This window comes from Eschscholzia californica, unplaced genomic scaffold (genome assembly GCF_041429995.1).
Source record: "Eschscholzia californica isolate CP2 unplaced genomic scaffold, dmEscCali1.0.p SCAF_6, whole genome shotgun sequence".
Classification (NCBI taxonomy): Eukaryota; Viridiplantae; Streptophyta; class Magnoliopsida; order Ranunculales; family Papaveraceae; genus Eschscholzia; species Eschscholzia californica.
In genome coordinates, this window is record NW_028238483.1 from 15952694 (window position 1) to 16024782 (window position 72089).

The 72089-nt window shown below is 37.1% G+C and overlaps 1 protein-coding gene and 3 long non-coding RNA genes across 5 annotated transcripts; 2 read left to right on the forward strand and 2 right to left on the reverse strand.

Moving 5' to 3' along the window:
- The first annotated feature begins 8550 nt into the window (after positions 1-8550).
- Positions 8551-11643, forward strand: LOC147531995 (uncharacterized). Its single transcript, XM_086647935.1, has 4 exons — positions 8551-8738; positions 8966-10064; positions 10216-11481; positions 11609-11643. Exons 2-3 carry the CDS (start codon positions 8995-8997, stop codon positions 11447-11449), a joined length of 2304 nt encoding a protein of 767 aa, XP_086504061.1. The 5' UTR covers positions 8551-8738; positions 8966-8994; the 3' UTR covers positions 11450-11481; positions 11609-11643.
- A 7885-nt stretch (positions 11644-19528) lies between these two features.
- LOC147531996 (uncharacterized) lies at positions 19529-26998 on the reverse strand. The gene is made up of 4 exons (XR_015227805.1): positions 25742-26998; positions 24064-24119; positions 19812-23534; positions 19529-19706 (listed from the first exon to the last, which is right to left on the reverse strand). It is a non-coding gene; the product is annotated as an uncharacterized LOC147531996 (long non-coding RNA).
- A 14654-nt stretch (positions 26999-41652) lies between these two features.
- Positions 41653-44155, forward strand: LOC147531997 (uncharacterized). Its single transcript, XR_015228071.1, has 3 exons — positions 41653-41768; positions 42404-42481; positions 43929-44155. It is a non-coding gene; the product is annotated as an uncharacterized LOC147531997 (long non-coding RNA).
- A 20921-nt stretch (positions 44156-65076) lies between these two features.
- Positions 65077-68091, reverse strand: LOC147531998 (uncharacterized). 2 transcript variants are annotated; one of them, XR_015227812.1, is made up of 4 exons: positions 66820-68091; positions 66531-66606; positions 66285-66329; positions 65077-65501 (listed from the first exon to the last, which is right to left on the reverse strand). It is a non-coding gene; the product is annotated as an uncharacterized LOC147531998 (long non-coding RNA). The 2 variants fall into 2 exon arrangements; XR_015227813.1 differs by having other exon boundaries at positions 66262-66329.
- Positions 68092-72089: the final 3998 nt, after the last annotated feature.

Sequence of the window (72089 nt, forward strand, 5' to 3'; positions counted from 1 at the left end):
TGATTCAAGTCCATTCAGACTTCAAAGAAAAAAACAAGTGAGACTACTTGTGTGTAGAGAAGAAAAACACTAAGAGATCTCCAATGCAACACTCAATCTTAGAAATTCTGAGTGCCATCTAGGATTTTTAGAGTTTTTTCTAAAAACTCTTCTCCAATGCAACACTCTATTTGGATCTCTAAGATGACGTGTCGAGGGGGGAATAGAGATATCTCAAGAGGACACTCTATTTCTAGAGTGTCCTCTTGAGATATCTCTAATTGTCCAACTCATCAATATTTGATTTTCAACCAATAGAAATCGAGTCTTTTATATTTTCCAAAATAACTAATTATTTATTGACAAAAATAACTATGCCACATAAGTAAATAAGATAAATTTAAAGTTCTGCATTAGAGACAAAAAAATATTTAAGATCTCTATTAAGGCCACCTAAGAGTGAGAATCTCAATTGGAACTCATAGGATGAATAGAGATTTTTATGAGTTTTGCTTTGGAGATGATAGGAATTCAAGGCCTTACTATCAAATCTTATTCGAGGTCTAAATTAACTCTGGTCAGACTCCAGAGTGCTTGTTTACCTCTAAATTGACTCTGGTGGGCATCCGCAAATGCAAGACAACAACCTCAAAATACGGCACCACTGAACCCAGCTCCAAATACCCCAGGAGCCTTTAGCAGGATCTCGTATAGTTGAATCATTGGTTCACATCCTGCGTACCAGTTTAAAATACCATTCAGTATGTATGAGTTCGGTGTTTTTTTCCTCAAAGTCAGATATAAAATCTGATCCATGCTTTTGACATGTGTAATTGAGGACCAAAATGAGGATTGAAGTTTTTATAGGAGTGTAATATTTCCTGAGTTTGTTTTTTTTTTTTGATGAGATGTAATATTTCCTGAGTTATTAGTATATTGTGAGTGATTTATCTTTTAGGGAGGAAAGCATAATGCATTGGAGATATAATATTTTCAAGAGCGCATTTTAATCTAGTATCAAATATTTTCGAAAATTATTTTATAGTGTGGAGTTGAGTGGATTTATAGGTCTAAAATTTGAAGGTGGATTTTTTCGTGCATTTCAATCTTTACAACAAGAAGAAACCGCAAAATCGACGAAAGAGCTTGTTAGTGCCGTAGAAAAAGCATTCGAAGAATTACCTAATGAAAATCTCAGCTATACTTTCTTAACATTGCAAAATAGTATTGTTGAGATAATGAATAATTGTGGAGGAAACGGTTATAAACTACAACATATGGGAAAGGCGAGATTAGAAAGAATTGGTTGTCTTCCTAATCAACTTGGATGTGATTTTGAGCTTGTGCAAAATGTAAAACAACATTTGCAACTCACAGATTGAAAAAAATTCAAAAAATGAGCCTTAGGTCCAAAAAAAGGGGGGGAAACCAGCGTGAGGACCAAAAACGGCCAAATATGCATTTCCAATCCAAAATGTCAGGCCAGCTCACAATTTTCTGTTTTTTTTATTCCTCTTTTACCCCCTCCGTGTTTTTGACGTTAAACACTCATTCCATCTCTCTAAATCCCGCAAAATCTCACCTAAATATCTCTAAACCTCCTCTTAACTGACTCTTTCTCTCTCGAGATTATCGCAAAACAACATCTTTCTCTCTAAATATATCTAAATCCCGATAAATACTCTGTTTTTTTTTTCTCTCTCTAAAACCTTCTAAAAAACGCTGATTCTTTCTTATTTCGTTCAAATTTTGAAAATTTGAGATTAAGTTTTGGCGAAAATTAAAACTCCCGCCCAGATTTTTGAAAGATTCCATTTAAAGTAATTAAGCCCCCTGCCCGGATTTTGGAAAGATTTTTGAAATCTGAAATATTTTTTTTCTTTCTCTCTCTAAATTTTTAGAGAAACAGAAGAAGAAGATATGTAAATTTTCTATCTATATATAAATATTTCGAAATCGATTATATTCTTGCCATCATCTCTATCTTTTTGAGAAAAGGAAAGTAGTAAGATTGGAGAGAGAAAACATGTTTAAACAGAAATAAAAAGAATAAAAATAGGAAATATGGGAAGAGAGAGGGAAAATAGGAAAAATCTAGAGAGAAATTCGGTGCCTATTACATAACCCAACAAAATTCCTAGTAAATAAAACAATTCCCAGTGAACAAGTCAATTTCGAGTACAAAAGTGTCTAGTACACAAGAAAATTCTCAGAAAATAAAACAATTCTCGGTAAACAAGAAACTTTCCAATACAAAAGTGTCTAGTACACAAGAAAAATTTCCGTAAATTAAACAGTTTCCGGTAAACCAAAAAATTTCCCAACACAAAAATGTCTAGTACACAAGAAATCCCCAATAAATTAAACAGTTTCCGGTAAACCAGAAAATTTCCCAACACTAAAGTGTCTAGTACACAAGAAATCCCCAGTAAATTAAACAGTTTCCGGTAAACCAGAAAGTTTCCCAACACAAAAGTGTCTAGTACACAAGAAATCCTCAGTAAATTAAATAATTTCCGGTAAACCAGAAAGTTTCCCAACACAAAAGTGTCTAGTACACAAGAAATCCTCAGTAAATTAAACAATTTCCGTAAACAAGAATCAATCTGGAAAAAAATTGAGAGAAATTAGTTAGAAAGAAATTCGAAATTAGTTAGAAATTGGTTAAAATTTGAGAGAAATTAGGAATTGGTTAAATTAATAAATCTGGAAAGTTAGAGAGAAAAATTCGAAATTTGAACCAATCCTGAAAAATTCGAAATTTGAGATAAGAAACAAATCTAGAAAAAAAAAAAAGAATTTTGAACCAATCTGGAAATATTTGTTTAGATTGAAGAAAAAATTTTGTTGAGATTGGAGAGAGAATAAGAATTAGAGAGAGAGAAAATCTAAATTAGTTAGAAATTGGTTAAATTAGGAGAGAAATTAGGATTTGGTTAAACAAATAAAGAGAAATAAATCTGGAAAGAGAATTAGAGAGAGAAAGTAAAACAGTAGAGAGAGAAAGTAAAATTCGGAGTGGAGAATCCCGTGTTTTTCAAAGTGGCAATTCCGTAATTTTCTGGATGGCAGCTTCCGTAAATTTGATGGAAAATCGAGGGGGTCACGGTAATTTCTCGTGGGCGGCTGACACTTTGGACTGGGTTTACATATAAACCCGGTCATGGACTGGGTTTATATTTTGGGCCCAGTTTTGGGCCCAACGCTCATTCCCTCAAAAAAATTGTTATTGTCTTTTTTGTTTTTCTGATAATAGTTTTATATGGAGAATAAACTTGAGGGTTATTTTCCAAATGGCCCCCAACTTTGTGACCAGTTTCCTGCCTGGCCCCCTACTTTAGCAAATATTCCCGTATAGCCTTCTTTTTCTGTTATCTTTAACTGTCCATTACTCTCTCTCCTCCATTTCATTTTCTCTCTCTGCCAAGTCACCTATCACGCCACATCATCATCTTCTCCGGCAGGGGTCGCCGGCCTTCACATATAAAAAAAAAAATTTCTCTCCTCTCTCTCTCTAAATTTTTTTAAAAAAAAAACCCCTCTCTCTATAGATCTGGTGAACCAGATTTGTTCGCAGACCTTCATGGCCTGCGAACAGACCTTTGAAGGTCTGCGAACAGATCTGGTGAGTTCACCAGATCTAGAGAAAGAAAGGTTTTTTTAAAAGAATTAGAGAGAGAGGAGAGAGAATTTTTTTTTTTTTGTGTTTGAAGGCCGCCGACCGGAAAATTGGTCAGCCGACGACCTTTACCGGAGAAGATGATGAGGTGGCGTAACAGATGATGTGGTAGAGAAGAAAAGAGATGGAGGAGAGAGAGTAACAGAAAGTTAAAAGATAACTGAAAAAGGGGGCCATATGGGTATTTTTGCTAATCTAGGGGGTCAGGCAGGAAGCTGGTCACAAAGTTGGGGGCCATTTGGGAAATAACCCTAATTCATTTTGGGTCTGAGGGAGTAACTTTCTTGTTTTTCTACTTAAATAAGTAAAAAAGGGAAATGGCTATTTGGGTTCAAAATATTATTCTTAATAACAAAAAAAACCATCATCTTTTTTCTATTAACCAAAAATTGTCATAATAATACTGGTAATTGTTATAAATATTAGATTTATGGTGGATGACCACCACCAATTGTAACTCCCACCACCATAGGTTTTCCACCATTACTTTGTATTCAAGCTCCATTATTGTGTGCCTATTGGATGTGTAACTCATCTAGCTAAATGCCTATATAAAGAGGTTACTTGCTAATGAAGAAGATGTACCAAACCAATGTACCAAATGTATATATCAATATACCATAGTACCAAAGTAGAGATATTCTCTACAAACATATGAATGCAATTCTAGTTCTTCTTGTCTACAATCTCTTGGTCTATATTTTCATTATCTTTCTTCTTCCTTACCTATATTATTTTTCACAACACGTTATCAGCACGAATTGCTCTATGCTTAAGGGGAAGAAGAAATTATTCACTCCTTGATCAAGTTATAAGCAAATAAAAGATTGGTAAGTTTGGTCAATTGTGATTGGTAAGTTAAAAGGTATTTGAACCTTTCTTTGTTGAATTCACAAACTATTCATTCTTATTTATCGCTAACCATTTACTTTATTGTTGTTAAGACATATTGAATCATATGAGAAGGATATGAGAATTGCATACATGCTAATAATGAAATAATTAACATTGCAATCAAATATGAATGTTAATGTGATTCATTCGATGGTAAGGTCAAGGTAAGTTATGCTTTAAAAAGAAATTGGTATTACTTTCATAACTAATGTTTATTTTTTTATGAACATATCATAAGTGCATATTTTGGTTTGTTAAAGAAGATTTCTCCGAAGAGGAAACTCAACCACCAACATTTGATTAAGATCAAACTGAATCATCTTTTTGTATATGAGGTTACCAAACCTGAAGTTTCGTGTAGATACTTCTTCAAATCTAGCAAATTCTAAAAGAATTACTAGAGTAAATAATCTCTTAGGATGAAAAGATATATCCCTATGAGGATTAATTGTCAACAAAAAGGGTAAATCCTTGGAAATCAAATTTACCTACACATTTCTGAAGAATGACAAGTACTAGTATTTCAGTATTGGAATTATTTTCCATTGATTATTAAAGGATTATAATTAAACGGTGATAAGAAAAATCCTACACCGAGTTCATATTGGAAATGGAGTAACAAAATTGAGAATCTCATTTTACTATACTAACATATAGTTTGATTAAATTTGACAAAGTTCTTCATGGTGGAAGACAACCAAATTTTGCGAAATTCTTGTAAGGAGAATAAGATATCAAAGTTCTGGTTGCAATATCTATTCAAGTGGTGATAATACTTTTTTTCCCGCCTCTTTGGACAGTGATGATATATGTTTGCAAATTACACCTGAAGTTGTATACCCAAAGAAAAAGTGATGATAAATTTTAATAAAAAAATAAATAAATTCACATGAAGATGATATATCTCACATGTAATTAATCACACCCGAAGTTGTGATATTATAACAAAGTACTCACACCTGAAGTTGTGATCAGATAGTAATTTTTGTCTAACGGAAAATATGACATGAAAATAAAAATCAAATTTGCCTAAAGCAATTGATTTTTCCTTCGTCTTTGTCACATCCTTGAAGTATGTGCTCATAAATAAGACGAAAATCTATCGACATTAGGCGGAGGAAGTCCTATGTTCAATGTCGTAAAATACTTGAAAATGATCGAGTTTCTCTCATTTGGAATCAATATACGAAAAACTTGCTGCCTCGAGATATTAATATTTTTCAGAACTTAATATGCTTATATCCAGATAAAGGTAATGGAAAATGATCAGAGTTGATCAAAGTGAAATATACTCCTTTGCAATGAAGGAATAATTTTTTCTCCTGAAGAGGCTATCAATTTAGAAATAAATGTGATTCATATTCCTAATAAAATCCCCTGAAGAGGATATGTGTAAAAAGAGACACTGACCTTTTACAAAGGCACATATATGAGATCATTGAACTATGTATGCTGTGAAAATTTGAAAAATCAAATAAATCATTTCAGACGATGTATTTCTGAATATAGTAGCTACTGGGAGCATATTGATCCGGAATTACTCTAAGTAATATTGGTCAATTTTTGACGAGATACTTCATTACTTGTGGATTTTCTTGCAAAATAATTAAGTCTTCAGACATGAAGTCGAAGCACCAATTAAGAATTACCCCGAAGGTAATAAAGTAGACATGTGTAAGAAATGTCCTTTAGTCTATAAAGGATTTGACGTCCACTTCTAAAATTTCAATATGAATTACAAATCTCCGAATTATATTATGAAGTATTTACAAATCCTATTGTGACTCCTGAAGAGTTTATCAAAGTTTGACAGTAGAGTATTGAAAAAGATTATTTGAGTAAAGAAAATCTTGAAAATGAACATATTCTGAAATACTAAACGGTTATAAGCTTCAAAGCAACTCATATTGTCTTAACTTATCATATGTCATGAAAATTCAGGTCTTGAAGTACCTAATATAGTACAAACAATACATTATGTGTGTTGTAATGTGGTTTTAGAAAACAACCATCATTCATATATAAAATGTCAATCGCGTTGTACTCTTTTTCCTTCGTCAAGGTTTTGTCCCATCGGGTTTTCCTTGTCAAGGTTTTAACGAGGCAACTATGCGTATTGAAAATTGTTATGATTTGTTTAAAAGTTGTAGTCTTTTCCCTTCGTTCAGGTTTTGTCCCGTTGGATTTTCCTGACAAGGTTTTGGCAAGACAACTAGTCATCGAATGATGAGTTTAACACCTATTATGTGTGTGAGGTGGATTGTGCATGAAATTTATAACGCACAATGAAATGTGATTAGTACATTGATTTCACAAAATATTATACTTTTATCGATGTATATGACAAGTATGAATCATTAGAAAGTGAGTTCAATTGAAATCCCGGAAGGATTTAACAAGCTTCAATCTAAAGTATGCATAAAGTTAAAGCATTATATGAATGCCACTTGAAATGTCAAATGCTGCTTGTTATATTTTTTGTGTATATATACCAAAAGGAAGTTGATGATAAAAGTTGACCAATGCCCTCAACCTTCATGAGGGAGAGCAAGTTGAAGACAATGTATACTACATTTTTATACTGTACTCTTTTTCCTTCGTTAAGATTTTTTCCCAATGGGTTTTTCCTAACAAGGTTTTAATGAGGCAGCTTATGTGGACATCAAATATGAACAGATAGATAGAATTTGTACTCTTTTTCCTTCACTATGGTTTTGTCCCATTGGGTTTTCCTAGTAAGGTTTTAATGAGACAATTTCTGATGTGGTGGACATCCAAAGAGAGTGTTATAAATATTAGATTTATGGTGGATAACCACCACCAATTGTAACTCCCACCACCATAGGTTTTCCACCATTACTTTGTATTCAAGCTCCATTATTGTGTGCCTATTGGATGTGTAACTCATCTAGCTAAATGCCTATATAAAGAGTTTACTTGCTAATGAAGACGTACCAAACCAATGTACCAAATGTATATATCAATATACCATAGTACCAAAGGAGAGATATTCTCTACAAACATATGAATGCAATTCTAGTTCTTCTTGTCTACAATCTCTTGGTCTATATTTTCATTATCTTTCTTTTTCCCTACCTCTCACTGTGAGAACAAAAATTATTTCCACCTCACCCCTCTCTCTCTCTCTCTCCAATTCACCTCTCTCTCTCTCTCTCCAACTCACTTCTCTCTCTCCAACTCACCCCTTTCTTCTCCGGCAAGGTGGCCGGCCGGAAAATACCATTAAGTACGTATGAGTTCCGTGTTTTGTTCCTCAAAGTCAATATAAAATGGTCGCGGCTTTGGGGAATAAAGAAAAATATCCGGAGATAAAGACTTGAGGAACATATTCATTTTCAGTCAAAAAATTAGTTCTTTTGATTTCTGTCTCTAAATCTTCATCTCCTTCTCTCATCCTCTCTCTCCTGCTCGTCCTCTCTATCTCTCTCTTTTTTATTCTCTCTCTCTCTCAGTTTTTCTCTCTCACAGTGAGAGAGAGAATAAAAAAGAGAGAGATAGAGAGGGCGAGCAAGAGAGAGAGGATGAGAGAAGGAGATGAAGATTTAGGGGAGAAATCAAAAGAACTAATTTTTGGACTGAAAATGAATATGTTCCTTAAGTCTTTATTGCCCAGAGATTTTTCTTTATTTCTCAAAGTCGCGGCCTATAAAATCTAATTCAAAGTCTAAATTGATTATGGTCATATAGAAGCAACAACCTCTGCGTCCGACATCTCCTCGGTGTACATTTTTTGTGCAAAGAGTGAAGATCATTCGACATTGTTGGGCTTCCTCGAGCCCTTCGTCGTCTTCTCGGGTGGTAGTGTTGTGGTTTCGAGCCGCACCATTAAAACAGAATAGCTAAGAAGATGGTGGCGGTGGTTTCGAGTCGCCCCATTAGGGTACTAATTAATACTCGTTTATGGGTAAAATGGGCGCCTGTAGCAATAAATAATGCGCCTGTAAAACTTCCCTTTATTGATAATTTTGAAAAAAGACGCTCTAAGTAATGACGTTTTTTTATGACGTCATCCTTGAGCAAGAAATCAGATTAGGATTGAATTTTAGAAACTTCAAATTATAGCAACTACAACTCTCTATATATCTATCTACTGTCCGTTTTCTTCCTCACAAACTCAATTCGATTCCAGCGACCCTAACCCTAGCTAATACTGTCACTCCTCAAGGTAAGCCTTTCACTGGTATTCCCAATTAGCAGTTTTCTTTTCTTATTAATCTAATGTTGTTCATAGTTTAAGTTTAGATCTTAAAGTTTAGATTATTATATTGATTTTTTATAAATTAAGGTTGGGGTCTAAAGTTTTAGCATCAACTAGGATTCTATAAGTTCTATTTCTATTTTGGCATTAAATTACTTCCAGATTCTAATCGATTTGTTATTTGAAAATTTCAGAATTCTATCTCACTGTCTCTTTCTCATCGATGGAGAAGGAAAAGCTTAAAGCAGCTGTAGCAATTACAGATAAGAGAAGTTTGAGGAGTCGTCCACCACTTCCTTCGGCAGCTCCATGGCTTGTTTTACCTCGTAAAAAGAATGAGAAATATCAATCATTCTATAATCTCCTTGAACCTAATAAAAGAAATTGCATTAAACGAATACCCGAGATTAGACAAAGATCGTATTGGCAGTCCCCCTGTCATGAAGGTTGGTTAGTTGTTCTATGTGATCAACAATCTGAGTTTGATGATAAGAGTATCTACGGGGATTGCTTTCTTTGGAATCCATATTCGTTAGAGAAAATCAAGTTACCTAATCTACTCAATTGGTTTGAATCTCAGTATGATATCACTGATTGTGTTTTGACGGCGCCTCCCTCTAATAATAACAAAACCAGCATAGTCTTCTTCTTATTTGAATGGAGTGAACATGACTTGCTACTCGTATTTTGCCGTCCAGGAGACCAACAATGGAGAACAGAGAAGTTTCCAATAGATATTGAAGGAAATGAATTATATGGTGGATCCTTACTTTGCTTTAGAGATAAATTATATATTTTCTTCTTCAACGAATGTCATATTGAGATCGAAATAGAAAACAAAGTTGAGAATCCTACCCCTATGGTATCTTATTCAGTCAGTCGCTACCCCACTTTTTTAGGTGCTGGAATACACCCTCCTAGACAACGTAGATACGTGGTATCCTCTGATGAACTCTTCCTGGTTCATTTATCTTACAATTCTAGAGGGCACAAATGCTTGGATAAGTTAGTTACTACAATACAAATATGTAAATTGAATTTCTCTTCAATGGTTTGGGAGGAGCTAACAAGTTTAGGCGATCATGTGATCTTTCTTGGGGAAAGAACCACAGCTTGTTGTTCAGCGGCCGAATTGGGGCTTTCTAGAGGTTGTGTGTTTTATACATTGACGGGAGACCAGAGCTTGTACAAATATGACCTAGAAGGGGAAAGCGTTTCAGTTTCGTTGCCTTTTCTAAAGATCCCAATGCCATGTTTACCGTGTGAATGGGTGATGGTGCGTCCAACTGTCAGGTAACTTTGAAAAGAATAACACATACTCCCATAGTATATACGTATAAATCTTGCTTATTTGTTCGTTATTTTTGTTCTTTCTTATATAACAAATATAAACATGTATTCATTTTATATAATAAGGTGCTAAATATTGTGCTTTAAATCTTAGGGTTTCTGATGGCAGCAAAATAGATGGGATTCTCGACAACAATGAAGAGGAAGTTTACACTATTTTCAACACAACTAATAAAGAGAAAGATGTTGAGGGGAAAGATGAAGTAAAACTTGAAGAAGCAAACTCATGTTGTATTCTTAACGAAGATATCCTGGAGCTGATAGCAAGTTATCTCCCTCCAGTAGATTACGCACATCTTCGTGTTGGAAGTAGATGGACTCGGACAATATTACCTGCATTAACTTGGAAAACTTTTCATGTAAAGATGATAGGTTCATCAACAACATTTTTATCTCCGTTGCTGGTCTTCTCTGAAGGTAATGGATCCAGATACAATTTCGTTAATCCAATGCATAATAATGAGAAGTACCTCATGAGTAATCAAGAAATTTTATTAGGCGCAACTATTCGTTTCTCGAAGGACGGGTGGTTACTGATGACGAAAGATAAGAGGAATATTTTCTTCTACAATCCGTTTACAAGAGAGTCAATCCAACTCCCGGATTTACCAAAACAGCACAGCAACAACAAGTCCTATGGCATCTCATTCTCGTCCTCGCCTTCTTCTTCAGATTGTAGAGTTTTTGCTATCACCGAAGTTATGAATGTTGAAGATTGGACTGAAAATGTTTCCATCTCCATCATTACTAAGGGAGAGGATATTTGGTGGTCGGGCATCTACCCAAAGCAGAATATATTTCGGCCGTGTTTAAACAACCCAGTTTTCTACAATGGAGCTTTTTATTCCCTAGATTATAATGGAAGTTTAGGTGTTTTTAAGACTAATGCTTGCTTGTTCGAGGAGATTCTAGCTGGTCCCAGATGGCTCTTTGATTCTGCCTACCCGAAGTTCTTGGCTGAGTACAATAAGACGCTCTTTTTAGTAGATTTGGGACATCTTGGACTGGCGATTCGAATATTTAGATTGGATTTCTCTAGTATGGAGTGGGTTAGAGTTAAAAGTTTGGGAAAACATATGATGTTAGTCAGCAATACGTCATGTATACTTGTTGTTGCTCCCAATAGTAACATGGAGAACAAAATCTACTTACCTAGATTACATGGTGATAGCATCATATATTATTCTCTTAAGACGGATAAATGTTACGCCATTGGGAGTCAATGTTCTATAAAGGGTTTTTACGACACGACAGAACCCTTAACTTGTAGTTGGATCGATCCTAACTATACGACAAGAGTGAAAAAGCTTGACTGGTTTCATGTGTAGCTTTTCTTTTCGTAATCTTTCATTATCGAGTCGTTACTATACCGTTAGAGAAGTTAAATAGTTATTTATTTATTGATTATATTAGTGTTCTTGAAGATTTTTTTTGTCGATTATTGTATAAAAGGAACGAAAAGTTAGTACCAATTTTCTGAATAATAGTTATTTTATCAGTTATGAATTTATTTCATGTTATCCATTTCACTCTCTTAATGGTTCTGGATTGAATATTATGGTAATGTGGATATGGAGGAATTATGTGCAGAATCGAACATGTCCTTTCGCTTTTGAAGTGAGAGAGCGAGACAGACAGAGAAATTAAAAGGCCATCACTTCTCTTTTGGAGTAGATCTGGTTTCCGTAGTTGCCTGACCCAAAGCACGGTAAACTGATAATTAACTGCACTTCTCCTGCCTGATTAGCCCCCGACAAGTTAGAACATGACTAAATTAGGGATCAAAGCAAATACAGTAATGTTTTCCTGAATCTCAGAGTTGCAGAGAGCAGGAGAAAAATATTGATTAGCTAAACAAGAACGCAGCTACCTGGCTGAGCATATTGGAGTTTCAAGAGATGATACTCTTGTGGAGAAACTCCACAGTAAAGTAAGAATAATCCATGGCATTGCTTTATTATAAATATAATCAACCAATTGCCTTCTACTATTTCACAATATTGAACCTGACAAAAGTTAGGTAACTGAGAAATTGAGATGCAAGCAAAAAAGATAAGCTGGAAAAAGCTGATGCTATATGAAAATGCAAGGAGCAAGAAAATTATAGAGCATAAATCAGAAAGTGCAACAGAAGAAATCACCTTGGGAATTCATATTTCATCAATATTGTTAACCTTTGCACATATAACTCATGAGCTTGAAAATGGGTGCATCAATATGCATGACCTCAAATTCTAATGGTTGCAAACATTATGAATGCTGACCTAATTTGGAAGTTGAACCTATTGCTTAAGGGTAAATTCTATATTTATATATTTGAAAAAGTTTTTACAATTTTTTCTCCTTAAGCTGAACCTGCGACCACCTTCAAGAAATCCGAATTTCACCCACAATATTTTACTAAATTTTCAAGTTAATATCATAATTGTATCTTTCTTTTCGGTATAGTAATAAAACAGAACCAACCTAACTATTGTTTTTGTTAAAAAAGATTTCATTTTTATTTTATATTTTATTTTGTTTGTAAGTCATTTATTGGCTTTGAACATATTTTCTTTTCTTTTTACCCAAGTTGCATTTTTTAGGGTCTAATTAGTTGTTACTACTAAAATCGTAAAATCACAATTGCAATTGAATATCATGTCATCTTCTATATAAATACTAGGTATAACCCGTGCCTCCGGCACGGCTGAACTTGTTCATTTGTTCATGATTATGTAGTTTGCAAGTACAAATAAAAGTCTAACACACTCATATGTTGCATTTGTTCATCTCTATACTACTCCACATCTTATTAATAAAATAATTAATCATATAATGTAAAGAATAAAAAAGACAGCTTGAATACTTCCATTAAAAAAATCTAATACAAACACCTTAATAATTAACAATAGAGAGAATGAAAATGTTAAAAGATACAAATAGACCAATAAATTCCTCCAACTCCTTTGGACTGGCTTTCGATCTGGCTATGAGGTTGTCCAGTATAACAAATAATAAATCTTGAGATAAATCATGGATCTATGGAAAATGAGAGCAAAGAAGAATATAAGTTACTAAAGGGAAAGAACAAAAAAATATGGCAGCAAATAACTCTATTTCAATAAACTGGTCAAGTCAAGTTCTAACTCCTGTTAATTTCAACTATTCAGTACCGTACCATTGTGCAATTGAGACCATTAGCCACACGAATAAATATTGATAATTGAAAATAAATTAGTATCCACAAGTTACTCGAATTGAAAGCATACAATATTACCTTTAGAATTGTAAGCTCTTCATGGATTTTTCTGTTTATTTAAAAAAAACGGATTCTCCTTTCTTAGCTTATTTCAGACACAAATGTCGTAATTGGATATAAAGAATTAACCATCTTTATGAACAATGGACAACTCCCCGTTTACAATCATAATTGTAATTTAGAAAATGAACTTTATTAACTATATTCTCGTCACCGCTATCATTGTAATTTAAGCCTACACAAAAGTTATAAAAATTTTCAGTTATTTGTAGCTACATTTGAACTGGGCAAAGTTATATGCAGTTTAAATATTTTAACTAAATAAGAGAACTTTGCATTTGACTCTTCCTGCAAAAACATGCAATCAAATCTTTCCGTAAACGTGTGTGTGTGTATATATATATATATATAGGTATATTATAGAGTGTGTGAGACAGAGATAAGAAAGTCTTGCTTTTATTTGATGATCAACAAAAGTTGAAAATATGTTAGGTTATCTATAAAAATCACAGAATTTCATCTTCATCGAACAACATATACTTCTTAGTAAACAAACAATTCAACACAATCAAAGAACGGTTAAATTGTTCCATAAAATTTAATTACTATTCATTATTACCTTAGACATCATTTATGCATTTGACTCTTCCTGCGAAAACATGGCATCTCTCTTAAACATTGTATTGAACACATGATAGACAATATTGAGAAGTAAATAGAGAGAACACTGTCAAGAAAGTAAAAAAGATTCAGAAGTTTACCTCAAAAATATTTGTTTACTTGGGCAAACAGCTACATTAAAAGTAGTTCATTCCAAGAATAATGAGTTAAGTTAACAGTAAACATCAAATGAACCTGAATTAAAAGTACTGTATTAGACAAAAAGAAAAACCAAGAAACACCCACAATGCAAACTATTGTATTTAAATAGACATAGTTAGGAGATGATGAAGACAATATTCGTCATGGTTAGAGAGGTAAAGAGAAAAAAAAGAAGCGCAATAATCCTTAAAAAAAAGTAAAGAGCTGGATGAGGAAGAAGATACCCATGTTTCCCCCATTTAAAGAGAGAACCCTCAATTTGTGTTCCTGTGTCACTTTCACCCATTATAAGAGATGGACGAGGAAGAAGGCACCCATGTTTCCCAATTGAAATTAGGTATGGGAGATTTGGAAACTTAAAAGAGAGGGAAATTTAAAGGGACCACTTAAGAGGAGTCAGAGTGACTTCTGTTTCTCAAAGATTAATTTGAGAAGTTGAAGCATTTCCATTGACGATTTTGGAAGGTTGTAACTTAAGCCACTAATTAGTAAAGAATGTTGACTGATGGTAGGAACCACTCTTTCTCTCTACACTATTTTTACAAGTAATGGTTTACTAACGGTTGTGAGAATGAGGCGTTTTTATTTTTTTTGTTGAACATGAGGCGTTTTTATTTGGTCCTAACTTTGACAATTAAGATGAGTTTTGTTTCAATCCATTATATTACGAACTTAATGGTTGAATAATGACTATAAGAATGAGAGGAAAGAAACCTTTTTATTTGGCCCTAACTTTGACAACTAATTTGTTTCAAATGGTCATATTAAGATGCTTTCGACAAAAAAAATGGTCATATTAAGTTTTTTGTTTTAAGATGGACTTGGAGGGTCTAGATTTAGGAGGGTCAACAAATAATTTTCTTTACTAAGGTATGTAAAAGATTAAAGAGTGAGGATGCTAGAGAAAATTAAATAAACGGTTGGATTGACTATCTATTATATAAAATCTATTACATTTTATATAATAGATTTGATCTTGGTCATTGAATCATGAAATAAATAGCTAATAAAGAGAAAAAAATGAAGATGCAACTCCTCTCGCCATTATTGTGTAAATAGTGTTAATGAGCTTTAAATTTGTACCATTCCTTGTAAAACTTAACAATAAATCGGGTGGTCAAGATTTATCAAGGATTTTTATCCCTATATTGTATCATGGTGATTTGTGCTCATCTGAGATGGACGTCTAGATTTATCTTTGGTTTGTCTTTGAGTTTGTCCTAGTCATCACTCTTCATTCTGTTTTATATAATAGATGTCCACTAAAAGAAACGTAGTTCATTATATGTTTTTAGTACACTATAATTCCTATGCGTATAACACATATTGGTGAGGCATATCTTAAATGAATTTCTCAAATAGTATCCCGTGAAATTATGTATCTTATTGCTTTAAACTATGATTTGTGTAACATGAAATTATCTTTGAAAGGTATTTAGTGTAATAGCTCTAACCTACCTGAAACAAAAAACCCCAGGACTCTGTAAATTGTAACCATGAGTTACTTTATAACTCGTGTATATGTAAAATATCCATTAATTTTGTCCAACTCACTGCTTCTCGCCTACATGGTTGGTGATGTAGATTGTTGCGGAAGCGTAAACGTAATGGAATCCACCATTGTTAATAAACTAAACTAACGAAATAAAGTGATAAAATAACGATAAACAATAAACTTGATTAATAATAAACTTGGTTGATAATATTCTCTGATCTGGTTAATAAAGACAGACTAAACTTCTCTTATATAGAGATTGTACTTTCCTAGATAGACTCGAATAAAGAAAGAAGATAACTACTAAGGATACTTTCCTTGATTGCTAAGACACTAAAACATAGAAACCCTAAATACCTAAACCTGAGAACTATACTAATGTAGTAACCTGGCCGTTAGGCTCACTAATCTCTTGGCCGAAAGGTCCATTAAGGGGATGGCCGCCATCATACTCCCCCGCTGTGGAACAACTTGCCCTCGAGTTGGTGTCGTCATAAAGCGGATCATCCAGGTAATACAGATATATATCAGCGATGTGGAAGGTAACTTTGGCGACGATTTGGAAGGCAATCCTTAGTTCCCACTTTGCGCGAGATTTGTCGGAAATTGAAAGACGACAAATAAGGATCAAATAACCAACTAAAATCCAAAACCCATGATGCGAAAGATCCCGCGAAATCAATTGTAGGAAACAAACTTCTAACAAATTTCTAACAAATTTCTACATCTTTTGTCATCTAGTAATTCAATGAAGAGGATCATGATCATCACATTATTCTCTCTAGAAAATTCAATTATGAGTTTTGTCATCCAATCAAACACATGCCAGACTTCCTTTCCTTTAAAACCATTTTTAATCATCCTATTGAGGCTTCGACCAACGAGTGAAGAATAAACAATGTTGATCCTGCCATCTTTCCATGGTAAAGCTTGCCACTTAACAATCTTCAAGAAGGTGTGAAATAACATGAACAAGTACGAAGAGAGACTTATTGTTGCAATTCCCCTAACTTCTTCACCAAGAGACGAAGTATAAACGAAACCAACTCTAATAAAGGTATTGATATGGAAATATGTAACGTCGCTATGACTCTCTAAAACTAGCTTCCCACGTTCATCTTCGTGAAGTAAAATATAACTTTATCATAACTTGTCAAGTTAGGCAATACCATAAGTAAATCTTTGCTTACTCGAAATAACCGAGTAGGTGAAAAACCTCTTAGCAACATTTTATCGAACAAGTGATAGACGTCAACTTCTACACCCAAGTCCATTGTTTCTTGGAGTGAACTATCCCCATTATTTAGTTTCTTAAGTTCAGGAAATACCATAGTATCCATGAAAGCATCCAGCAGGTCGATTTCATTATCTCCTCCTTCAGTTGCCGTGTTAAAACCTTCGAACATTATTTCTTCTTTTCCCCGCTTTTCTCTTTCGGGTTCTCCTTTCTTTCTTTTTAATTCCTACCACTCCTTAACTCTCCTCTTCTTCTTGTTCGTCTTCTTGATGGAGATTGATTCATTAATGGAAGATTGTGATTCAGTTTTGGATTGTGATTGAGGAGGAGTTTTTTCAGATTCAGAAGAGCTTTTAGTTGAAAGATCAAACACAACTAGCAGCAGGTGTCTATGTTCTTGAATCATAATGTTGGTCGGCTTCAAATCTCTATAAATAATACCGAAATCGTGTAAATTCTCCAATGCTATAACTAATTCCGTCGCATAATACCTAATAATAGCATCGGGAAACATTCTCCCTATCTCGCGTTTACGCAAGGAATTAAGATTTCCACCGGCGCAATAATTAATAACCAAACCAACGAGTTCATCATAAACAGTAACTCCTTTCAATTTAGGTAATAAAGGATGATGAAACAAATTTAAAACATCTCGTTCAAACCCGATACGTCTATATTCATCAATTGAATTTCCATTGGTTTTCCGATTTTTGTTCTCAATAAAAGATTTGGAGATAACTTTCAAAGCTAGGTTTTCATCCGAAAACAATGAAAGTAATCTAATTTGTTCTGGCCGAGAAATACAACTCCTTTCGTGGACGAAGTTAACAAGCTCTTTATGTCAGAATCAAGTGAGGGAGACTGATTTTTTTCGAACACTCGATACCACCACACTCATCACTTTTCATCTCTTCTACACCAATGGTTTTTTCTGGTTTTCCTTTATGTACACTTTGCATGGTTGGTAGATATCGAACTGCTTTCATGCCACTGTATATCTTTGTAACCTCTAATATGTTTCTTGCTCTTGCAAAAGCATCAAGCATCACAAGAATCGAACTTTTACTTATCTTGGAACCCATATCTTGCAACTCTTTAATAACCACATAAAGCTCATCCAACCGCCCATCAACAATCAAAACTCGCATTAGGCCATTAATAGAATCAACAGTAGGGGAAGGATCATCTCTCATCATCGTGGTAAAAACTGGATGTGCCCGTTCGTAACGACCATTGGAAGCGTAAGTATTTATTAAAGCATTCCATGGTTTTCGACCGACTAGAGGATAGTTCAATATGAGTTTTCCCACTACGTTTTCTACCTTGTGACATAGCTTTGAATCTCCATATGCTTCAATTAATTCAACATACTCAGAAGAGTCACCGAGTATGACACCTAGACAATCAACCTGATCGATCAAATAATGAGCAGTTTCATGGAAGCCTAATTTACAGTATGTATGAACTAGACTTTGGTAAAAATTCCGAGAAGGTTTCACACCATAGATTCTGAGTATTTTATGATTCGACCCAACAAATTCGTCTCCCAGGAGTATATATGGATGAAATAAACTGCACGATCTTGTGTTTTTCAATTTTTCTTTATTCGTCTTAACGAACTTTTCTTTCTCCATCGTTGAAAAACTAGTATTTTCTTTATCATGAACCTCTCCTTCAACAATATCAATCATAGTTGTCGAAGGAATTTCGGATAATAATTTGTCCGATTCAATTCGAGATTCTACATAAGAAAGGTAGTCATTCAAAGGAAGAAAAATATACCTGAAAATATCTTTCAATTGAGCCCAATCATCGATGAATTCATTTCCTTGATCGACGAGTTCCCATTGCATCTCGTTAAATTTTTCATAGACTCTCTTAGACAAGTGTTGTTCAACGAGAAAAACCTTATCTTCACCACGAACCTCTTGGTTTATAAACCAATCTTCCATCTGTTGAATCCAAAAACCTATATGATATTGACAATCAAATATAGGGATTTTGGAAACAACATTAATTTTGTTTTGATCTTTTCGATCAACATAGAGTTGTTGTGCATCCCTAAAAGGATCCCAACCTAAACGTGGAAAATTTTTCCAACATTCAAGATGAGAAGTGTCTAAAAAAAATTATTTGTTCCCAAATTCTTGAAGCTCTAAAAACCAGCTGATGTAGATTGTTGCGGAAGCGTAAACGTAATGGAATCCACCATTGTTAATAAACTAAACTAACGAAATAAAAGTGATAAAATAACGATAAACAATAAACTTGATTAATAACTTGATTAATAATAAACTTGGTTGATAATATTCTCTGATCTGGTTAATAAAGACAGACTAAACTTCTCTTATATAGAGATTTTACTTTCCTAGATAGACTCGAATAAAGAAAGAAGATAACTACTAAGGATACTTTCCTTGATTGCTAAGACACTAAAACATAGAAACCCTAAATACCTAAACCTGGGAACTATACTAATGTAGTAACCTGGCCGTTAGGCCCACTAATCTCTTGGCCGAAAGGTCCATTAAGGGGATGGCCGCCATCAGTTGGAGTGATAAGAGTTATAATCTTCCATCTTAGACGTCAAGGATTCGAGGCATAATGAACAATTTCAAAAAAACAAACTCATTGCTTCTCCCCAACTATATTACCAATACTATGGAATTCTGATCAATTTTTTCCCAACAAAAGAAAAAACATACATATATGAACACAAATGCATAAGAATAATTTGACTAAAGATAATCGTATCAACACGGTCTTGCAGTCTTCAAAGAGTTGCAGCACCTAGAAGCATTGAGTACGATATTAGCAACATATAGAAATAAGATAACGTCCCAACTGCAAAGACAAATTTGTAATGTTTCAGAGGGATGGTAGCAACACAATTACCTGAACGATTCAAATAGCCTAATTATCAATAGTTATCTTCTTGCCATTCAGTACGACATTAGCAACATTGGTTGCTTCTGCAAGACTTAATAACAACTGCTGATTAGAATATTAACAACACAAGAACATCAAAAAACAAACCAGTTAAATTGGCAAAATAAATAGTTAAATAGTTTGGAGAAAATTTAAACCAAACTATTGCAACCACATACTGTTAACCAATCAGTCATGCAACTGAAAAATTGAGCAACAAACCTTGTCATATGATTGATGTCCTAATGATCAAGTTGAGTAACAAACTTTCTCTGGTGGAAATTTTTGTCAAGATCCCCATGAGGTAGGATGAAGGCACCTCCTTGTAGGATCTCATAAAAACTAGCTAGCTAACCCTTCAATGAAGTTCCAGAAAAAAAAATCTACAATTAACACTTAGAGAAAAATATTGTTCTTGCAACTGAATTGTAGCTAAGATTCTAAGAAAAAACAATTTCGTTTTGGCTTTCAAGAGGAACTAGTTGTACATCCAATTGAAAGTTATTAGAAGTGAGTTCCATTAGAACTGGAGCATAATAAAGCATAGGGTGAGTAAAGTATTGACGTTCTTCTATATTTGCTTCATTTGGAGATTGCAATGCCATATAAGAAAGCGTGCAACCTTATTAAACGTAGCGATTTTGTGTACAAACCCAAAGTAGAAAACAACAAAGTAAAAGAAGCAAACTATTAACAACCACCCTGGTTCTGATCATTTGTGTATGACAAACCTCGTGCTTGAGGGCTGCAGTAGTTTGCTACACAACAGAAGTCTTGAAGGGCCTACGGACCACAATATCATGATTTGAACGGGCTCTATCCGAAAAAATGTCAAATTTCGGCAATTCTTGACAGCAAAAACTATTTAATCAACTCAAAATTTTGGTTTTGCTCAATGATGTCTCTCCAGTTATTTTCCTGTTCTCTCCATACAATTACTTGGTTAACAAATGGTCATAAAATCATTACGAAGAAGCAACTCTAGTCTCCTAGAAATGACGTAAATAAACAACCAATATGCTCGCATATTATATAGAATATAGTAGTGGCGTACTATAAGAACGACACTAAGAAAATAACGCATTAAGAATATAAGCAAAACACATGATATTCACCGTATGAACTCTACTTAATAGTTAAACACTTACAATATTAATACTTAAATTTGAGACAAACATCTCATCAAACACTTATCAACAATCAACATATGAACTATACTTTAAACAAGAACACTAAAATCAACCAAACCTCAAATCGGGTATTTGTTTCTTTTCTTTTCCGTGGATTTTGGAACTAATTAAATGCTCATTAAGAATCTAACTAAATAAATTGAACTTCAAGTGGGAGAAACGATGAACTGATCCATCAGGAACTCCTATTAATGGTAAATGATGAATTTTCCAGCATTGGTAATCAACCAAATAAAAACAAATAGAAAATACAGATCCTTTGGTGAATGAAAGTAAATTGAGAAGAACAAAATACTAAGATTTGCGGTGTGCCCTGAAATCTTGAACAAATGAAGAAAAAGTTCTCTTAACCTGAGAAGTCATCGTATTATAGAGGGAGCTGAGACCAGAGTTCGAATTTACCCTTTCCGAATAGAAAATAGAACTTGTCAGCAGTGGCGTGGCTGAGATTTGGGAGCCCGATGCGAGATTTTAATCGGGCCCTTAAGAAATAATATGAAAAAATGAAAACACAAAATATATAAAAGTACAAAACTGTTTGACCATAATATTTTTAACGACATCATGCAAAAGTATTATGTAAGAATTTATGCACGAGGGTACTATATTCATAACTAATTCGCTTAATCTTTTTTTGAAATTTTATAATGTGATAATGTATCAAAAACACAATCCCCAGCTACAATAGACAATTAGGATGATTTAAATGGTTCAATCATATGATCTCGAGAAGTATTCATATAACAAATTAAACATGTAATTAAAAGAGTTTAACAATAAATAAGAATTCAGTTTCTGCAATAATACATATAGAGAAACAAAAGAAGAAATGTGTATATTTCAAAATGAAAAATAATCAACAATTTAGTATAAAAAATAGTTCATGTGTACATCAATTGTCTTTTAAACTCTCCAACGATTATAAGTGAGTCCAAACACTACTTAAAACTGATTAGGGTAATATGACTTTATTAAAATTGTGACTTAGTAGGTAGACTTAGTAATTTTGATTGGGAAGAGAGGTCCTAAGAATGACCTAAGCTGATCAAGTAGCGAGACTATATAGACACAGGAGTATACATTGGCCCTTGACCCCAACATCTTGGAGTGCCCTAAAGAATATCTCTTAAAATGTGATAACAAAATAAATGTTGGGAAAGGGTCTCGCAACCTCTCGCGCGCTCACTATAGCTCCGTGCCAGCTAGGCTATTTGTAAATTTTGTTAAAATTTTACTCTTACATCTATATGGCTGATACTTAGCAGTTCTTACAAGGGGGCGTGGCCTGGTGCGGTCGCACCTCTAGCACCCCCTCACCCATGCCCCTGTTTGTCGGAAAAATAATCTTAGATAGCATAATACTGACAAAATACTAGCATTTCCGGGGTACCCTGAATTCTTGAACAAATGAAGCAAATGTTTTCTTAGCCTAAGAAACTATCGTATTATAGAGGGAACTGAGACCATAGTTCAATTACCCTTTTCGAGAAATAGAGCTTGTCAGAAAAATGTTCTTAGCTAGCACAACACTCTAAAGGATCATCCCACAACCCTAACAAAATTTTTCCCTTTCACAACTTCACACAGTCAAATCCACCAAAAAAATACAAGTTCTTACAAATCAGCATTTGGTCATAGAAAACATTGGGTACTCAATTAGATGATCACCAAATAAATGTACAACATAAACCCAATTGAATCATACAAAGACATGAAATGTAAGAGTTAAATGAAAATTGAATGACCCGAAAATTGTAAATCAAGCCAATCAAAATCATAACGTAGAGAAAGCATAACAAAACTTAATAACCACAAGTACCAAAATCTCTAATCCAAAACTTAATATCCTAATCAAAGTTCCATCTCATTCTAGATAAGGTTCTAGTAGAAGATAAACATAAGTGATATTCCAACCCAAAAGTATAAACATAACCAAAAAGTATAAACATAGCAAAAAAGTAAACTGATCTTGACCAGTGTCGATTGTGTCTGAGGATTCAACCTCTAGGGTTAAAGAGGAAAAACACTCCCTATCAAGATCATAACCTTCTACTTGTAATTTTTTTTTGTTGAGGAAAAACAAAGACAAAAGGCAGGTCCTAGACTGAGTGCCAGGTCTTTCTACAGCGATGATTCTTCCCCCGGTTAGATAGTTTATCTGCTTTCTCGTTGTTGAGCCTCGGCGTGAAGAGAAGATTAAACTGTCGAACTCGTTCCTAAGCCTGAAAATTTTATCCATATGTTTTCCGGATTGTCATTGGATCGATGTTTTGTTGCTGTTGAGATAGTTGATAAGATTTTGATTGTCACTTTCTATCTAGATTTGCTGGATTTTGAGATCTGTTGCCCCATTAAAGTGCCCATAAGATTGCCTGACATTCACATTCTTCTGCGGTTTGTCCCGTGGTGGTGTCTGCTAGAGCTGCTATGAAGGTAGCTTGGTCATCGTGCATGATACACCCGATGCCTGCTGGATCATTTAAAGAATTGAAGGAAGCATCTACATTGATTTTGATGAAAAGGGTGTCAGGTGGTGTCCATACGCCATTATTGTTCTTGACTGTTCCGTTTTTTATCGTGGTGATGTTTGTCATGTTACTCAAGATGGTTGTTATTACCTTAACGGGTGACTGGTATCTCGAGGAAAATAATTTGTTACATCTAGCATTCCATATAAACCATAGAATTTTAGCAAATAGGGATACCTTTTCCGCTTCCGTATCTTTCCATTTAACGATCCATTCTTTTAAGTTGGTGATATTTTCTGTCATTACATTAAAATGGAACCATATAGGGCGAGCATAGTCGCAGTGTAGTTTCAATGTTGTCCCAGTAAGTGCAGTTGAAGATATTACCGATAAATTTGATGATTTTGTCTCGTACTGGTAAGCTATTAGTGCAACATTTCCATAAAAATAGTTTCATTCTAAGAGTAGTATTGGTATTCCAGATAAATTGCCAATCGATCATTCCATAAGAATTATTATAATTTCGCAAATAATGGTACATAGATCGTATAGTGAAATTACCTGATTTGGGTAGGGTCCATCTCATTGTGTCTTCTTGTTGATCCTGCAGATTGATACTAAAAATAGCATTGCATATATCAGTAGTAAAGTATTGAGTTATAATGATCATATTCCACGTATTATTGTTAATAAGTTGGGCCACTGCGGTAAGGGTGCAGTTCCTATCGTTAGTTAGTGGTGGTGGGTGATTTGGGATCCAGTTTTCATGCGAGATATTAATATTGGTACCTTTACTAACATCCCAAAAGATCAGAATGTAGACCTGATCAAAATGTTTAACAATGGACTTCCAAAGCCAGGAGTGGTTAGGTCTAGCAGAGTTAGGTTTGCAGTCCTTGGGAAAAGATTTAGCTTTGAGAATCTGAGCCCAAGGAGTGTTAGGGTTTTTTAGAGTCCTCCAAACGAGTTTAGTGAGGAAGGCTTGATTATCAAGAAAGGGAAGCCTGAATCCGAATCCTCCAAGTTTGCGAGGAAGACAGATTGTGGACCAGTTGATGGTATGAATGGATTTGGATTTTCCCCACAAGAAAGACCTTTGAAGGGTCTCAATGCGATTACTTATGCCTTTAGGGATGGAAAAGCATTGCATTTGGTATCGGGGAACGACCGCTGCAATTTTTGATATAACAACTGAACGACCAGCTTGGGAAAGAAGATTGGTTTGCCACTTGGACAGTTTGTTCTGGATTTGGACAAGCAAGGAAGAGAAAGCTTGCTTCTTGTTGGCTCCGATAAAAAGGTGAGTACCGAGATATTTGTCGAGGGAAGAGGATTGGTGCACTTTTAGGTTGCGGATAATCATTCTTTTGAACTTCGGGTGGGTATTCTTCGAAAAGAAGATGGTGAATTTTGTATAATTGATCATCTGACCAGAAGCCTCACTGAAGATGCTGAGGATGTTTTAAGCGTAGAGATGTTATCCAAGGAGTTCTATCCAAAGATGATGCAGTCATCCGCGAAAAGAAGATGCTTGATAGTGAGATTAGCCTTGGGGACCGAGAAGCATATAAATTGGTTAGTGACCGTCCCAAAAGGCTCACCCTAAAAGGTCTATACCGCAAAGCACGGTGGTCAAGTAGTAAACCCGGTAAGACCGGAGTCGATCCGCACAGACTAGTCAAACCCGTTCTTAAACTTAAAATTAGTCTGATTTTCCTTTGAAAATTGGTTTTGGTGGTGATCGGAATAATAAAATACTAAAACAAATAAAAGAGATGAACTCAAATGGGGGTAGTCTAGAGTTTATGAATCCACTACATAAATTAGTTTTAAATACAAGAAACTAACTGACAAACTCTCTTTTTTATAACTCAAAATTTCAGATAATGAACTATCTTAATTCCGTGAGATGTTTTCGTGTAAAACCGACTATAATGCAATTGTTTCGCTTTGAAAAAGAGATATCTAAACTATTATCTATCCATTAATAAGTATACACCATCAAAGAATTTAACCTAAGTATGATGCATCAAATCCAAAAGCATAGACAGTGAATAGAAAATCAATTTAACTAACAACTTAGACTTTGAAGCATAATAAAGAGAATTAACCAAATAAGAACGTGTCTCTAAAAGCTCAAAAATGAGTTTCATCTAAACGCTAGATAGGGGTTCTAGTTACTCATAATGAAAAATAGTAAGTATGAAAGAATAAAAGAGAAATACGGACGAAAACATACCTTTTCTCACTAATTTTCCTCTGCCAGCCAAACACACTCTTAAGGAAATAATTTTCAAGCAGTGTGGGAAAATGATTTTCCAGCAGTAATCTCATTCCAAATATGGTCTTCTTCTCCACTTCTTTTCTTCTCTCTCTGTTTTGTTTCAATTTCAATTCAGCAATAGTAAACAAGTTGAAGATGAAGATTATATTAGATTAGAGAATAACAATCCTCTCTCTCTCTCTCTACAATTCTCTCTCTCTCTCTCTCTCTCTCTCTCTCTCTCTCTCTCAATTTCTATCACTACTCTGTTTGTCTCTCTGTTTTTACTTTCTCTCACACAAAGAATAACAAAGAAAAGAAAGACTAGAAGATGATGATGCCAATTTCTATTCAAGAACCTCCTGGCCGAACTGCTCTCTATTTTCTCTCTGACTTTTCTGTTTTAGTTGAGCTTAAGAGAGGATTCGATCCCCAAAGATGAGATACCATCCTTCTCTCTGCCATTCTTTTATATAGGAGAAGAAATAAATCAAATAAACCAGTCGATTCAAATCTCCTCTGATTCCCTATAATCTCTGTAATTTCTTCTCTTTTATCTCTCAAATCCTCTCTAATTTCCACTTTCTCTTTTAAAGAAAAACTTCCTTTTTTCAGCCCCTGACTTCCTCTTCAAATCTCTATCCAAATATTCTTTTAATCATCCTCTCTCTCATTAGATTCAACCGAATCCATCTTTATTCGTCCTCTTTCCTTCTCTGCTTTCAATCTCCATATCTCCTTCAATCTTCATTATTGACAGCACAAATTTTCCTCTGACTTCTCAAATAAATCAAGTCTCTTTCCTTCACTACAGATTTCTCTATCTTCAGTGTAATATTCCATTAGAAAAATACGATCTCTATTATCACTCTCTACTGTAAAATACCTGCTGTCTAAATATCCACATCTTCTTTCTTTCTATTTGACGAATTTGAAGAGATTAGAAAGAATAAAATGATTCTCTCCCTGTTTTTATCTTTATAATGTAACATATGAATCCCTCTAATACCTTCCTTTTCAATATAGAATAAAAGGAAAGAGATATCCATCTAGAGAGATAACCGATCAGTTCCAACCGAGAGCTCTTCAATCGAATCTCTCCTTCTATCTCTGTTTCGATTCCAGGTTTCTAAAGAAATCTCGATCAACTCTTATCTCTCTTTCTTTCCTTCTCAATCAAATCTCTAAATCTTTCTCTTTATATTGTTTTAATAACATCTAACAAATCTCCAAAATTTCCAACTCTCTTTCTTTCCTTGTCTTCCCATCTCTCTCTCTAGAAAGAGAGATTTTATACTCCCTCTTAGGTTCGGGTATATATAATAAGAAGACCAGAGGAGGCAGATCCACAAATATTGGGAACTAACCTGTTGTTGCTTGCTGGAAATTTAGGAGTGATATGGTGTAGGAGAGAGCAATTTAATAGAGTGAGACGACGCACTTCAGAGGTGATGACATGTGTCCGCAGAGAAACCAGCCGTTAGATATCGTACCTTGCGGAGGAAGTATCGTAGTAACCTATAACGCAGTACATGTAATCAAGCCTAGAGAATATCCCAAAAGTATCCCGCTAGGGCCCACTGTAGTATCGAAATTTTCATCCTGTCCCGTCTGCGCCACGTGTCTCTGAAGGTCCCGACTTGACCCAAACTTTGACATGGTCCATTTTTCATATCAGGACTTTGATTTGACTCTCGTTTTCGTCGTTGGGTTCGTCCTCTACTCTACTCTACATCAGAGCATCAACATTGACCAAAATTAGCATAACATAATCTCCAAATTACCAAAATTCCCTCAGGTGTGCCTTTCTTCTCCCGTTTTTGTCTATTTTCGCGCTCAATTCCGTAGAAGGCAATTGGACAAGAGAAACAGACAATTCATCAGAGTAACTGCCCGAAATGGGCTAACTAACTCGAGTTAAGAGATTCTGATGTAGATTGTTGCGGAAGCGAAATAATTTTAGAATCCATTACTATAATTAAGAAGAGAGAGAAGAAATAACTAAAGATAAACTAAAATAACTGTAAAGGAAGAAGATGCAATCAAGGGATTTGTTTATAACTCAATTCAATGTCTTACAAGATAAACTGAACTTCTCTTATATAGAGATTATGCTTTCCTAATTAGACTCAAAGTGGAAAATAAGATAACTACTAATATTACTTTCCTTGATTGCTAATATTCCTAAACACAGAAACCCTAAATAATAAAATAGGAAACTTATAATAATATAACTTCTAGGCCGTTGGGCCTATAGTTGGGCTAGCCGTGAGGCCCATAGGTGGATGGCCGCCATCATACTCCCGTTCCGTAGAACAACTTGCCCCCAAGTTGGTGTCTTCATAAATTGGTTCGTCCGGAAAAAATGGATAAATATCGGAAACATTAAAAGTGTTAGAAATATTGAAATCCGATGGAAGATCAATCACGAACGCATTATCATTGATTTTGTGGAGAATCTTGAAAGGACCAAATTTCTTTTGACCCACTTTCTTGAAAGTGCCGACTGGAGTTTGCATCTTGGAATCAAAGACCATAACGTATTCGCCAACTGCAAAATCTTTAGAAAAAAATTTTCCCGAACCTTTCGAAAAAGAAAAGATTGGTGGTATCACATACAATGACATCACCAAAGCAATTCTTAGTCCCCACTTTGAACGAAAGTTGCATTGGGTTTGAAGAACACCCACTTGAACTAAATCACTAACTTCAATCCCATATTGCAAATAATATTGCAAAAACAATTGTAGGAAATAGACTTCCAACAAATTGCGACATCTCCCATCATCTTTTAGGTTGAAGAAATAATATAAAATAGTATCCTCTGCACTATGTTTATGAGCTCTTAAGATTATCTCGTCATCTATACCTTCGATTATATGTAAATAAACATGACGGGAACAAAAAGGTAATTTGATAGTCTCTTCACTCCATTTTCTGTTAGTATCCATCATCTCATCATCTTTGTAATCATATTTGTTTTCATCTTCAAATATCCAAAGCTTCATAATGTAACCACCCGTTCTAAACAACAAAGCCACACGAACTCCTACTTGTATCAGATCAGCTATTGGATCAAGTATATGATTCAAACAAATCACGTATTGATTTGGATGCTCATTAAAAACAAAATTAGGGATTTTGATTGTTCTAAACCTCTCACTTGTAATATCAAATGCCACTATGCATGAAGGACCAACGCCATCATTACGTATATTAAACGCTAAAAGCGTTTCAGTAATCCAGTAAATACAACCATTCACATAAGCAGAACTTGATTCTACTAATGTAAGAGGTGGAACCTCTTTGATCCTTCTCCATGAATGACTCCCTATTGGCAAGACTTCACAAAAAATATGACCTGTAGGTACATCCACTGGGCTACCATTTGAAACAAAAAACCCTAACCTAGTTACAAACGCTACACATACTAATTTGTGTTTGGTAGTATAAGGATCAAATCCAAGTTGGTAGCTTCTGTCAAACCAGCCTAGCCAATCAGGATCGCCACCCTTTTGTTCTTCTATAGGTAGTACTAATGATTCAATCCATGGTGTTATTTGTCGAGTGGCGATACTGTATATACGAACAGAATAAGATGCTTTTGAGTCGATGAGACAAATTAAACCGTTTACAGGCTTTGAAACACTATGATAGAACCAAGAAGGCGTTTTACATACCGTGGTAATAGATGATGATGATCTTCGACAAACAAAATCGGTTGTCAAATAAAAATCCAACTCGTGATAAACGGTGCCAAGTTTAAAGGAAAAATTTCCAGAAAAACGACATCTTTTTGGCCCTTGTTCTAGAACACTGATAAAGAGATGGGGTTGTTGAGATCGGATACGGTGTGAATTGATAGTTGTAGTATCTTGTTCAATCAAGTGGCACCATCTAGTACATACACACTTGAATCTCAAAAGATATTCCACTGGGACTCCGCTTAGTATCTCGCTTAATATATTCTTATCTCTAAATATAATTGAACCTTTCTTCTTCTTCTTCTTCTTCTTCTTCTTCTTCTTCTTAAATTGAAAAGTTCTAACTTTAATCCACTTAAATTGACAAGGTTCAGTTTTAACACACTTCTTCTTCTTGTTCTTAATTTGAATCTTCTTATTCTCATCAACATTGTAAGATTCTAAGGATTTGCCATTATCTTCTGGCAACTTCTTAAATTGAAAAGGTTCATATTCAACACACTTGTTTTTCTCAACCATGTAGAATTCCAAGGGTTTGATATTAGAGTTTCCACCATTAGAAGGTAAAGCAACGAAAGATGGAGAATTAGAGTCTGAATCGAAACCTTCTTCTTCAGAAGAGGATTGAGATTGTTGGGTTGGGGAGTTAACCTCATGTTTCTCTACAGAGAATTTTGACTTAGCGGCTTCTTCATCTTCCTCGTCGTCTTCATCCTCATCTTTATCTTCTTCATCCTCGCCTTCAGTTTCTTCCTCTCCTCCTTCAACTTCTTTCTTTTCTTCACTAATTTCTTCTTCTTGTTCTTGTTCTTCTTCTTCTTCTTCGGAAGCTGAAGCTGCAGGAGGGTTTTCAAGTAATGGAGAACGGCGTTTGGGAGCCGAAGTGAGACTTTCTGAGGAACAAGGAAGGAATTGGAAAACTGGTACCTTCGATTGGGTTTCTTTTGAATTATTATCATCTGTTTCTTCATCGTTGGTGATGTTGTCCCGGTTTGGTAATGTTGTCACTGTTTCGGTGGTGATATTGTTACGGTGGGATGGTTGTTGCTGTTTCGGTGATGGTGTTGTCACGATATCGATGGTGGTGCTGTCACGGTTGGGTGGTAGTTGATGTTTCGGTGGTGGTGCTGTCCCGGTTGGTCCGTTTATAGTTGTTTGTTCCTCCGTTACTGGTCTTAGTGTTAGAATTCGTCGGAACCAAGAAAACTCGAATGTGTTAGCCCGGCAATGATAGGTGGCGTCGACGTCAAAAATCCATGGTCTCCCAAAGATAAGATGACAAATATCCATGTCTACGACGTCACAACAAATTGAATCACGATAGTGAGTACCAATGGAGAACGAGAACGTACATTGGGTTCTTACCGATAATTCCTTTTGATTAGAAATCCAACCAACTTTGTAAGGATTTGGGTGTTCAGTTGTAGGTAGTTTAAGAGCATTAACAAGTCGTTGAGAAATCATGTTCTCTTCACTACCATTATCGATGATGAAATCACATACCTTCTTATTGATTGTAAGTCTTGATTTGAACACCTTATTCCTTTCTGGATGATTTGTTGGAAAAAAAAATTTCAGGATTTTGAAGGCTCATGATACCAGCTGATGTAGATTGTTACGGAAGCGAAATAATTTTAGAATCCATTACTAGAATTAAGAAGAGAGAGAAGAAATAACTAAAGATAAACTAAAATAACTGTAAAGGAAGAAGATGCAATCAAGGGATTTGTTTATAACTCAATTCAATGTCTTACAAGATAAACTGAACTTCTCTTATATAGAGATTATGCTTTCCTAAGTAGACTCAAAGTGGAAAATAAGATAACTACTAATATTACTTTCCTTGATTGCTAATATTCCTAAACACAGAAACCCTAAATAATAAAATAGGAAACTTATAATAATATAACTTCTAGGCCGTTGGGCCTATAGTTGGGCTAGCCGTGAGGCCCATAGGTGGATGGCCGCCATCAGATTCAGATGTGACATTTTCATGTCTTGGGTATGAGGCATTTGTGGGTGTGATTAGACCTAGGGGGGAGGTTAAAGGAGCGGAAGAAGTCGATCACCAAATAAGTCACATCGGATTTAACCGTGTTCCAATTAGACTGGTAGAAGTAAGGAGGGTATCCATTTGGGCCTGGAGCGGCCTCAGCCTTAAGGGAAAAAACCGCCCTCCGAATCTCTTCCTCATTGGGAGCAGCTGTGAGCATGAGATTCTGAGCATCAGTAATCTGAGGAGGAAACAGGTTAAGTTTCTCATCCGAGATTTGAGTGCTGGTGGAAGTAGAAATCTTGAGAATATTGGTAGAGAAGATGTTGGCTATCTCAGAACTGTCACTTGACCAGGAGTTGTCATCTCTTTTGATAGCCGTTATCTGATTCTTCCTGTTGCGGTTGATGGCTTTAGAGTGGAAGAATTTGGTGTTCCTATCTCCCAATTGAATGTTCGCAATCCTGGATTTTTCTCTCCATAAACTTTCTTGTTGATTGTAAACCTCTTCGAGCTGGTTATTAAGTCTGTGGTAATCCTCATGATTGAGACATAATGAAGGGATGAAGTTAGGTTGTTGATTTTGGTTTCCAAGTGGCCAAATACCATCTTTTTCCATCTAGACGATTTCAATGCCAGAGAGTTAAATTTATACTGGATACGGGTGGGGGAAGAGAGCCAATTGTTATGAATGAAGCTACTGCACTCCGGATGAGACATCCAAGTGCGAATGAACTTGAAGGGTTTGAGACCAAGATTGGGTTTAGGATTAGTAGTAAGAAGGACGGGTATATGGTCGGAGCCAATACCAGGAAGGTGGTTGAGGGTAGAGGCCAGGAAGTCCAAAAGCCACTCATGATTAGTTAAGGCCCTGTCGATTCTCTCTTGAATGAGGTTACCGACGAATTGTCTATTCGACCACGTGTAAGGTGTGCCACAGAAGCCCAAATCCCACAGACCCAGGTTGTCAATCACGAATACTATGTTCTTAGCATGAGTAGGAAAAACATCTTTACCCCCGATTTTATCCTCAAGGTAAAGGATCGTGTTCAGATCCCCAATAAGCATCCAAGGTGTAGACTGATTAGGGACCATATTTTGAATTTGGTCCCAAGGTCTCATACGATTGTTATTGTACGGGCACCCATAAAAACAGGAAATAATGAAATTAGTGCTATTAAGAATATGTGTGCCCTTAGCATGAATAATATTGGTGTCTGCATGCATAATCTTAATAGTCAAGGTCTGGGACCAAAAAATAGCAAGTCCACCTGCTTTGTTAGTGGGCTCAACCGTGAAATGATTATAGTCCGCCTGCAGATTAAGCAACTTGTTAATGTTCGAATCCGTCTTTCTAATAATTCTAACGACAATTTAATTTTGATCTAATTAGAGAGTTCTTTATATAACTCAGGTTTTAGTTCATGAACGGTCTAAAAACCCGGAAGATTTTATCGTTAAAATGGTAAAAACTTTAATAAATTATCGAGAAAATAATTATTATGACTTCTTCTAAAACCCTAGATATAAAAGATTTGGCTACTCATGCTAGAAACGATAAATATTTGAATTAATATAAGAAAAAGAAGAAAGAAACTTACTTTTCTGCGATTTTCTTCACCAAACAGAGCCTTAAGGAGTTGATTTCCGTCTGTTTTTCCTGGAAATCTGCCAAACGCACCCTCTGGGAAAACGATTTTCTCGTCTTCCCGGAAATGGTTTCCCTCTGGGAAATTTATTTTCTCATCTTCTTGAACCTTCTTTCTCTCTCTAGCCTCCTGTTTCTCTCTTTATCTCTTACTCTAATCTCTCTCTCTATGTTATCTACTTCTCTCTCACTAAGAAACAGGAACAAAAAAAGAAAGAAAAAAGAATAAAACTGAGATTTAATTGATGTTCAAAACCGAGTCTCTCTCTACAATATCTCTCTGTCTCTCTCTCTAACTTTCTCTCTTCCTCTGTAATCTCTCTCTCTTTCTCACTAAGAAACAGAGTTTTCAAAGAAAAACAAAAATCAAAGTTAAAAACAATTCGAATTATAAGCTCTCGGTTTCTCTCTCTCTCTCTACTTTCTTCTTTAAACCGTGATGATCCTCCAGCTCTCTGTTTCTCTTCTCTTTTATAGACCAACCGAGTGTCTCTTTGATTCGAATTAATCTCCCCAAATCTCCTCCATTTCTCTCTCGGTTTTCTCTGATTTTCCTCTATCTCTCTCTCGGGTATAACTGTTTTCACTTGATAGAGACGAGAGAGAGAATGAGATATTAATCTGTTTTGATTCCAATTCGGTTGCATGGTTTTAGGTGAGCTAGATAAGGTGCAACGCGGCCTATTGGAGCAGGTAGGACGGTGGCTTCTGGATCGCGAGATCAAACTTGATGAGCGACTGCCGTTAGATGAAAAAATCACGTGTAAGGAAGCACCCAAGTAACGCGGAGCGCGATGCACTGAATCAGAGCCTATATGTCATCCCGAAAACACCTGAGAGACCCACCAAACTTCCCGAAAGTATACCACGAACTCCTGTTACCGTCAGATTGCTTCGTGTCCTCCTGATAGATCTGCGCCACGTGGCTCTAGGTGTTTTGGTCAAATGATTTTGACCTCCTCTATTTTATTGATTCGAACTCCGATTTGACTTCCGTTTTTGCCTACGGGCTAGTCTTGGACTCTACTTTCCATCCGAACACTAATCTTGACCAAGAAGTCAGAGTCAACAAATGACCAAAATGCCCCTAGTCTGTATTCTTTCTGACATTATCCGTTTTGCACGCGTAACTCTGTAAAAAGGTACCTGAACATAAAAGAGAGTAATTCGTGAGAGTAACTGCTCTAAAGAGACTAACTCGTCTAAATTAAGAGACTCATATGGGACATTTCCATGTCTCATCAGTCACTAACTAGGAAAGGTAGGCTCACACTAAGACTGCACCTAAGAGTCTAAGACCCAAAAGGGCAGAGGGTGGTCGGTCAGAAGTAACAGCAGGCCAAGATAAACCAGAAGAAAAGAAAAAGGAAAAAAGAAAAAACAGGATGAGAGACAAGAGAAATCTACTAATCACAACTGCTCCAAAAGATCAAAAGACAACCCGTACAAAAGAGGAGCACGATTGGTACAGTTTGTCAGAGAGATCAAAAGGGTGTTTTTGTCTCAATGTCTTATACCATTGAGCAAGGCAGGAACACCTATCGACTCCTAATCTCAAAGGATCAGGAGGATGGACACTCTTGCACCTGTACCAATACAACACACAAGAAACTCAAAACTAAAAGACTCAAAACTGACAGAGACAACTGAAAACAGAAAGCAATAGAGACACCGCAAGTAGACTACCCCGGTGGAGTTACGTCCTCTTCCTCCTCCGTGTTCGACAGAATTGCAAGACTTCTAGAAAGGATTAAGGACTCATCCAGAAGTCTACGCGCTTCCTGTTTCTCCAACAACATAGCCTGAGATTGGGTAGAGTCTTCTGAGGGGTCAGAGGAATTGATGGCTAGGATTGACGCCCGTATACTTGCGGGTGGTGACCTATTTAGGAAACTTTCTAGGCCCATCAGGTTTCCTAAATAGGTCACCACCGCAAGTATACGGGCGTCAAGTGATGATTCCGGTAAGACCGGTTCGTTCCTCAGAGACTAAGTCAATCAATTCTGACTCCTATAACTAATCTGGATTTACTTTGGTGTAAGATGTTGAGGTGGGAAAAATAATGAATAATTCCAAAATAACGGGAAAATAAAGTGTAAGGAGAAGTTTTATGTGGAGAAAGTCTAGGGTTTCGGAATCCACCTAAATATGCGTAAATTATTGCCTAATTAGTGACAACTCGATCTTCTATAACTCAAGGAGAGACAAATCTATCTTCCTCGGAAAGTACAACTTTCTTAGAATAAAATATAATGTTTTGATTTCAAAAATAAATATTCAAGTGATAATCTAACTATTAACTATCAAATCCTAAGCATGAGACATTAAAGACACTTAGTCTAAACATGAATCATCAAAATATAAGTATAGTTAATGAAAGACATATCATGAATTTAAATAAGAAAAATCAATTTATCATTTAAAAGTACTTCGAAGATATTAAGTATGAGTTGAAAAAGTCAGACATTTACGCGATACTAAGGTTTCATCCTAACCCTAGATTAGATAAATTAGCTACTCATCACTAAAGAGATCATAATCATGGTGGGAGAGATAAAAATTAATAACATTAAAGAAAGAAAAAGAATCGGAGAAGAAAACACCTATTTTCTCGCAAATTTCCCTCTGTGCAGCCAAACAGACCCTTAGGGAAAATAATTTTTTCGTCTTCCCGGAAACGATTTCCTGGTGAGAAAATTATTTCTTCTCTGGTTTTTTTCTCTCTCTACTGTTTTCTCCTTCTTTCTTACTCTAAATCTTATCTTTCTCTCTTTATAACAATAATAAACTCTCTCTTTCTCTTTATAACCGAACCAGTAAAGGGAGAAGAAGATAAAGAGATTTTAAACAAAATCAATTTTATTAATATGAACTCTCTCTCTCTCTTTACAGTACCTCTCTCTCTCTCTCTTAACTCATTCTTTCTAACCTTCTCTCTCTCACAAAGAGAAGGATGACAGAAGAAGAAAAAGAAAAAGAAAACTCTTTCTCTCACTTTCTCTCTCTAGCTCTCGGTTTCTTCTTTCAATGGCCGACTCCCCAAATCCGAGATCCTTTCAAAATGTCTCTATTTCTCTTTATAAGAAAACCGAGAGTTTCCAACTTCTCTCTCGGTTTCTCTCTCTTTCTCTCTTCTCTCTGTTTTTAATAACTTTATATAACTCTCCACTCTCTTTCCTTTCTTGTTGAAGAGAATATCTCTTTCTTTCCAATTGATCTCGCGGTCATCTCTGCAAAATGGAGCAAATGCTCTCTCTCTGGATTATTTCCTATTTCAAAAGAGTTGATAGAATAGGAAGATTCTCACAGAGATATGGGCGCCAACCTGGTGATGCGTTATAAAGTATATTATCTGGTGCATCGCGGAGCAGCCAAAGAATAGTGCAAAGCACTTTGGGATCACGGGGTTAAGAGGAGTGGGACCACCAGCCGTTAGATCTTCCGTTGGCTACAACATTATCCTGTATCGCGTTGTATGGAAACAGTGCCTAGTATAATAACCGAATGTGACCAACACTTACCCACCAATGTACCGAAATAATTCAAATAACCATCAGATTGCATGCCACGTGGCTGCTAGCTGATTTGATTAACCCTTATTAACTTCGATCTTTGACTTGGCCTAACTTTCTCATTCGGACTCCGATTCGCCTTCTGTTTTCACCTCCAGGTTCGTCTTGGACTATACTATCCATCGGAGCATCAACATTTGCCAAAATTTACAAAATCAAGAAATGACCAAAATGCCCCTCTTGTGTCCGTTTTTATCTGCTTTTTGCCCTAAACTCCACAAAAGGCGCCTGAGAAAGAAAAACACACAATTCATCAGAGTAACTGCTCGAAATAGACTAACTAGTCCAAATTAAGAGAATCAGATGAGGCATTTTCATGACTCATCAGTCATTTTGGTCAAAATCAGAAGTCAAACAACAAGTGAAGTCAATGACGAGTGAAAACGAAAGTCGATTCGGAGTTCGGACGGAGAAGTTGTGAATGAAAAAAGCCGAGGTTCGGTCTTGAAACAAGGATTCTATGAAGGCACCCCCCTTGGTTCTAAATGTAGAGACAAGATGAAGGCACTCCCTTGCTTTAGAAAGAAGCCCAACCCAAGAGCCCAAAGAGGAAAAGAATAATAGAGATTCTATGGGCACCTTTTTAGTCCAAGTCAAGAGTCTTTAATGATGGACAAAGTCAAGGGTTTGAAGTAGTCTAAAGGGATCCTATTCTACTATTCATCTTCTTCACCAAGCTAACAACAAGAGAGGGGAAGAGAAGGAGGCTACGTTTTGTTTGTTCTTGAGGGCATTCTAGGGTTTGGATTTGAAGAGAGAGGAAGAGAAGAAGGAGAGGCCGGCCAAGCTAGGCCGACCAACACATGAGGCCGCCAACACATGAGGTCGGCCTAGTCTTGGCCTGGAAGAGCAAGGTCGCGGCTGTTAGAAAACAGCAGCCCGAGCTCCATTGCAGCAGCTCGGGTAGGAGAACTCAAGCACGAGACTAGCACGGCAACAACACGCACCAACAAGAACAGCACGGGATGTTCTTCACGGGACAGTGAGCTGCTCCGAACAACAGCTTCTTCACCGGACGAGTTGTACATAGCACGGGATGGCTGCTCCATAGCTCGGGACAGCACGGACCTTGCACGGGGCGCGGCTACTAGTTGGAGGATGCTCGGGTTTGCTAGGATTTGGGCGGATCTTTGCTTGACCGGAATTTCTTGTCTTTGGCCGGATTTTTGTAGGTGTTCCGGCCACTTTCTTGACCGGAAACCTTAGGGCTTTTACTCCACATGTCATGGTCTTGCTACCCCTTGTGTTCGATTCGATTTTTGGTTGAAATTGCTTAGGGAGAGAAAGCTTGGTGAAGCTTTAATGGTTGTTTCTGATAAATGGAGAAGAAGATGATGCTAATTACTATGGGGAACCCTGATTTTTGCTAAGGGGAGATTGGCTGCTCCTAAACGCTCATTTTTTCCGACGATCTTAGTCTTGCACCACATCGAAAAAGGGGGATTCTCTCTTCATCTTCTTTTCATTTATTGTTCATTCAACATTTTAGCTAACTCTTGTGTGTTGATTATGTGATAAATTTGTGATTATTTATGTGATGATTTAATGGTTTAATAATAAATCGATGTTCTCTTATTTCGATTGCTTGTTTCAATCGTTTTTCATGTGTCTTATCAAGTACTTCGCATAGTTAATCGATTACGCAAAGTGATTGATATCGATCGTAGTCTAGGTCCAAATTTCATATGTCTTGTCAAACACTTCACATAGTTAGGCGACTAGACGACATTTTTGATGATTCGGTTTTAATCGTTTAGGAAGTTTGTTTGACTAAGTATTATCTTCGGACATATGTAGTGCTTATGAATATCCACCTTAGGAATCGAGACTAGATTTACATCAACCCATTCGATTGGTCCGTACATAGTTGTAAGTCCACCACATCGGATTCTCGGACTTCGACACCTCTGTTACTTGTTGTTCCCCGACTTCTCTCGAATCTCTCTCGCCCTCTTACATCGATATTTTAGTTTGTTTTACTTCCTTTATTCTCTTAGTGCTTATTCGTTTGAAAACCTCTCATCTTCGTTTATTTTCGCTTTTGTCTAAGTAAGCCTTTGATATCTGAACCGACGAATAAGACCATTCGATATCCAAACTACATTCCTATCCTTGGATCGATCCCGGCTTTGCCGGATCACTACTTGATACCTCCGTTTGGGTGTGCAACCTTTTCGGTTGCATCAAGTTTTTGGCACCGCTGCTGGGGATAGGTCTAGTAGTTTGAATATCGTTTGTCGTGTTGTTCATTAGTTTGGTGTTATTTGGTTACTTAGACGTTTTCTTTGTTTATTTTCGTAGTTTCTTCTTAATTTTTTTGATTTTCTCTAAGGTACTCATCCAAGGAGCTCTAAAGGACGAAAGTTAACAAGTTTGGGGATATAAAGGGAGATACAAGAAAAGGGAAAAGGATCAAATTGTGGTAACAAACGCCACCTCTAGTATCGTTCCCTAACCTTTACCTATTTGAGCGGCTTAAGTGCATTTGCATCTTGTCTATTATTGATAGTAGTAGTTGAATTGAACACTTGTGATTGCTTGCATTTTGCTTTAATTGTGCTTCAATGGATGTTTATGGGAATGATAGTTGGAATGATGGGTATGAGGTTCATCGACCGCTTAGAAGTCTTAGAGACTACCTTGAACCTAATATGGCTAGCATACCTTCATGCATCATATTTCCGAGTAATGAGTGTGATTTAGACATAGACCCTGAGATTATTCCATTACTTTCTATATTCCAAGGCCTAGAGAATGAAGATCCATATTTTCATTTGAGAGAGTTCAATGAGATTTGCTCGATACGCCCAATCAATGGAGTACTTGAGGAAGTCGTTAAGCTCAAACTATTTCCGTTATCATTAAAAGAAAAGTCGAAGATATGGTTTCATTCTCTAAGGCCTAGGACTATAAGAAGTTGGGATGAGATGACTAGGGCGTTTTTTAAAAAGTTTTTCCCAAGCCATCGAACCAACACCTTAAGAAAAGAAATTATGAATTTTGAGCAACACAAAGAGAAGACCTTCTTTGGGTGTTGGGAGAGATTTAAAGACCTCCTTCTCGCATTTCCACATCATAACTATGAAATATGGAGGGTCATCGGGTTCTTTTACGATGGCTTGACCTCCAAAATGAAACACTTCGTGGAAGTGATGTGCAACGGAGGGTTTATGAGTAAAAATCCTAATGAGGCTTGGGAGTATCTCGACCTCTTAGCGGAGAAGGCCCAAGATTAGGACACACCCGTTAAGAGTGACAGAGATATAGCCGAAGGAAACCATTACTCAAAAGGAGGCATATGCTTTTTAAAGGAGAACGGTGAAGTAGAAGATAAAATTGCCTACATGGCTCGGAAAGAATTTATTGATATGCATGATGATGATTTAGCGATTTATAGTGTCTGTAGCATTTGTGCAAGTCGAGAACACCTAGCGAGTAAATGCCCTACTATTTCTCTTTGTCGAGATGTCTCGCTAGGATGCACAAATGTCGTAAACACTCATATGAAGCCCGTAGGTTCGAGGAATGATGTCTTTACCAATGATTATGAGAATCTTCAAGAGCCCTTAGTTAGTTCTTATGCGTCTCATCATGAGAGGACTCTTGAAGATGTTTCGAAATCATTTTATGAGACAGAAACTCAGATTAGCCAAAATACCTTGCACGCCCTTAAAGAGATGGAGGAAAAATTAAAAGAAATCGAGAAAAGGGTTTCACAACCCCAAACTCCAACAGATCTCAAGGGTATAGGTGAGGGTAATACACCTAGTGTTAATGTTAAGTCCAACTTCATTCTTGGAAGTGATGAAATGATTAGATTGGATACTCCTATGAAGGTAGACATACCCGAGGATCTTACAAATTCTGAGAGAGGAGATGGACATAACGAGGTTTTAAAGTCGAAATCCGAGTCTGAACTAGTTGATGAACCTCATTCCGCTTTTCATAAACAATTATTCCCTACTCGTGATATGAATATGCTTGCATTGATAGTTAAGAGGGACAATACTACTAGTGCTCAGGAGAATCATAACGACATGACTAGTTTTTTACCTTAGACCTTTGTAGCTAGTAAAGATGGACTAGATGTGGATGCCCTCTTGAGCAGGGCTATAAATTTCCCTAACGACACATATGATATCGAGACAAGAATAATGTTTAAAGGATTGGTTGAACCCTCACTTAAGGAAACTTCTGACTTAGTCTTGAGCCTTATGGGCAAACCCTTAGGTTTTAGTTCGACATCTCAACCAATATATCATACATATGTAGATCCTTTTAGTGAAATGCATGTTTTCCCTGTTATTACATCAAACTTTGTTGCATTGTCATCATCCAAGTTTGGGGATTACCTCTTATTTTTTACCGTCTCATTTATGTACCAATGTCATTACATTGTTGTGAGACGGTTCTTACCGGTTACATCTTTTTTTTGGGTAAACCCCCAAATCTTTCGTCTTTTGTTATATGATTGGTTGGTCTATTGAGATGGACCTTGATGTGTAGCGCCCAGATCTTCGAGTCGGAGAATCAGACGAGTTGGATTGTCGAACAAACTTAGCAATTTTCAAGAGTTGGTTTCGAATTTTAGTTAATTCAGACGACCCATTAGATAGATATCGAGAAATAATAGATTTTTGATTGGTCGTACAGATCGGGCATGGTTTGGGTATCGTTTTGTTTTCAGTAATTTTCTTCGTTGTCGGATTGAGAGGGACCATATAGTTTATTGTTGGTTAGTTGTGGGGTGAAAAAGAGAAGGAAAAGTTAAATTGGGGGTCACACAACAATTAATGAGGGTTGAATTAGTGGGTTATATAAATGGTGGAATTTGTTTATAAAGTGTACACAAATGATGGACCTAAAATTGATTAACTTTGCATGGCCACTTTAATGGGTGACGTGTGGCAGCCCCATGCAATTTAAACTCTTCAAAACCAACCCACGTTTAACCCACTTCCCATTTTCCCTTGCGACCCAGCAGCAACCGGAATATATTGGTGGAAAGTTTAGGGTTTTAAAATTCGATTTTCTCGGTCCAATTACTTCACGCTCGGTTGTCGGGATTCGATGAAACTTCTTCCAGGTAATCCTATTCGACTCGTTTTACATATTTAGCGGATCAGAAATTTCTATTTCGTCTGTATTTGGTGGTTTTATGATAGTTATTACGATAACTGTATAGTTGGGTCTAATTTCTTTTGGGTTCATGATTTGGAGCAGTTATTCTTTAGTTTCTTCGAATGATTTATGTTCAGGATCATGTCTAGAATATTATGGACTATTTTGGGGTGTCTATATATAGACGGGTTGCTGCCGAATTATTTTACGGTTCGAATTTCGTATTTGGGCTAGTTTTGGGAATGAATTGGAATAAAGATGGTTACCCGAATCTTGCCGTTAACATAAATGAATAGGTCGAGTTATGGATTCGTAACATTAGGTTCATTTTATGATTTGATAGTTCAAGATCCATAGTATTTGGTTCGATATATAATTTGTCAGCTTATGGGATATCGGAAATGTAAAATAGAGTTCATGGGTTTGTGGGTTGGTCCGTAAGGTGTATCGGTTGTTCGATGGAACGTCTCAATGATCTCTTTAGTGCCCGATAGGACATTCCTAGTATAGTTTCATTCATTTTATGCATTCTTGCTTTGCAAGAGGAGTCTTGACAGTTATGTAACTGTCAAATGACCGTTTTGCTCTTTCATATTTCAGTAGGACTAATGAACTGCAATAGGGAGCTCGAGGAGAAGTGGAGCTTACTCAGGAGCATCATTGGAAGCGCAAGAAGAGGTAGGATTCTATGAATCTTACTTGGAGCACGGGTATTCCCCGTTTCACCATTATATATATATATAGTTAGTAATTTTCTTCTTTTTATAGTTCTCTAGTTCAATTTATGATATGATATGGTATGATATGTATGTATGTGGTGTGCTCTATGTTATGGATGCTTCTCTTTTAAAAACAAATTGGTTTTTCTGTAAAATAATCACATGGAGGCGGAATCGCTTGATCTGTGTGATCTTTTTGTGTGAATTGTAAACACGTGGTGGCGGAATCGCTTGAGCTGCGTGTATAACATGGAGGCGGAATCGCTTGATCTGTGTTACGTGTATTGATTGTTTGACGCCGGGCATCGGTTGGTCCCCTTGTTTATATTTCTGTTATGGATTAGCCATGAATTCATGTGAAGGGTTACACTCGGTGCGTTGGCCAGCCGTTTGGTAACGACCATTCTTGTTTACCCGGAATGGGGTCCGAGAGAGATTGGGAGTTGGGGTATTCTGACCCTTAGAGTGATTAGGGGACTGACCAGTGCCATGTTTGTTTATTTATTCTGCTAAGCCACTGGTAAGTGTGGTTTGAATTCTGTAATGTCTTGTGTTTGATACGTACAATGTTTCACCGAACCGAAAGAGGGTGTTTACCCAAGTTTTCTTAAAAGAAAATACTTAATCCCTGAAAGTGGAAACTTGTAAAAGCTTGGCTTTAAACAGGGTTTACCCTACCTTGAGACACAAGAACGCTCTTCTCCTTCGGTTGATGGGACTTGTTAGGAGGGCTCTGTTCTTGTAGCTTTGGGAGCCTATCAGATCATTTAATATTATTATAGGTTCATGCATATGTTTGGGTATTCTTCGAATGGTCAATGAGTTACCTTGCGAGGAAGCGTTAGATCTGGCCGGAGATAGGACGCGCCTCAAGACGAGATAATTGTATCGCCGTGGGTATATGGCTCTACTAAGCGACGATACTCTTATAGTCGTCTGGGTAAGTCATGACATATTTTAAGCGTATCATTGTTTGGGTGAGATTTACTATTCGATGCGTATTGAGATCACAAGCCAGCCCGATGGGCGATGATGACGAAGGGAGAGTTACGGAAGCTCTTACCGAGGTATTACGTGGATCCATGTGTACACTGCAGTAGTCAAACGTTCGATAAGGCGCCGCCTGCCTACGCACTAACAAAGGCCTACCGGTTCTTCCTAGCCGAATAGTAGGTGACCCCGACTGAGCGCGTATTCAGTCGTGATCTTGGTAAGCTAGAAGAATTATCTTGCTATATTGTTTTGCTTCGTGTGCATATTGATATCTCTGTATATATATCTGTATATATGTAACACTTATAACTATTAATATATTAAAATGTTGATGTGTGTGGTGCGGGTAGGATGTCTAGGTATCCTACTGAGCTGACCTTCGGGTTATCTCATTCCTATTTGTTGTTGTTCAGTTGCAGGTATTGGTGACCCGGAGTGACATAGTTTACTTCGACGCCTCACATTATGTAAGATTATAACTTCTATTGTATTTTCAACATAATCACAACGTTAATATTATATATGTATCATCTAGAATAGTTAGGATCGTTCTCTCACTCGTTTGCGATTGTACACATGTAAATAGTATGCACATTATCACTTTCTATTTGATGCTATTGATATTTAGAAGTTTGTGAGATATGTATGATGAATGTTTGACAGGTTTTTCAGGTTTGATATGTTCAATTTATTGAGGAGACTCTGTCCTAATTCAGTCTCTTCTGTGAACTTTTTATAAACATGAATTCAAGATGTTTTTTTTTCTTTATGAATACTATTTTGGGTTACATATTTTCCGAGCATATTTTCAAAAGGTTTAAACTATATTTGATTTTCCGCTGTGTTTGTTCTTGATTTGTAACCCGTGATGAGAGTTTTGGCTTGGGTTTATATTTGAAACTGGTTTTAGTGAGTCTGAGACCGAGTTTCTTTTATAAACTGCCTGGCAAACCGTGATTCGGAACACGGGGCGTCACAGATGTTTGTGGGTAGCATCTCTGGAAACCCTCCACGAGACAAAACTCGTGCTCTCGTGCATACGAGAGACTCAAAGGCTAGTTGCATAGCTTGCTGCAATCGAGTGATCCCGCGTGAGTGGTCATTTTTATATGGTCATGCTTATGCTTCATTCTTATGTTATTTATTGATGTGTTAGGTGTGTTTCTCACTTTGTATACTTTTGGGACGTGGTTCGTTCCAAGTTTGGGGATGGAGATGGGCTTATCATCAACTTGGAACTCGAATACATAAGTCTTGGTAGTATCACTTTATATCTCCTTCGGCTATGATAATATCCTTCCACTATTCTCTTTAACTTATTGTACCTCTTATCTTTTGGTGAGTATATGCTTAGTACATTGAGGAAAATGTTAGTTTTAAGTTTGGGGATGGGGATACGACCATTTAGGCGCATGACATCACGACCTTGTGGTTCCAAAAGAGAAGAGAGTTCAACAAATTCGACCAAAATTGAAATTTTTTTGGGTAGATTTAGTATGACTCTAGTGGTATTCTTAAGTATGTTGATGCATGTGGTTCCTTCTTGATAAATCTTATGCATGCTCTTAGTCTTTTCATGAATGTTAAGTCCTTTGGTGTTGGTGTTTTATCATGTGAGTATCATCTTAAGGAAGAAGTAGCACTTCTAAGGGACCTAGAATAGTCATTAGTGGAGACTTAAACCCATGTGACATATCTGAGCCTTTTTCTTGCTTTTGAGTGTACTCTTCTGCGTTAATTCCGAGTAGAATGAAGAGCTACTCAATTTCACTATGTTCAAAAGAGCTTAGACGATCTCAGGAGCTCAACTTCCTTAACCACTAGGAGTGACATCAGGATAGCGAATAAACCTTACTCTTGTAGTCCATGAAACCTGATAATAGTGTCAACTTTAGGGAAACCGATACTCCACCATCCATTTATCATACTACTCCCGAGAATGAAGACATGAAAAGTAAAGAAGAAAGAATGTGAAAGCAAAGTGTCAAAGATAAAGGCGACTTGTTGAGAATACTAGTTTGTATTTTTGTTATTTGTGTTTGTCATGTTTCAGAAGAAAAAAAAATAGAAAAAAAAAAGAAAAAAGAAAAAAAAAAGAAAAGAGGAAAAAAAAGAAAAAAGAAAAGAAAAAGTTTGTTTATGTATGTGTTATTTGCGTAAGTTCATGTGAACTTTTGAGAATTGTGTTAGTGTTGTGGAAAATAAAGTATTCAAGGCAAAAAGTCAAGTTTAAAGGTTATTTAAGTGTTCTTTTATTGTTGAAGGCGTCGACATTCTCGGGATTTCATCATCTTCCATTCCATCAATTGTATCTGTTTATCTTTAGGAGACACTATTAGAGGGTAGAGTGGGTGAGAAGGGTGAGTGAGCTTCCTCATTTCGTTAGTGGTTATTTCCATTCCTAAGAGATCATTTCGTTTTAGAACTTGATATCCTCATTTAATTTTTGTATGTGTTGAGTTTACTTTATTCCATGCTCACACATGAGAGTGAACCATTAGATTCTATTTTGAGTGATTTCATGTTTAAGAGCGTATGACCGTGAGGCCAAAGTCGAGGCGAAATGTGCTACAATAGGAAACAAGGTTTTGTTACTTTAGACTTGGATGATGTTCATGATGATGGGACACCTACACTTAAGTATAAAATTATTAGTGAGGAGACTCTTAGCATGCTTATGTGTTTATTGGTTTGATTCATATGTTTGACATACTTATGTCTCTCACTTGTTGATCGTTACCTTATTTGCAGCGATAGTTCAACTCTTTTATCTCTTGGAATCTTGAACTTTGTGGGTGTATTCACTGGAAACCCTCACGAGACAAAACTCATCCTTTAGGGGTAAACTAAGGGTTTAAAGGCTTGTTGCATACGCTAAATGCATCCGGGAGTCCTCCGAAAGTGAGCTAGGTTTACTTTATTGTCTTGTTTTGTTTGTTTGCTCGAGGACTAGCAAATTCTAAGTTTGGGGATGTTGATGTGGCGTGAAAATGCCACATTTAGGTCACTTAACTTTGATGAGTTAGTTCTTTTCGGGTTTTATTTCTAATTATTTATGTGTTTTTATTGCTAGGTAGTTTATTTGGGGTTTGGCGTGTAATTCGGAATAAAGAGAGCGAATTATCACATTTTCATCTTATGCGACAAAAGGGAAGAAAAGAGGACCAAGGGTATTTTGGTCATTTTGGTCAAAATCAGAAGTCAAACAACAATTGAAGTCAATCACGAGTCCGACGGTGAAACTGAAGTCGATTCGGAGTTCGGACAGAGAAGTTGTGAATGAAAGAAGCCGAGGTTCAGTCTTGAAACAAGGATTCTATGAAGGCACCCCCCCTTGGTTCTAAATGTAGAGACAAGATGAAGGCACTCCCTTGCTTTAGAAAGAAGCCCAACCCAAGATCCCAAAAGAGGAAGAGAATAATAGAGATTCTATGGGCACCTTTTTGGTCCAAGTCAAGAGTCTTTAATGATGGACAAAGTCAAGGGTTTGAAGTAGTCTAAAGGGATCCTATTCTACTATTCATCTTCTTCACCAAGCTAACAACAAGAGAGGGGAAGAGAAGGAGGCTACGTTTTGTTTGTTCTTGAGGGCATTCTAGGGTTTGGATTTGAAGAGAGAGGAAGAGAAGAAGGAGAGGCCGGACAATCTAGGCCGACCAACACATGAGGCCGGCCAACACATGAGGTCGTCCTAGTCTTGGCCGGAAGAGCAAGGTCGCGGCTGTTAGAGAACAGCAGCCCGAGCTCCATTGCAGCAGCTCGGGTAGGAGAACTCAAGCACGGACAAGCACGGGACTAGCACGGCAACAGCACGCACCAACAAGAACAGCACGGGCTGTTCTTCACGGGACAGTGAGCTGCTTCGAACAACAGCTTCTTCACGGGACGAGTTGTACATAGCACGGGATGGCTGCTCCATAGCTCGGGACAGCACGGACCTTGCACGAGGCTACTAGTTGGAGGATGCTCGGGTTTGCTAGGATTTGGCCGGATCTTTGCTTGACCGGAATTTCTTGTCTTTGGCCGGATTTTTGTAGGTGTTCCGGTCACTTTCTTGACCGGAAACCTTAGGGCTTTTACTCCACATGTCATGGTCTTGCTACCCCTTGTGTTCGATTTGATTTTTGGTTGAAATTGCTTAGGGACAGAAAGCTTGGTGAAGCTTTAATAGTTGTTTCTGATAAATGGAGAAGAAGATGATGCTAATTACTATGGGGAACACTGATTTTTGCTAAGGGGAGATTGGCTGCTCCTAAACGCTCATTTTTTCATACGATCTTAGTCTTGCACCACATCGAAAAAGGGGGATTCTCTCTTCATCTTCTTTTCATTTATTGTTCATTCAACATTTTAGCTAACTCTTGTGTGTTGATTATGTGATAAATTTGTGATTATTTTTGTGATGATTTAATGGTTTAATAATAAATCGATGTTCTCTTATTTCGATTGCTTGTTTCAATCGTTTTTCATGTGTCTTATCAAGTACTTCGCATAGTTAATCGATTACGCAAAGTGATTGATATCGATCGTAGTCTAGGTCCAAATTTCATGTGTCTTGTCAAACACTTCACATAGTTAGGCGACTAGACGACATTTTCGATGATTCGGTTTTAATCGTTTAGGAAGTTTGTTTGACTAAGTATTATCTTCGGACATATGTAGTGCTTATGAACATCCACCTTAGGAATCGAGACTAGATTTACATCAACCCATTCGATTGGTCCGTACATAGTTGTAAGTCCACCACATCGGATTCTCGGACTTCGACACCTCTTTTACTTGTTGTTCCTCGACTCTTGCTCCGCCGACTTCTCTCGAATCTCTCTCGCCCTCTTACATTGATATTTTAGTTTGTTTTACTTCCTTTATTCTCTTAGTGCTTATTCGTTTATGAACCTCTCATTATCTTCGTTTATTTTCGCTTTTGCCTAAGTAAGCCTTTTATATCTGAACCGACCAATAAGACCATTCGATATCTAAACTACATTCCTATCCTTGGATCGATCCCGGCTTTGCCGGATTACTACATGATACCTCCGCTTGGGTGTGAAACCTTTTCGGGTGCATCATAGTATCCATCGGATCTTGGTTAGATTCCACTTCTTCATCAGAAGGAGTAACAGGGTTGGCAGTTGGACATTAAGTAAGAGGATGTTCAACTATACGACATTGTTGACACGGATGATCTGGTTGTTGACAAAGCCGAGGTTTCGAGGCTTGATCTTAATGATCTTGCCCATTCTCTCAAAAATATCGTCCAAGTCTTCCTTATTTTGAATAGCTAAAGGAACCTTGTACAAAGTCCACCACATTGGTTCAAAAAATAAGTCATCCACCTCTTCAATGAGAGGGAAATCAACTTGTTTCAAAACCAACATCATGCCTCTCAAAATCCAAGGACGACCGAAATTGAGAACATTGAGAATGAGGAGGCTCTTTGGTTTAATAAAAAAATTGTTAATTGGACCATCAAGAAGAAAGTAGTCACAGTCTCTGAAGAACCGAGACTGAGGGAAGAGAAGACGTTTTAGTTGAGATAGTGAGGCTTCGTATGGACAGCACCAGCGTGCTACGAATCCCTGGTTAATGGTTTGGAGATCTTGATTAGTAGAAGGCTTGGGGTATTTTAGGGAAAGACGACCATGAGATGAGAGGGCGAAGTGAGTAGCCATGGTGAAGACAGAAGAAGAAGGAAGTAGGAGGGTTAGGATGGAGATAATCCTCAGAGAAGCAACAAATTTATAGGTCTGCGTGGAGAAGAGAAGAAGAGCGACTGGGAAGCGCCAAGATAACATTATGGTCTTGCATGCAAGGGGATTGGTAGAGGACTCCCACCAGAGTTGTCTACTCACTCACGCCGGAGAAGACGTTTGACATACTAGAGAGAGAAGAAGAGAAAACGACACAAAACACGCCTCAAACCCAGAAAAGACGAAGAACAACGATAAAATTAGAAGAAGAGAAGAGAGAAACCGAGAGAGGGAAAAACCAAAATAAATTAAAAGGCAAGTCTACTAATCTTGAAGATGGAGGATGATGGCGTGTGCTCAGTCTTTACTTTGGTTGTCGTGTTGGTGCCGTGGAGATAGTACTTAGAGCTGATTGTTACCCAATCGAGAGGGGTTTAGTCTCCGGAATTCACATCATGCATGCAGGGAGTGGAGAGATGTTAATGATGGCTGAAGCAAATTATGGACTGGAAGACGTGTGGCGGTAAGGTGTTAATGGGAAACGATGCTCCTTGTAAGGTGGTTGGAATTGGTACTATTCAGATCAAGATGCACGATGGTGTTGTGAGGACTATAACAGACATCAGACATGTTCCTGATTTATAGAGGAATCTAATCTCTTTGGGAACTCTAGATGATAATGGTTGCAAGTATACTGGTGAAGGTGGTGTTCTTCGGATTTCTAAAGGGAGTCTTACAGTTATGAAGGGGTTGAAAAGGAATGGTCTATATGTGCTACAGGGTAACACTGTTACCGGATCTGTAGCGGTATCATCATCAGACAAGGAAGTTGAGACTACCTAGCTATGGCATATGCGGTTAGGGCATATGAGTGAAAGGGGGATGGCTATATTGAGCAAGCAGGGTTTACTCTATGGCAGAAGGTTGGAAAACTGGAATTCTGTGAACATTGCTTCTTCGGGAAGCAGTGTCGGGTAAAGTTCAGTACAGCGGTTCATACTACCAAAGGAACTCTGGATTACATCCATATTCAGATCTTCGTGGTCCCTCCCGGGTAAGCTCACATGGTGGGGGTAGATACATGTTAACCTATGTTTTGCCAATCGGGGTTAATGTGAATAATACGAGTAATCTAAGACAAGCAATAGGAATACTTAAGAACAATCAAAGAACAGAACACAGAGATTTGTGTGTTCGGTTGGTGAGACCTACTCCACGGCGACAACGGCGCGATGATTTCCACTATGATAAGCAAACAAGTTTACACAAGAGATTCGTGAGATTACGCTACTGATATCTCCGTAGGATTTAGTTTATATAGCCACTAAACCCTAATCCCACCGCTTCACCGACTCTCTCTACAACCGACATTGTACACGGATAACACTAATCACCGACATAAGCCTAGCTTCGCATACCAGCTCTGTCTCAGCAATCAGCTCCATTAACGGGCTTGTAAGCGGGTTGGCGGGTCGTAAACCGGGCTCGATACCAATCCATATTCGAGTCACTTCTAACAACCTAGATAGATGATTTTTCCAGGAAAGTATGGGTCTACATACTGAAACGCAAAAATGAGGTATTCGTCAAGTTCAAGCAGTGGAAGACCTTGATCGAGATGCAGACTGGAATATCGATCAAACATTTGAGGACTGACAATGGCATGGAATTTTGCGGAAACGAGTTTAATAGGTTCTGTGTAGACCAAGGGATTGTGAGACACCATACGGTCAGAAAGACATCACAGCAGAATGGTGTGGCGGGGCGTATGAAAAGAACTCTATTGGAACGAGCTCGTTGTATGCTTTCGAATGCAGGATTGTCGGAGGTGTTCATGGCTGAAGCAGTGAACACGACAGCGTATCTGGTAAATATTTCACCCTGTACATCTATTGAGTGTAAAACTCCTAATGAAGTGGGGTCTGGTTATCCTGCGAAGTATGAGAACTTAAGGATTTTCGGTTGCCCGACTTATGCACATGTTAAGGAAGGTAAGCTGGATCCGAGGGCTAAGAAATGTGTATTTCTTTGTTATGTTCCTGGGTGAAAGGTTATCACCTGTGGAATCCAGATGGAAAATCAAAAAGTTTATCAATAGAGATGTTACTCTTGATGAGTTAACCATGGTAACCGAAAAGGTAACGCCTGTAGATGCTCGGGAGGGTGTTGGTAAACAGGTAAAGCAGGAAGATCACGGAGAACAGGTGGAGTTTGAGATAGACACTCCAGAAGAAGTTCGGCCTCAGGTAGATGACCAAGCTGAGGAAGATGAACCAGAGCTGGTTCATTACAGTGTTGTGAGGAACAGAGGAAGGAGAGACGTTCGGGCACCGGAAAGGTATGAAATGGTAGATATGGTTGCATTGCCCTTAGAGTGGGAGAAAGCATTGATGGAGGTAAACCATGCACCTACGAAGAAGCTATGAGGAGTGATGAATCTAGGCAATGGTGTTTTTCCATGAATGAAGAGATTGAGTCTCTTCGGAAGAACCAGGTCTGGTTAGCCGAGCAGCCTAAGGGTCGGAAGATTGTTGGTAGCAAATGGGTTTTCAAGAATAAGGAAGGAATCCTAGGGGTGGAAGATGCACAATACAAAGCACGGTTAGTAGTTAAGGGGTTTACACAGCGAGAAGGGATAGACTTCAATGAGGTATTTTCTCCTGTTGTTAAACAAAGCTATATTAGAGTATTACTTGCTATGGTTGCTTTGTATGATATGGAATTGGAGCAGCTTGATGTTAAGATTGCGTTCTTACATGGAGAGCTGGAGGAACAAATCTATATGCGTCAACGAGAAGGGTTTGAGATTCTCGGGAAAGAAGACCAGGTCTGTTTGCTGAAGAAGTCCTTGTAGGGGCACTACAGATGTTCTTAAGATACAAAAAGACAAAGGGTTTAAGAAAGGTGGAAAGCAGAAGAAGAAACATGCGTCAAAAGGAAAAGGCAAATGGGCTGCCAAATCCAAAGACAAAGGGACTCCTCCTGATACCAAGTGTTTCTACTGTGATGTCAAGGGCCATTGGAAGAGAAACTGCCCTAAGTTCTTAGAGGACAAGAAAAACGAAATAGTAGTTTGCGGTTCAAGTATTAACAGTTAATTTCTCAAATACTGATTCCCAAATTTTGGTATAAGATACCTAAAATGCCCTATCATTGTGAATGTACAGGAACAGCTAAGAACTGAGTATTTGGTTAAAGGAGATAAGATCCAAGAGGGAGGAGAAGCCTAGACTGCTAAAGACGCTAACAGGGATCGGAGTCTTCTTTAGGCACTAATCTAGATTAAGTGTTTTCTAGTTTAACATCATCTATGTACTAAGTATTATGGAGAATCAATAAAAATGTTCATTTCTATATTCAGATGTTATAAAAGTGCTAAATTAACAAATTATACCGAAAGATTCTAAACTTGGTTAAATCTGCAAAGAGACATGAGAATCTCATAACAGACTCATCCCAATGGAAAAGGGATGTCCAATATAACCAAGAATGCTTAAGAAAGCGTTGAATCGACTGACAAGAAAGAATGTCTTGAGTCAGAAACAGAGGTTGATCGTCATCATACTTTTAACCTATCCAATTTGGAGTGTCCAAAAGGATAAAAATGAAAAAAGACGAGTCAAACCTTATCCTCCAAAGTCCACTAAGTCTAGACACAGCCTCCCACATATTACCAAAAATCCGTCTAAAAGCTAAGCCTGTGTAAAACATTTTACAAGGATACAAAAAAATTAGTTAAAAGTCTGACGCAATTTCTTTAGAAATTTGGGCTTTTTCCACAACCGACCAGAGAATAAAGTGTTTGTTGCTCATGATGGTATTCTTGTAGTAGTTAGTGTAACAAAATACTAATTATTACAAGAATAAGTGGGAGAAAAGTACAAGTCGATTTAATTCGACCATAAGAAAAGTCATGAGAAATCATGAGGAACAATCATGCAAATTGTACAGGCCGAATAAGTTCGACCAAAAGCAACAAAACTGTTTAAAGACAGTAAACCGCGATTCCTCACAAAAGGAAATAAAAGGTAAAGATGGAATCTAAAACCTACCCGCACATTGCGAATGTGATTCGCAGGAGAACTCTCAAGTAGTTGAAAGTAGCTTAAAGCGAGAATATCTCAAGTAGTTGAGAGTGATCCAAATTTTTGCTCAAAAGCCCTTAAGGTCAAAAGTTCATCTCAAAACTCAGAAGATTAAGTTCTTTCTGAAGAGATAAAAGACCTGCTCAGAGACGGAAACCGACTCTAACTTTTGGCCAAAAGCCGAAAAATATGAAATCCATATCTCATCAAGCCATGAAGTTTGATAATTTAGTCAACGGAAGAGTTAAATTAGTTTTCCATGATAAGAAATCTGAGAAGGATGGAAACCTTAGAGTTTCTCAAAACTGAGAATGATTGGATGTATGCCGAGTTATTATATAAGTTTTTGAAACCATTCTATGAGGCTACAAAGTTCTTCTCTAGTGTGTCTTATGTTACTAGTTGTCATGTGCTTGAACATTTACATGAAATTGGTGGTGTCAATAGAATAGGGGAAACCCTTTATTCAGTGATATTGTTCCTTCTATGGAAGCAAAGTTTGTGAAATATTGGAAGGAAAAACCTTCTTTGTTTGGTATTGCATGTGTACTTGACCTGAGGATAAGAACCACGGTTGATCTTGCATGATGCGCTTCAAGATTGTTTTAGTACATCTGCTTATAGTCTTAAGTGTACTCCAACTCAAATGGGTCAAATTATGGGCCAACTTGAACGTGTTTTTGCGGAGTACACGATGGTTATGTAGTTCTTAAAAAAAGTTCATCTACTGCATCTAGTTATCAAGCAACTTCTATTGTACCTCCTTCTGGTCATTGTATATTTTGGGAGAGTATTAACAGAGGTAGACGGGATCCTCTAGCTGCTGCATCGGAAGAAATAACGAGGTATAAATCAGAACCAGATCTTATTATTGATGATTTATCTAAGTTTAATGTTCTTCATTGGTGGAGAGAAAACGATAAGAGGTTTCATGTTCTCTCGATTATTGCACAAGATGTGTTTATTGTTCCTGTGTCTACTACTGCTTTGAGTCAGCATTCTTTATAGGGAAACGAATACTTGGAGATTATCGTAGTAATCTCACGCCCACTATGTTAGAATGTTGTCTCATTCTTAAAGATTGGTGGAAGACTAAGTATGCACATGTATATAAGGCATTAGACCCATTGGATGAGGCTAAGTATGATAACAGCGACGATGAAGCTCAACCTTCTGCTTCCATTCCTATAAGTTGTGTTCGACTACTTGAAAAAGGTAATTTACTTTTTTTTGATATTAATTATTGTTTGCCATGTTTAAGTGTTTCGTTTGTTTATGTCAGATACTGTTTTTTTATATTGTTTTTTTATATTCATTTCGACTTTCATGCCTTCTTATTTCTTATTGTTTATGTGTTTCTTTTGTTTGGCATGTTGATTTGTTGTTGTTGTTGCTACCCTTGTTGGCTCTCAAGAGTTCGAATGCAGCTGCTTCCTGGCATTCCTACTAGCTCTCCTGTTGATGGTTGCATTGTTGTTGCCTGGTTGTTGTTGGCTTTGTTGTACTTTGTTTGCTTTTTGATGTTTGTTATTTGGTGTTGGTTGCTTTTTGTTGAAGTGTTGCAGTGTTGCCTTGCCTTGTCGAGTGTTGCTACATTTGAATTTGTCATTGTTTTGGACTTGTAATCGCAACTTTAAATGTTTTTTGAACCATTATGGAGAACTAGCAATGCTAGTCTGCTAGATATTCTACTTAATCTGATGGTTTTGATATTTTCGAGTAAATCGACATTTCGACATTAGTGTAGATAATTAGATTTTATCTAAAGCCTATGAGGGTCGATGTTTCGGCAACATAATGGCATGATAAGATTTTAAATCTAATAATCGAGACCGTGCCTTTGCCATCATCAGATTATCTACCAAATGATGATCTTTAAAATTTGTATTCATTTCTAGAATCGTAAATTGGGTGTTAGAAACTTTTATTTAGCTACTAAACAGTTGAATTTTCGAATAAAAGTTTTTTCATTTATTCCTTAGTGACCGATGCCCGATCGACTGATACCCGGGTTGCCCGACTATCAAAACGGTCACGGACGGGCACTTTGTTGATGAAAAATCGGAAATGTCTGTCGTTTTGTCCAGATGTCCGAGTGGACACTTAGGACTTGCGCCCGTCCCTCCCGGACTGGCTGAGTTAGTGTTCGTTTCCTAGCCGTCCAGGCCGATTCCCACCCCTACCGCAGCCTGACTTAGCGAAAAGACAGATGATGCGTGTATACGCACAGACAGTAAATTATGCGATATTGCGGAAATGGGCAGAGCTTCAATTGAAGAAGTGTCAAAGAACATTGGACACTTTGTGTCAAAACGAAAGTCACTGTAGATCAGCCCTCCAAAAAGAGTAGCATCGAAGAACTTTGAAGGGTCAATGCCTCAACCGACATCCCTTATCAAAAGGACAAAGGATAATCTAAGATTCAGGAAAAAAGTGAAAGCAACTGGCATTGAAGTCCCTGTGATTGATCTCAAGTTATTACCACTAAAGAAACAAGTCCATGTCAAACTGAATGACTGGAAAAAGGGAGGGTTATGGTCCTACGTGCAAGAGAAAGAAAGACCACTAATGCTGAAATTCATGAAACACGGGTGGAAAAGGTATTATTAGTTTATTGAAACTGGTCCCATGTTATTACATTATTTTAAGACAGTAAAGTACTGAGTGTCTCGTACGAAAATCATTACCTGGTAAACTGGTAGTTGGGTAGTACATGTCACACTTTGTGGAACATTAATATGTGACTGGTGTGTCTATGTTATGTTGTACAACCTCGATGTTTGGAACAAAGACCAGCAGCACTGCCTGACAGAGAAGGATTTAGACGAGTTAATGATGAATCGTGGGTGTGACTCTCAAATAATCGACCGGTTTGAGGACCACCTAGTCTTTAGACCGAGAAACATGTACCGAAAAGTGATTTTCCTGTTATCCTTGCTTTATGTAAGATTCCTTTAACCAAATCAATAATTCATTTTCAGAGGATTTAAGGTATTTGCTAGTATACTTATATGACTATTTGTATACAGTGATAAAACAGAAGCTGGTCAGCAAACAATATATGTAAATTTAAATGGGGCGGATTTAAAAGTAGTTTATCAAAAATCATACTACAACATTATGTGCCACTGAATACTCCTTACACAGATGATTCATTCGAGGAAAATTATTGGACTTTGCTTATCTATGACTTCCATGAGAATGAGTGGACCCACTACAACTCCTTACATCGTGACGTCGAACTGGCTGATAGATGCAACTTTAAAAAAAGTTGAGAGAGGTTGGATGTAACACTACCGGAGATGAAGTGCGGACGAAAAAAAATTAAGAAAATGGTTCCCTTTCTAAACGATGTTGAATGTCCCCCCCCCCCCCCCCCCCCAACCCAACCCCCAACAAAGGGAAATGATGTTGAATGCCCCCAACAAGGGGAAAGGTAAATTTCTTGAAACTAAGTGCACTTTTCCCAATCCAACAGTCATGATTGCGGCTTGTACGTAATGCTCTATTTAGAAGACATTTTTTTAGACAGCATTGAGGAGAATGTGCCGAGAAAGTGCTCGCAAATGAAAACATATGTAGACAAAGCCAGAAGGAAGCGGGCAGAGGTAACATACCTGATTTTGGAGGAACCTCAAGAGGGATGGAGAAAGAATATTCAAGAACAAGTGTCTTAAAAATGTCATTGTGGTTGTACTTATGGTTTGTAAATTTTGTTAACAAGGAATTATGGTGACAAAGACTATGTGAAACTTCTTATTTAAAAAAATCCAAATTTCTCGGTTCCAGGATGAAACTTAGAATCCAAACTTAGAACATTAGTATATTATCAAATGTATAGATAATTGTTAAATATATTGTACAAACAAATTCAGGACCTTATCTAAGGATGTACAAATGTGTTTTTCACCCCATTTTCACAATGTTATAATGACTTGTACATAAAAGGAGCTAACTCACATACGATATGATGTCCTCTCTTGGAAACCAAAATGTTGAATGAGTAAATTTGGAATTTACTGAATACGATATGATGTACAAATGTGTTTTTCACCTCATTTTTACAATGTTATAATGACTTGTACTTAAAAGGAGCTAACTCACATACGATATGATGTCCTCTCTTGGAAACCACATTAGGAGGTATTGGACAAATATGTTGGCACCCCACATTAGGATCTTGTATAAGGTTATGTATTATAATGTCTTGTACATAAAAGTACACTATCAGGGAAAAGGTACATAAAAGGATCTAATCCACATAAGACATGTTATCCTGACTTCGAACACAAAAGATTATAACAATACACTTGAACATTTACTGACAAAAGATAATGACCAGTATAAAACAATGTACTGGACAAGTATGTTAACACCCCACATTTAGAAACTAATCTAAGGTTACGTGTGATAATGATTTGTACATAAAAGGAGATAACCCGCATAAGACATGTTCTCCTGACTTGGAAAACAAAACATTAAAACAGTACATTTGACAATTTACTGAAAAACATTAAATGTCTAGTACATGAAATAATGTATTGGACAAATATGTTAGCACCCAACAGTTACAAACTTACTTAACATGTACTAGACAAAAATGTTAGCACCCAACAGTTACAAACTTACATTGAGTAAACAAAATAAAAACTTGAACACAACACAATCTTACATTAAAAGTTTACATTTTCAAATCTACACAACAAAAGGTTATATTAAGTAACTTGAATACAAAACAGAATGTACTACCTTAAGTTCGAGCGCATATACACAAAAAAAAAACCAGAACAAAAGGAGCTTCTGCACCCGCAATACAAGGGTTCACCCATTGGTTCAGTACAGGATGCACGATTCTGGCTGCTTAAGTTATTACATCGGCCACATACCCTCTATTTTTTTAGAAAGTTCCTAGCACTTTCAATTCGAGTAGTATGAGACCTACCATTTCGTTTCTTTATTAGGGGAGGTAGAATCATCATGTCTGGTTCATATGATTTGTGTTGGTCAAACGTAGGTACAAGATTAACCGACTGCATGTACGTTTTACAGTATGCTTCTGTGGTGACATTGGCATAAAAAAAATGTCGATGCATCACCTTCATTTTTATACATAGAATTCCTTCCACCTTCCATTTACGACATGAGCACATACATTGGGCCAAGTCAACAGAATGGCTCGGCATTGACAATACCTCGTACTGAGCTTTTGTGGATTGGACACAGGTCCAACTACATGACACATTGTATCTCAGCTGCATTTCTTTCTCCACCTTCGGGCATAAGAAGGACACCCAACTTGATGACTCAATTCGCCTTTCATTCATCATATTCATTATCTTCATCTCCAACATATCGTGCACGATATATATGAGGAAAACCCTCTCATCTCTAATCCATGAATCGAAGGACTCTGACAAAGAAGAACATATTAACCCATACCTTTTACTCGGGAAGAAGGCATCCGCCCAATGATCAGGGTTGGCGGAGTTCAAAAGAGCTTCCACACCATGGCCACCCATGACACAAAGTTCTCTAGTGTGCTTTCTAAAGTCAAACGTCGTAACTGCATGAGCCGCTTTAAACATCAACGACTTGAAATCATCAGACTTTCTTGCATCATTCTTAACGCGTAAAATTCAAATTGTTATGCAGGTATCACACACAATATGAGTGTTTTGCCAAGGGAAATATGTTCTCAACAACATTTAATATACCATTATGCCTATCTAACATGAACATCAAAGCATCACCACCATCTATATATTTCTTCAAATTTCAAAAGAACCAAAGACATATTTGGTCGTTCTCTACATCAACCACAACATAGGACACAATAAAAAATCATATGTAGTACAATAATAACAACATCAATTATATGTTGTACTATTCCAAATAATAATTTTCAAAAATGAGCATATGAATAGGAAACAAAAATGTTTCCCGTATATAATAAAATGTACGGGACAAAGGTTCGAGTTCATTAATTACCATCATTTCCATTTTTCGCAACTACAGCAAGAATGCATCCATTATACTTCGTTTTAGCAAACGTACTTTCAACAAATATCAAAGGCCGACAATGCTTGTAACCTTTGATGCATGCTCCAAGAGCAATAAAAATTCTTACAAAATAATGCGACTCTTGATCGACTTCGACATCAATATGGCTATTAGGGTTAGATATTAAAAGTGCATCTACGCACCAGGTCACTATTGGATAGGAATATGCTTCCTCACCAAATGTTATACTAATTGCCGCATTTCTAGCATGATAAGAGTAGTAGTAGCTAAGTTTAATACCATAATCCTTCTTGAAAGAACTGACAATGTCCTTTGTGTTCTTTGTTGCATTTTCTCTAATGTCCTCTACAATTAATAAACTAACAGCTTCAGTCGATAGTCGAGGTTTGCGTATACCAGTGATGAAGTCTTCACACGTGTGGACTGGGTCATAGGCTTTCAAGACAAACATTGGCCTTGACTTAAGAGGCACAACCGCATGAATTTTCCAATCACATTTAGCACTCTTGCAAACACAAGTTACACGATCTCGGTCATTCTTCGAAAAATATAATCGTACCTATGTTTGATCGAGTATCTACTAAGAGCATAACGAAATTCCTAGACAACATGTGTTAATATTTCTGGACAACTTTCGGACCGTAGAGGTTCTCTTCTCACAAGAACAGTAGATCCATGACCAGGATTAGATGACAGGAGGAAGAAGAAATCAGTTTGCAACCTGAAAAAGAGAAGTTTAAGGTAAGGGAACAGAAAAATGTACAGCACTAGAAAAAAAACTCAGGAGTTTGAATATGTGTAGAACATTTTGTGTTGCACCATACATTAAAACATTTTCACAAAAAGAGTTGAAGAAAAGAAGAAGTACCTATGAGACAAAACAAAACTGGTGCAATATCCGATAAAATTTAAGAAGTTCAGTAGAACACTATATGTGCCCTACATTAAAACTTTCCGAGAACAAAGTTGAGAAGGAAAAAAACTACTTTTTTTTTGTTGAGATAGGAAAAAAGAAATACTTGGAGTTAGAATACATATAGAACATTTGTTTGTGCACCATATATATTTATATTCCCACACTGACAGTGCAGAACACAAGGGGTACATCTGAAACAAAACAATACTGGAAAAAATTCCGATAAAAATTTAAGAAGTTCAGTAGAACACTGAATGTAATCTACATCAAAATATTCCCGTAACAAAATTGAGAAGGAAAAAAAATCGGTAGTTTGAAAATGGATATAACATTTTGTAGTGCACCATACATTAAAACATTCCCAGAACAAAGTTGAGAAGGAAAATATATCGGGAGCTAGAAACTTATAAAACATTTGTCTGTGCCCCATACATTTTAGGGTTAATTCCGTTTGGCCCTCAATTTGTGACCAACTGGCCTTTTGGCCCCCACAAGTGTCCGGTAATTCGTTTTGGCCCCCAATTGTGTCCGGCAGTCCGTTTTGGCCCCCAATTTTTACCAAAACTACCTATTTTGCCCTTATGCCATTTTTGTAATTATTTTCATTTTCTTATTTTTTTCTTATATTTCTAATTCTTTCTTTTGTTTCTTTCTCTCTCTACAACTTTCTTTTGTTTCTTTCTCTGTAATTATTTCTAGTTCTTTTAATATTCCAAAACTGAGACATACGAATGTAACCAAACCATATTGATTCAATTGTTGAGGAATCATGGCGGCTGGTGATGTTACAATAGTTCAAGAAAGGGGACCAAAAAACTCAAGTTGCAACTTGAAGAATTAAGGAAAGACATATATATTACTAGATGATGAGACATGAAAATGTCTCATTTGAATCTCTTAACTCGGGTTAGTTAGTCCATTTCGGGCAGTTACTCTGATAAATTGTGTGTTTGTCTTGTCAGGTGTCTTTTACGGAGTTCAGTGTAAAAAACAGATAAAAACAGAAGGAAAACACGCCTAGGGGTATTTTGGTAATTTGGAGATTATTGTAGTCTGGTGGTTAGGCCAATTTTGATGCTCGGATGAAAGTAGAGTTCAAGAAGAGTCCAACGGCGAAGACGGAAGTCAAATCGGAGTCCGGACGACAAAACTAGGTCAAGTCAAAGTTTGGGCCAAGATAAGTTGACCAAAGTCAACTTAGATTTTCAAAGACACATGGCATAAACCTGGACGTTAACTCGAAATTTCGGTACAATTTCGGGATAAGTAAGAATCCACAATCCAAGTACACGTGGCACAAGTCGAACGGCACGGATGAGGTTTCGGTACACTGTTGGGAAGCATTGGATGGCGCTCGGGATTTATTTTGGCTCCTGATTTGGTGCTTCACATGTAACAGCCTCAATACTCCCTGAGAAGATCTGATGGACGACAATCACGACCTATAGGATCAAACGGTTATCTCGTTCTCTTTCGGTAACCCGTGAAGCACCTGATCGGTTTACCGACCAGGAATCACGTGAGAACTGGTAAGTTGTACGTTCCTTCTTCTCTCTCTCTTTTCTCCTCAAATATGGAAGAAAGGAACATACCTAAAACCGTAGAGAGAGAAGGCGTGGGATTTTGCTAACAAGGAAGGATTTCAAATCTAAAGAGATTTTTAGGAATCAAATATAGAGTGAGGTTGGGAAAGTTTAAAACCAAGGAGATAAGAGGAGAAGAAGTTACTGTTTTTAGAGAGAGAAGATATTTTCTCTCTCTAAAAACTTAACAAAGAAAGAAAACCGAAGGAGGGATTTTCGAATTGGTTTTTATATAAAGAGGAGAAGGAAAAAAAAAACCAGTTCTCACGTGAATCCTGGTTGGTAAACCGATCAGGTGCTTCACGGGTTACCGAAAGAGAACGAGATAACCGTTTGATCCTATAGGTCGTGATTGTCGTCCATCAGATCTTCTCAGGGAGTATTGAGGCTGTTACATGTGAAGCACCAAATCAGGAGCCAAAATAAATCCTGAGCGCCATCCAATGCTTCCCAACAGTGTACCGAAATCTCATCCGTGCCGTTCGACTTGTGCCACGTGTACCTGGATTGTGGATTCTTACTTATCCCGAAATTGTACCGAAATTTCGAGTTAACGTCCAGGTTTATGCCATGTGTCTTTGAAAATCTAAGTTGACTTTGGCCAACTTATCTTGGCCCAAACTTTGACTTGACCTAGTTTTGTCGTCCGGACTCCGATTTGACTTCCGTCTTCGCCGTTGGGTTCTTCTTGAACTCTACTTTCATCCGAGCATCAAAATTGGCCTAATCACCAGACTACAATAATCTCCAAATTACCAAAATACCCCTAGGCGTGTTTTCCTTCCGTTTTTATCTGTGTTTCACACTGAACTCCGTAAAAGACACCTGACAAGAGAAACGCACAATGTATCAGAGTAACTGCCCGAAATGGACTAACTAACCCGAGTTAAGAGATTCAATGTCTCATCACTAGACCGCCAAAAAAACAAATAAAATGACACTATAATAGTGTATTTCACCGTAATGGAGTCCTTTCAGAATTGTTCCCAGCTACTTATGCTCCAACAATGGACTGGTACACGGCTGATTGTACGTTTAATTGGGAAGCCAAATCTTCTCTATTCATTCTGCAGAATAAATATAAAAATAAAATATTCATCATCTTTTAGAGGAACACTCATTGTCTTCAAATGTAATTGTGGAACAGTATTAGACATTCCATTTATCAAATATCTTTTTGTTTAACTGTTTTTGTAGAGGAATATTCATTATCCTTAAGGAGCTAATTGTTTTGTTAAAGGAATGTTGATAATCTGTAAGTCTCTTCACTGTTTTGTTTAAAAAAATATTCATCATCTTTAAGAATCTAACTGCTTTTGTGTAAGGATCAATCATGGAGAAGAAGAGTTTAAGAAACATTAAATGATATCATTTAAGGCAAGAGGATGAGTTTTAGAAACATTAAAATCACTAACCTGAAAAAAGAAAATAAGAAACCTTCCTCAGATGTTGATGATCCTTTGATGTATAAATAAAGATTCCAAAAGAGAAATAGCGCCAGAAATTTCAGTCAAAAATTGAATCCAGAATTTTTTTTTTAGAGAGGGCAAGATGATGAAGATTGGTAGAGAGGGAAAGAAGAACGTCGATTTAATCAAATTTTCAAGCCATGAAGATTGGTAGAGAGGGAAAGAAGAACGTCGATTTAATCAAATTTTCAAGCCGCAAGATTAGGCAAGAATGCCCCACATTTAATGTTGAATTCCAATCAGTCAGATAATTAAGGAGAGTTGAGGCTCCTTGTACTGTCCATGGGCAAGATAGAAGTTAAAAAAAAAACTAGCACTTTGGGAAAACCAAAATAGTTTCCGCGATGACAAATTTTAAAGAGAATATGTGAAATTTTAGAGATTTTCTGGGGAAACAAAACATTTCTTCTTCCTCTTCTTTTTCTTCATCATCTTCAACTCCGGCCACCATCTCCGGCCAAAGCCACCACCACCATTTTCTATTTTTGTTTCTTCCTCCTCTCCTCACTCTCTCTCTCTCAATCTCACAGTCTCTCTCTCTCTCTTATAGTTTGTCTTTCTCAATCTCATAGTCTCTCTCTCTCTCTCCCGCTCCCTCTCTCTCTCCCGCTCCCTCTCTCTCTCTTACAGTCTCTCTCACATACACGGTTCCGGCGAAGGAAAACTTTTCTTTCGCTCGAATAAGACCTCGAGAGGGTTTCGTGGTCGACCGACCACAAACTTTTCGTGGGTCGACCGACCACGAATTTTGAAACTGCGAGAGAGAGAGAGAGAGAGAGAGAGAGAGTAAGAGAGAGAGTTTAGGGAGAACGAGAGTGAGACCGAATATTACGGTTTGGTGATCGGAGAAACCAAGATACAATGAGGGAGAGAACGAGATATAGTGAGAGAGAGGCAGTGAGTGCGATAAAGAGAGAGAGAAAGGGAGAAAGAGAAAAAAAAAAAAAAAGCAAATGATAATGGTGGTGGTCGGATTTTGGTGATGATGGTGGTCGGATTCTCGCGACCCTTACCGGAATGGAGAAGAAATGGTCAACAAATTTGTTTTCCCCGAAACAACTAGAAAATATACTGGTCAACTTTAGTTTGGACGGGGCAAACCTTATTACCGAAAACTATTTTTATTTCCCAAAAACGCTAGCCAAAAAAGAAAAACATAGGCTTTCTCTCACATTTTGGACACCTATTTTAGGTTGGACGGGGCAAACCTTATTACCGGGGCACTTTTTAGGGCAACTCACCAATTTTGGGCTTTTTTATCTGGGGACGGGAAAGAGAGGGAGCTTTTCTAAGGTCCACTTTTTCTTCACCAAGGAGTCGTAGTTCTAGGGTTTTCTCCACTTTCCTTATCAAGGATTCGGTCAGTAGATCCAGATTTCAAGGATTCGGTCAGTAGATCCAGATTTCCATTACTCCAACCTTAATAAATTGGTCTTTCTAGGTTAGAAATTGCAAATTAAATACTTTAATAAATTGATGATGTATTATTGATTATGATTCATGAGTTCAGATTTTATTAATTTTGTGGATGTGCCAATTATAACATTGTACCAGTCTATTAGCTGTATAATTCAAAGCATCATTAGCTTGTTTCTCCAAGGAACAATGGCTTGTTTTTCATCAGTGAAGAATTTTTCCCAGAATCTAATCTTTTTGAATGGCATTACAGTGGCTAACCCTTGGTTAAGACCGTTTATTGTAATTTCACGAGCCAACCACTAGAATAATTGCGACTATAGTGTGTGTAACTTATATGGATTCTAGATAAATGTCTTTTTTTCAACAAAAAAAAAAAAAAGATAAATGTCTTTAATTTCTATTGATTCTAGATAAATTCATTTACAAGGATAATACTACCATCTATTGATCAGACCTAACTTCGATACTTTTTTTGTTAAAGCCCTAATTTAGGAGACTGTTGGAAGCCCAACATGGTCTCCAAGAAATTTGATAACAACTTCGGAACACTAGTGCTTTGTCTCTCAACAAAAAAAACACACTAGTTCTTTGCCTTTTGACATGTCATGGCATCTACACAGATAATGTAGTCCTCTTGATGGGGATTTGTAGAGATAATGCAGTTGGTGCAGGTCTTACATCGGACAACGCTGCAGGGCCTTGTTAGAAACTTCAGTCATACAGACTCATTTGTTACTAATCTCCAATTTTTGGACAACCTCAGCACATGCAACATTTAGGCTGCCAATTATTCTCAGAAGTCTCTGCTCATTCAAACATAACCTATAAGGTTCTTCAATTTAAAGCAAGATTCATAGTTAATCCATCTACTAAGTCATACCAGGCTCCTCTCTCCAAAGCATTAATGATATAGGAGTATATTAACCTACAACAGTTTTTATCAACGGGTTTTCGTATAGTTACCCTACGTTATAAGTAGAAGTCTATGTGACAGCACTGATCAATTGACTCACATCCACTTGCCAATTTCAATGATCTATCTGATAATTAAAAGTTTGATTTGTTTCTTCTTTCTTTTTATTACTAATCTAGTTACATGATTATTAGGTTTCAGAAATGCAAAAGCTCACAGAATGCTCGTGTGGAGGGTTTTACAATGCAAGTATTGCATCATCAACAACCAAGCACATGGAATCGAAAAAGCATTCAAAACATGTTGCAGCACTAAAACAGGCAGAGCGAGCGGCTGCCAAAGTGGCAAAGAAGGAGGCTGCAAAAGCAGGAAAGAAGGAGGCTGCCAGGAGGGCTGCAGCAGCAGCCGAGATAGCAGCCGAGATAGCAGCCGAAGCAAATGCGGAAGTTTAACCTGCATGTTATTGCATGTGTTGGTTTGTCCAAAACTAAAACATGATTCATTTTGGTCTATTCTAGTTTTATAAAACCTTATAGAGCTCCTGTTGGATTCAGCATGCACATACTATTTTTCAAATGGTGATTGAAGCACATTTTTCGTAGAAATATTCAGATTATGCAAGAAAAATACATCATTTTGCTTTGGGTTACCTATACAAAATTATAGAACTAACCGGGGTTCAAGAATTCAATCTTCCGTCTAATTTTTCTTTAAGTTCCTGCAAGAGCAAAAAGAACTTTTTAATAGCAAAAGATATAATTTCAGACAAAACTGAGTAACACACCTAAAGAAGAAAATAAATTAAATATATAAGCCTCATATTTTACTCCTGATCTACATAAAGAAAATTCTCTTTGTAAGAAAAAATAGGGAACCATCTAGAAAAGAGAAGCAAGAAGAAGAAAAACAAAGACCACACCTATATTACTCTTGAGGTTAAATTGAGGAGAGAATTTGTTTCACCATGACTGGAACATGATCAATCTACTCCAGATCTACAATAAGAGAAAAGTAATTTAGCTACAGAAGAACCAATAGACATATTAGAAGAAATCAAGACATGTTAAATAAAAACCTTTCATGGATGGAAGTAGATAGGGGGAGGTGGAAGAACAAATATACAAAACCAATAGATATTAGAAGAAATAAAGAAAGTTATTTTAAGAAAAAACTGTTCTGTTCTCAGAGAAGAGAAATAAAAATCAAACCTTTCATGGATGGAAGTAGATACACAGATAGAAGAGGTATTGAGGGTAGGCGAAAGAATCCTGAAAAAAAAAAATCGAAGATATATTCAGATTAGGAGAAAATATATCAAAATTTTCTTTGAAAGAAAAAATTCTCTTCTATTACAACTTTAACCATCTAAAGAGAATATGCAGATCTACTAATACAGGACTAAAAAATCTAGTCTATGAAGAAATAATAATCTAAAGAAACCAGAGAAGCAAATAGAAGAATAAAAATCATAACTTTTACCATATGCTCCAGATCTAAGACCTAAGAAAAATCAAACTTTGTTAAGAAGAAAAAAAATTAAGACTTTGTTAAGAAGAAAGAAAAATCAAAACTTGTTAAGGAATAAGAAAAATCAAAACTTGTTAAGAAGACAGAAAAATCAAAACTTGTGAAGAAGAAAGAAAGATTAAGACTTTGTTAAGAAGAGAGAAAAATCAAAACTTGTGAAGGAATAAGAAAAATCAAAACTTGTTAAGAAGACAGAAAAATCAAAACTTGTGAAGAAGAAAGAAAAATTAAGACTTTGTTAGGAAGAAAGAAAAATCAAAACTTGTGAAGGAATAAGAAAAATCAAAACTTGTTAAGAAGAGAGAAAAATCAAAACTTGTGAAGAGATAAAAGTCAAAACTTTAACCATCTAAAGAGAATAGGCAGATCTAATAATACAGGACTACAAAAACTAACCATATGCTCTAGATCTAAGATAAACAAAAATTAGATCATTGAGGAAAAAAAATCAAAACTTGTGAAGAAGAAGAAAGATCAAAACTTGTTAAGAAGACAGAAAAATCAAAACTTGTTAAGAATAATTAAAAATCAAAACTTGTTAACAAGAAATCAAGATCAATACTTGTTAAGAAAAATAAAAATCAAAACTTGAAGAGATAGCCCCTCCTTAACAAAAAAAAAAGAAGAAGAGATAGCCCCCCTCCCTGTCTATTGAAGAGATGTGGAAGAGATAGCCCCCCTCCCTGTCTATTGAAGAGATGTGTTGAGGGTGGTAGGGGAAAAAACCATCATGAAAACCAAAGGATGATATTCAGTTTAGATCTAGTAGCCCGTAGATTAGGTTTTGGAGAAAGTACAAGTACAGATACCTACGAATTTACCAAAATGGCCATATTTCAGTCTTTGAAGACGTCATGTCTGACCACTTACTGCGGCTTTAAAGGGTTCTAAACATTGCTATTCGCGCCCTTTCTCTATGCGCGCCCCTTAAGGTTCTGCAAGAGGCGCTCCCAGTGGCCCTCTCTCTCGTACTCTCACCTTTTTCTCTCTACTTTCTCTCCATTCGCATTCGGGGATCGCTCTCTTCTTCTCAACTATAAAACTATAAATATATGATTTAATGCCCTACATTTGTGACTGCCCTTCTTCTTGTACATCATGAAATAAATGTTGATTTTCGAAAAATCGGATCAATGATTCATCCTATTGGAACTAAACTTATTAGAATCCAATATTAAATCATTAGATCATACCTCATTTCTCTCTTTTCTTTTTATGTTCATTACTCTTTATTTTTTCACCATTTCTTCTTATTCTTCAGGAATTTTCTTCGTTTCTTTAACAAATTTCATATAGTACAAAAAATTATTAAAGTTTTTTTTTATTTTAAAGTTGTCTTTTGTAAAGTGTTATTGGCAACCTCTTGAGACTATTTTAAGAATGATAATGAGAATAAAAGGAGGGTCAGTAACACTTGGAGAAGGCGACTTTAAAATTCCTTTTGGTTTAGAGACTATTTTTTCCCACTAAACAGGAGCGTCAATAACCCTCTCATATTACTAAGTAATTTCATGTTAACCCTTTAACTAACAGATGTTACTTTATGGGTATTATTTTCCATAAGTAATTCAATTTAGTCTCAAAACCTAAGTGCTATAGAATTCTCAACAAAAAAAAAAAAAAAAAGTGCTATAGAAAAGATTAGTCTTCTAATTAAAAAATGGATAATTCCATTTTGACCCCCTAAAGATGACCAACTCGTTAAAATGGGACCTTAAAGATGATCAACTTACATCTTGACCCCCTTTTGATCTTTCCATCAGTTAACTTTAACTGTTGAATTATCTTTTCTTTTCATACTCTACCCTTATATACAGAATTATTTCCCTCCCTATCTTTTGTCACTTCTTCACGGTTGTCGAAGGCCGACCGATCATCGGCCGACGGTTGCCTTCCTATCTTTTGTCACTTACTTCTCGTTTTTTTCCTTCTCCGGCCACTGTGGATGGTAGAAAATCACACAATTAATAGATCGTCGATTGGTGGGCCACCGACAACTTGGGCTTTAGACCTCGAGATGGACGAAGTTCCGGTTGGACCTGTAGACAGACAAAAACAAGTAAAACCGTGAAGTCTTGGGGACACCGGGATGGTGTCTTGCCAAGGGCACTCCGACGGTCAAGTCAGCAAACTATAAAAGATAAGTATTTAAACGATTGAATGTTGAGGGTGTCACCGTGTTGTATCGTCGGAGGGTGGCTAGACTCGTAGAGTGGCCGGAGCTTCGACTCTACGGGATAGTTGGTCGGATTGATCTCCTGGAGCAGGTCGAGAGGTCGTCTCGAAAGGACTTCAGAAGGACTTCGAGGGTGATGGAGCTTGAAGATGTAATATCGTCGTCTAGAGTGATCCCCTAGAAGATTACCCTTCAAGTCTTCTGGAATTCGAAGGTCGATTATCGTCGTCTAGAGCACTGATCAGAAGGTACTGAATGTGAGAGAGAGAGAGAGAGAGAGAAGAATGTTCTGTAGTTTTCTAGTCGGTATTCGATGTCTTTGGAGTCTGAGTCTCCTTCTATTTATAGGCGACTGATGGACTCGTGGAGTCTGTTAGATCCGAGATAATTGGGGTCGAGGGTGACCTCAAACCCTAAGGGAGACTCGTTCTTGGCAGTCGATCTGTCACCTGGAGTAACTTGATCGTACGATTACGCCGCCTCAACTTTAGGCACTTCTTAGTCTGAGATCGCCTAACGGTACTTAAGGCGACGTGGGGTTCTAGAGGGACTTCGTCAAATGGGTACGTAGTGAGGTCTCCGGAGTTGAGGTTGACTCGGTATCCGGCAGGCTCGGTTGAGGGCGACCAAGGGGTGCTTGGAGCATTGTAACTTTTGATGGGTTATTGTTCGTCTAGATGGACGTTCGCAAGGGCTCAGAGCCAGTTGGACCTCTAGTGGGTCGAGTAACACGTTGGAGAGTGTCCAACTAGTAGGCAAGTTGGTCCCAAGTGCAAAGAATACTGGGCCTAGGCGGCGTTTAGCCAAAGTGGGCCTAAGACGATTTTTGGCCACTACAGTTTGTCCCCCACTCTCTAAGTTAGTGATTTGCTCGCTTAGAGAGTAGATTTCGTATTTCCGAGGAGGTGTCGGTGTTTAGCGTTCGATCGGGGAAGTTTCGGTATTCTTGAAAATTGTATGACGTGTCCGAAATATGTTCCCTCGTCGAACATATTGATTGTCTGACCACTTCGAGTGAAATACGACTTGGTGTCGAAATTGGTCTTTGATCTTATAGAAATTAAAAATACGCCAACATTCACAGATCCATTAAAAAAATACGCGAAATTAGTCGGACGGATCTTGCCCAAACTACCGAAAGGTAGTTTGGGGGAACCTCCAAAATTGCCCACGGTTAGTGGGTGGTGGAGGTTTCTTCCAAACTACTTAAGGTAGTTTGGGGGAGGATTTCCCCCAAACTATCGTTAAGTAGTTTGGGGAAGGATTTCCCCCAAACTACCGTGGGTAGCCTGGGGGACTCCTCTAGACTGCTTCATGGCAGTTTAGAGGTTGACAATAGATTTTTTTTTTTTTTATGTAAACTACCCATCGGCAGTTTGGAGGGAAATTCCCTCCAAACTGCTTAAGAGCGGTTTGGAGAGAATTTCTCCAAACTGCCCATTAGCAGTTTGGAGGCAATTCCCTCCAAACTGCCATATGGGCAGTTTGGAGGCAATTCCTCCAAACTGCCTTAGGCAGGTTTGGAGATGAGTTCCTCTAGACCGCCTAAGAGTAGTCTAGAGGAGGGGTCGGGACATTGTTTCTGTTTATTTTATTTTTTTATTATGTATTGTATACATATAAAGGTGTACATATATATAAACATACATATGTGTGTATATATATATATTTGTCGGTAATATATTTATAAAAATCAATGTGTTTTGAAGTTCATGAAATTTTGGCCTTGGAGTTGCCTAGAGCAGTCCAGATGGTTTAATGATGGACTCAGTCAAATGGGAGAGTTTTGGTAGCTTTAGATGTTCAACTATATGTTGGACTTCAGCCGACCACACGCTTTATGTTAGCGGGATTTTAGTTTCCCTAAAAAGATAAAACATACTCTAGATGGACTTAGTGTCGGCTTGACCTATTTGAGTAATATGGAAATACTTATCAAGCTTTAGACTTCGCAAATACCTATTAAACATATTTAGCCGGGTGATCGACATACCTCTTTGTTTGGTGTGGATAGTATCTAAAAAATTCCATGCTAAGAAGGTCCCCTCTGACTATTATGAGTAAATCATTCAGTCGATGGCGAGCTACTCGACGAGTTGAAGGTCGCTTATGAAGGGTTCAAGGCAGAGCATAACACATGTGAGGTAGACCTCGTTGAGATGGAGAACTCTGCTAGATCGTGTGTTCGAGACAAGACGATGGAGAATGAGAAAGGACTTCGTACATAATGAGATGTAGCAGGAGAGTGAACACTCTAGAGAGTGTGGAAAATGGCCTATGTTGTTTCATCTTCTAGACATGTATTGAACGTCTTTGATGCGTATGCGACTTTAGACGCCCATGGGGCTTTTATGCGATGTCTTGTTGTTGTTCTAACTTTCCTTTACTTGGTTTTTATCAGTAGAACTGTAGTATTGAACATCAGGATATTTGCAAGGGCGATGATATCTTCAATGAATTTTATGAGTTAAGTTACACAATAAAAAAAGTACTTATAAGGAATATTGCAAACAAGCAAGAATGAGTTGAGTAAGAAGTATCACAAAGTAATTCAGACTTGAGGTTTGTTATCTCGAGCTTAGTGGCGAGAATTTTGAGGAAGCTCTTCTCGAGCTTGACCTTCGGGGTTGTTCTGTCGTCTACTGAGTTGGCCCAAGGGCTAGCATTTTTGAATGCGTTCATCTAGAATTGTAGACTTTTGAGACTTTGTAGTTGGAGTCAGAGTCGAGAGCCTTAAGGCGTCATTCTGCCATGTAGAGCTCGAGGGTGAATTCT

What these genes read in the sequence shown, in the direction of transcription:
- LOC147531995 (XM_086647935.1), top strand. Translation starts at nt 8,995, where the DNA reads ATGGAGAAGGAAAAGCTTAAAGCAGCTGTAGCAATTACAGATAAGAGA. An exon ending in ATGGTGCGTCCAACTGTCAG is followed by an intron (nt 10,065 to 10,215) that starts GTAACTTTGAAA and finishes TTTAAATCTTAG; the next exon opens with GGTTTCTGATGGCAGCAAAA.